We start from the raw sequence: 72,089 nt of genomic DNA, 5'->3' as shown, positions 1-72,089 counted from the left end.
GAACGAGGCAAAATAACATGCTTTTTCTCTCAAATATATTGTTATAATCATTTGTTTCAGATGTACTGTAATTATTCTCTGTATAAAGATTAATTTGTTGTTCAAAAAGTCTTTTAATTAAACTTGAGTCTTGAAAAAGGGGGTTAGTCTTATAATCAGGGCGTCTTATATTCGAGCCAATACGGTGAATTAATGACTCTACTCTGTCCTGACATTTGAGGTTGGTTTTAATTTGACAGTTATCAGGTGGCAACATGCTTTTTGTTTCGTCCAATAAACAAAGATTTGCAACATTACATCTCCCTCTGCACCGCACAGCGAGACAGAAACATTTTGAGACAAACGTTTAATGCCAAAGAACATTTAGTTTATGAGCAATAAATAGCTGGTAATGAAACAGGTGTACTTTTCTGCTGCAGTAGGGTTTGTTTTTGCTCCGAGCAGTATACTAATGAAGTAAAAAGACATTTTGGGGGAAAAAAAAGTACACAAGCCGTAAACTTCGCAAGTGATGACGCTTGTGAAATGTCTAAAAAGAATTGATTGGAATTCTGCATCTTTCCAGATTTAGATCTTTAATTAGTTTGGCGGCGTTTGGCCAAATGTAAATTAGACATCTGACTTGCGATGGTGTCGAGATGTTGATGAAAGATTCCCACGGTGGACTGTAGCGTTGGAACGCCATTGTGTTTGCTGTCCAAAACTAATCTGATTACCACCACTGAATTTGAGCAAGCAAAATGTGTGCATCAGAGAGATCCAAATGCAATCTGATGCCAATCTAAAGCCAGCAAAGGCCATTACATCGACTTCCTTCGTTATATTCCTTTAATTAAAGTAAAGCAAATTACATTTCATCCGATGAGTGGTTTAGCATTTCTGTCAAAGTCAAACTGCTTCCGACTGACACCTGTGATATTTGGTAATCAAGGAACCTGTGTGTACGACAAGAGAAAAAAAAAAAGTCTTAAATTGGATTATTATGTGAATTAGAATCATATTTTGAGACGATTCGACTATATACAACAATTTAGCAAAGCACAGAGGACAAGAAATTAGTCTTTTAATCTGCCTGTTAGCCACGCCTACCATTATAGGGCTCTAACGTCTCCAACAGGTGGATGACGTCAGCGGAGTCACAATTTTATCTGATTTAGTATGCAGCCCATTGAGGGGGAATTATTCATAACGAGGAAAACATGATGAAGAGAGCTGCAAAATGTCATTGTTTCAGTCTCTCTACTCCAATATTTTTACAGGATATTCTTTTTATCCAAGTATTTTCCCCAGTAGCTAAATAAATGGCATGGTCATGACAAATAAGTCTTGTGCTAAATGGAATATGAAATACCTTAATTTCACGAATATAAGGCGCACCCGTGTATAACGCGCACCCCAAATTTACTTGTAAAATCTAGGGAAAATTATTGTACTCGTGTATAACGCGCACCCTAATTTTAGCACCAATAAATAGAAGAATACAAGAAAACAGAGCTCGTGTACGGATACAGAAATGTCATTTTACTGACTGGTGAAACACAGCACAAGCATAGCGCATTGGTAGTTTAAAACATTACCGTAAACTGACAATATGCACGGTAATAATTAGGGCTGTCAAAATTATCGCGTTAACGGGCGTTAATTAATTTTTAAAATTAATCACGTTAAAATATTTGACGCAATTAACGCAGATGGCCCGCTCAGAAAGATTTGAATGACGGTACAGTGAAACGCTCACTAGTTAATTGTGTTTTATGGAGTTTTGCCACCCTCTGCTGGCGCTTGGGTGCGACTGATTTTATAGGCTTCAGCACCCATGAGCATTGTGTAAGTAATTATTGACATCAACAATGGCGGGCGACTGGTTTATTTTTTTGATTGAAAATTTTACAAATTTTATTAAAACGAAAACATTAAGAGGGGGTTTTAATATAAAATTTCTATAACTTGTACTAACATTTTTCTTTTAAGAACTAGAAGTCTTTCTATCCATGGATCACTTTAACAGAATGTTAATAATGCCATCTTGTTGATTTATTGTTATAATAAACAAATACAGTCCTTATGTACCGTATGTTGAATGTATATATCCATCTTGTGTCTTATCTTTCCATTCCAACAATAATTTACAGAAAAATATGGCATATTTTATAGATGGTTTGAATTGCGATTAATTGCGATTAATTACGATTAATTAATTTTTAAGCTGTAATTAACTTGATTAAAAATTTTAATCGTTTGACAGCCCTAGTAATAATATGATCTGACAACGTCTTCAACTTACCAGAATCCAGGAGAAAACAAAACAGATGGGACTTTTCTTTTAAAGGCTGCTGTATAACTTGCTCATTTCATCATGATGAATAAATGTTTATTCCATGGATTGATACGGTAGAATAAAAGGTGTGATTTAGGTCGGAAATCAGAAGAGCGCATCGCTGATGACTAGAATGTAACAATAGGAACTACTGTTATTTGGATTTGAGTTTCCTGAGGGACAGATATAGTTGACGGACACAGAAAGTCTGTGTTGTGTTATGTTTGTTACGGTCTGAGTTCTGGAGCTGCAATAAACGTGGACTCAAATGAGTTCAAGAAACTAAATTCTGTGCTTTATGAAGAGTGAAAAAAGTAGAATTTAACACAGACGAAATCATTCGACCAATCAGAGTGAAGTATTACCGTGTAGCGAGTTATAACAGAATTCGCCGGCGGAACTTATGTTGGCAAGTTGTAGTTCCCGGGGGGAGGTATTTTGTTGAGGGAACAGCCATAAAGATAGTTATATTCCGCGTGTTGCATGTGAGACAGACATTGCTACCATATTTTGTTGCAGCCTAAATGTCAATAAAGCAATGCGGATTAGCTCCGTTGTTTCCCTAGCTTGCCACGACCGAAACAAAATGGTGACGTCACGTACCGTAATGGTCGGCAACGGATCGCCGCAAACGTTTCAACACAATATGGCCATGTAAAAAAAAAAAAAAAAGTCGGTCTTCATATATATATATATATATATATATACATATATTTATATTTTTGTCTCCATCCCTGTACCCGTTTATAATGCGCACCATGATTTTACAAGTTTTGGGGAGAAAAAGTGTGCGTTATATTCGGGAAATTACAGTAATAAAAATGCATGTATTCTAGACGGCATGGCAAAATTACTCCATAATGGTCAAAACTGCCGACTTGACCTTTACTGTCACACCTCCCGAACGATATTTTATGCCACCTAAATCGGGCTTATGTCATTTCCCTTCATCGGCTTCGGAGAATGTATACAAACCAAGAGGCGTGACAGCTAGCCGACACGCTAACCCGAAACGAGTGATGTTTCAAAGTCTTCGAGGCGGAAAATCACACATAAGTAGCCCGGATAATTTCACATGACGACTGGGTTGTCGACTGTCTCCGCCGAACAGCAAACCGCCCGGCGGAGACCAATTAACAGCTCGTTCCCCTGCTACAACGGACTGGAGAGCTCGCTGGGGAAGCAGCTGCACAATGACCGCTGACATTTACATGCCAGTCCATGATCAAACGTAAGTAGTCCTTTATTTAAAGAAAGTTTGTAGTGTTTACTTTGTAATCGCTGTATTCGCGGCTATTTTTTACTCAAAGTTGCAATTTCTGATCGGTCGGAAAGTTTGACAGAACACCGGGCACTTGAAGAGGGGAATAAGCTAGTAGTTTAGCTAGTAGTGCTCTCCCAGCGGAGGGATGTGCGACAAGCCACCGGTCGTCGGCCGAGGGGACAAGGAGCATGTCACAAAATGCAAGCCACCTAAATATTAAAATGATCCCAGTATTTGACATAATCCAAAACACGATGTTTACTCACTTCCTCGTAAGTCCCATGTTCCCACAGTAGTAGGGCACACCAGGGGTCGCGTTAACCGAATATTTTCCGTCGTTGACCCATTTTTTAAAACAGTGACGGAAAAAACTGAAGTCCATCCGTCATTTTGACCGGTTGCAATTCACACCCCAGACCACAGGGTGGCGAGTGAGCATATTAATTAGCTATTGTCTCTCTTGATGCATGACGTCGTTGGCCTTACTCTGAAAAATGTCAAGGCAACTGAGTGTCCGAAGTTTCTTCAAAAAACCCCCAAACGACGATGGTGTTGATAAAAGAGGTGAAAAAACAGGGACTGCACAAGCGGGCACGCAATTCAAGTCCATGCGCACCAGGAGGAAAGTGTGAGACTACGTTCAGGCCACAGCAGGTGAACTGTTAATTTCATTGTTCCATATGCTACATATGGTAGGCTACCTAACTACTGGGGCCACAGTCAGCTGTTTTTGTCACTGCGGAGAAAAAGTTACATATTCATCTGCTTGATGCGTGATGGCACGGTGTGGATTCTCTGTTAAGCTTGTTCGGACAGAATATTCATTTAAAATGAATGAAAACTAAATACTATTGAATATGTTGAAGCGGTATGCAATGTTAAGAGTCTTGTTAGCTGTAGACCCCTCACTATCCACTCGCGGGGGCCTGCGCTTGTCAGTGACGTTCCTTATTCTCGCTATATGATTATACAACTTTAACATTTGTTAATAATACGCTCTGTGTGTAGTATCATCCATCGCGTTTCCTTTTTAAATGGGCACTTATAAGCGAACGCAAGAAGTAACAACGGGAACATTTTTAAACAGGCATTTCACGGGAGAGCATTTCGACTCTTCGGCCAATCATATAGCGAGAGCGAGTGGATAGAGAGGGGACCGCGCGCGGCTCTTAAGTGTCTCTGTCACGTGACTGTCGTAGCCGGTAACGCGCTCGGCCAAATGGACACACAAGTACAGAAGGTGAATTATGCCAAACAAAGGGTCACCACAATGTCATTATCATCATTTAAAAAATTTAAGTGACGGGTAAAAATAGATTATGACCGGATTTTTATGACCCTGTCAGTCAAAATGACAGACAACGAAAAAGTCTAGCGCAACCTCTGGGGCACACAGTCGGTTTTTTAAAAAAAATAAAATAAAACAAAAACATAATAACCTTTGCTATGTTTGGAGGTCATTTAATGTTCTGAATCAACCGTTAAAGTTGATAAAATTGCTCCCGTTTTTGCATTAGTTCCCTTCTGTCTACTTTTGACATGTGAAAATTTTAAAACGCTTTCATCCTTTAAAGAAAGACTCAAGTCAAGATTTTGTCCATTTAGGAGTATTTTCGATAAAAAGTTACTTAAGTTCGCTAGGAAGGTTCACTTCAACAGAGCCTTTCTGAGAAGTTTACTGCTCTAAAATGGCAGTTGTTTACTAACGCTACCGAGTCTGTCATTTTGCATGTAGTTCTATATGGATGAGTTATCTAGGCGTAGATTGTAGGCTGTCGGCTACAGTCAGGAAATATTGGAGCCACCTAGCCTAGCATCGCGTTTGCTACAGCATCACAACAAACACTCTTCCCTCTCCGTGTCTCTGACTTCTCTCGCGTCTTTCAACCAACATATTAACGCACATTGTCTCGTTGCTGAAACGGTGACAAAATCCGAACGGAGGAAAAAAAACGTAATGCACGAAAAACGTACAGATTTTGAACATAACGTACGGCGTACACATTTTGAAAAATCAGTGCTCACTTGTACAAATCACGCCGAGACCGTACAGCTTGACAGGTATGAATTATAGTGGACCGTCACAATTAGGTAGTAGCACTCTGTAGCACGGGACGTGCAACTATCAGTGGTTAGGACGAAACTATGAGCTTTGGCGAAATCATTTTCGATGGCTTTGCGTGCCATTTCATAAATGTCGGGGATTACGTTGTTGGAGAAATATGTCCGCGAGTGAACAATGTAACGCGGGTCAAGCGTTGCAAATAAATTAACGAAGCCCGCCGTGTGTTTTCACCGGTGTCATCTTTGGGGTTGTCCTGCTTTGAGAAAGTGATATCTGTGGGTGATGCCAGCTGAGGTGCCGGAGTCAAGTTATTGTGTTATGTTGCCATTAGCATAGGGAACAAGCACTGAGCAATGCTTGCAAATTGTTTTATTTTTCCCAATATTTTCTCTCCCTCCGCATTGTAGTCCACGGGGAAACCGAAATGTTGCCACACTGCAGATTGGAAAGAAGCCGGTGCTTCCTCAAAATTCGGTCTCTCCACTCCTCCGCTCGTCATAGCTTTTTGTTGTCTTTCTTGTTTCACTTTCACTTCGCTCGTAAACGAGAGAGGGCGTTACTCGGCTTCTATGACACAGGGGCTTGAGAGCGATCGGACATTTACTTGCGGGGTGGGAATTTCTCCACAGCTGTGCTTTACGTCACACACATGCACACAGAGCTCGACCAATTCATTCCACAAGCGTTCGGAATACCGTAATTTCCCGAATATAAGGCGCACCCGTGTATAAAGCGCACCCCAAATGTACTTGTAAAATCTAGGGAATATTTTTGTACCTGTTTATACGCGCACCCTAATTTTAGCACCAATAAATAGAAGAATACGAGAAAACAGAGCTCGTGTACAGATACAGAAATGTCATTTTACTGACTGGTGAAACACAGCACAAGCATAGCACATTGGTCGTTCAAAACATTACCATAAACTGACAATATTTATGGTAATAATATGATTTGACAACTTCTCCAACTTACCAGAATCTAGGAGCAAACAAAACAGATGTGACTTTTCTCGTAAAGGCTGCTGTATAACTCGTTTCATAATGATGAATAAATGTTTCTTCCATGGATTGATACGGTAAAATGAAAGTAAGAACGTAAGTCGGAAATCCGTAAGAGCTCATCGCTGTCAACTCGACAGTAACTATTGGTTGTTCCGATCATGTTTTTTTGCTCCCGATCCGATCCCGATCGTTTTAGTTTGAGTATCTGCCGATCCCGATATTTCCTGATCCGATTGCTTTTTTTTTTGCAAAGCCTTAAGAAAAAAATGAATAAAACTCAGACGAATATATACATTCAACATACAGTACATAAGTACTGTATTTGTTTATTATGACAATAAATCCTCAAGATGGCATTTACATTATTAACATTCTTTCTGTGAGAGGGATCCACGGATAGAAAGACTTGTAATTCTTAAAGGATAAATGTGACTTTGAATATTGTGACTAAATATTGCCATCTAGTGTATTTGTTGAGCTTTCAGTAAATGAGACTGTAGCCATGCCCAATGCATGATGGGAAGTGCAACCATGACTGTGCGTAGTGCTACCAATTGATATATCTTCTCTGCGTTGGGAAATAACATAGGGTGTTCAGAAAAAGATCAATCACTACCTTGCTTCCCCACATTGCTTCCCACGATATTTCTAATCGTAGGGAGAGGGATTGTAAGGCTTTAGCCAATAAAAAAAGGCTCCAAAGGCTGCCAAAATTCACTCTACTCATTTTACGCTGCCTTTTAGCTCTCTATATAGGTAAAACGGCGCCATTACAGATTGCAGACCTGTTAAGTTTCACGATTTGGTCGGGAGACTCCCGATTTTGACCCCAATGCTCACGCCTCACGATTACAAAGCCAAATCTCCCGATTTTCCAAAAATGTCAATTTTTTTTTTTTTTTACGTTTTTGTTTGTCACCGTTTTGTAACGATACCATTCGGCCCGATTCGGAAAGTGACCAACAACGAATAGCCTGGCCGTCTCCGACTTCCCTGCCCTCACTCCCCTTCAGAGCTGGAAAAGCCCAATCAATCATCTGACAGGGAGGGAAGAGGCGAAGCACCACCGACTTCCCAAGATGCTGGCACTAATAAACCGGCTTTTAGACTGGTTCAAGTCTTTATTTTGGAAGGAAGAGATGGAGCTGACCCTGGTCGGCCTCCAGTATTCGGGAAAAACGACGTTCGTCAACGTAATTGCCGTAAGTCTTACCTGCCAGCGATAGCTAACTAGCCTAATGCTAATAGCATTGGAGCTAATGATGGGAGAACGATGAGGAAGAAGTCGCTGCTTTACTCTGTGTTTTCGTGGATCAAACGTCATGGAATATTAAACCACTGCGGTCCTACCCCCACAATATATGAATTTAAGTGAGAAAGCATATCGTTACTTACTTGAAGTTTAATCATTTAGATTCGCTATTATGCTAAAGCTAAAGTGTATACTATACACTTTATTTTATTATATCATTATTACTGTGCTGAAACAAAAAATATAAAGTTTCAATTCTAGGTTACAATTCAATTAAAAAACTGCCATGACAAAGATACTTTTAAAAACAAATATGATTAATTTTCTAAATGATGTAATTAATGTTTTTAATCTTGCTGATTTAGTCTGACGAAACCCTAATTGGAGTGATGGTTGATGAGATGAAGAGGCTGCTGAGGAAGCTGATGTCCAAATTTGTGCAAATGGATGTGATCAGGAAAGCTGAGGATATCCTAGATGTTGATTACAGGAACAAGGAGAACTGGCATGACACAGGCAACATAGCAGTATCACATGATGCCAGACAATACATGGAGCAAGTTGAAGACTATCTCTGATGCCACCAAAAAGAGGTTCTTTGACAGTGTAGTTAATTTTTACACAAGTGTTGTGACCAAAATGAACTTGAAAAAAAATGGTTGCATTTTGTCTTAGTGATTGTCGCGCGCGCGCGCGCGTCATCAGGGTTGGCAAACAGAAATCTCCCTAATTGCAATTTCTACAACTTAACAGGTATGGATTGGGCGCGACAATGCATGAGTGGGTCGTGCAGCGCATGCATTAATTGCGTGAAGTATTTTAACGTGATACATTTTCAAAAAAATTAATTACCGCCGTTATCGGGATAAATTTGATAACCCTACCTTAAGCCGAAACTAAAGACTCTGGATGAGTGTAACATATTATGTCTGTAACGTTAAATACAATTAGAAAACAATTTAATTAAAAAATATATGTATATATATTAAAAAAAGGCATGTCCGATATTTTTTTGTCGATTCCGATACTTTGAAAATGACGTGATCGGACCCGATCGATCGGCATCACATCTCTAACAGTAACAATAGGAACTATTGTTATTTGGGTTTGAGTTTCCCGAGGGACAGATATAGTTGACGGACACGGACGTCTATATTTATATATATTATTTATATTTATATAGGTAATATATTTATATTTCTATCTCCATCCATGTACCCGTTTATAATGCGCACCATGATTTTACAAGTTGATTTTGGGGAAAAAAGTGCGCATTATAGTCGGGAAATTACGGTAAATTAATTGCAAAACCAAAAAGGCGCGGCTCATAAAGGCGTATCGAACCGTACAGGGCGAACCGTACGGTTCGGCTTTGAACCACAAACCGTTGCACTGCTAGTTGACATCTATCGCCGTCAACGGCGCTTGAGCATGATCATTCAATGCCAGCACAATTACCTGAGTACTCGAGCAGCAGCATTTGGCACCCAGGGAAGAGCCTTACTGCTAATAGACTGACTGTAATCCAGCCTAGAGGTCACAAAGCAAAGACTAGTTTTTCCAACATCTGTGTGAAGTGAAAAATGCTGCCCTTGAAACTTTTAGGTGGTAGTGAAACGATAAATTCGATCAAAGGTGACGCCAAGGTTCCCTCCGGTGCTGCTGGAGGCGAGCCCAAAGCCAACGAGTGCTGCTATGTCATTAAGAGACACCTCTATGGTCCACCTGGCCAAGTACTATAATTCCACTTTTATCAGAATGCAGTAAGACAAAATTGCCGGTCATCCAAGAAACTGAACGTATGGACGAGTAGCACTGTGAGGTCATAGAATTGTCTTCTAAACATACCGAGCGTTGTGCAACAGAGTCGTTGTTGTTGTTGTTGTTGTTTTAACACAGAGACAAACCTACGTAACCGCTCAAACCCATTTAATCAATCTTGGCAAACCCTCAGCGGCTTAATGAATGTCCCTGCCAAGTTTCATAAATGGGGATCAATTATAATTGATTTGGCAGTCTGATACATTTATTAAAGTGACATCCATTTATTTGCCCGCGTACCTGGCTGCCCCTCTGGGCCAACCAGGACAGCATCTCATATGTATCACGTTCATCTGTGCAATAATATTAGGATGAAGATTTGATACGCCATTTCTCAAAATGCTCGCATGGTTTTACTGTTCAGTCTGTAAAGTGACAGATTCTGATTTATAGGGGAGTAATCAAAGGAATAAGAATACGGATACGGTGCTTCAAAATTGCTGCAGTGCCTTTTTCGCAGAATAATGTCATTAAATAAAAATCTGCTTTTGATGGGCCATAGTGGAAGAGATACAGATAGCAGAAAATTGTGGCAGGGCAGCCTGGAGTGGTTCAAAACTTCCACTAAATGGTGACATTTTCCCCTTAAAATACTGCATTGCAGGTGCTTTGATCATCTATTTGAAGTAAATCAACATTTGTACAAGTACATCTTCTTCGTTTTATAATTAGTATTTTTTATTTATTTATTTTTTAAACCTGTCCTGTTCAGCTGTTTGACACAGAGAATGGAAGTCTAAGTGCCCGGTTGGTCTGAGCAGTTTTAATGTTTCACATTGAGAGTATGACATACTCCCATTGTCATCATTCAACATACCTCGTTTATTATGACAAAGCAGCGAACAGGAAAGGGGTTATGGGGGAACAGAAGAAAAGAAACACAAGAGAAGAAAGAAAAGGAAACACAAACAACAACAAGAAATACAGTACATTGAAAGTCTACACTAACTACTAATATGTTGGTGCTATCGTCAGCTAGATGTATTTCCGGTTGACACCATGTGGGGGGCCTGTTGACCAGGGAAAGATGGGTAACGGGGGTGGGGGAGTCTATAAGCTAAGTGATTGAAAGGGGTAGAGTGTACATAAATCAGCTGTGTGATCTAGAACCCAGTAATCGTGTGAATCCCTTGTGAGTGTGAGCCCGTTGGTGACCAACACTACGCCGCCCCATCGCCACTCCCGGCACCGGGAACCCCCACTCAAGCGTGCCCTATCACATCCAGCTGCACGCGAGCCCCACCAAGCACGCGACAGCCACGCAGACGAGCGGGGACACCACGCGGGCGGGCGCCAATTCAGGGCCACGGCCCCCACCCAGCCAGCCCTCGAGGAGGGGGGGGGCGCCATATCTCCTCCCGCAGCCCAGCAAAGGAGCCATTGCCCCCCCCCCCCCCCCCCCCCCCCGGGATCCAGGGTGGTCCCCTGGGCCACCCGCGCACCCATCAACCGATGGCAAGAGGGGACGCACCACGAACCCCACGCCCACCCCTGCCTGCCCATCGGCCCACGAGCCACAGTCGCAGCCCCCAACCGGCACTGCACTCCACGGGACCCCAGCAGCCCACCAAGCCCAGGGCAGGGCAGGGTCCCCCGCTGGAGCAGGCAACATCCAGCCGATACACCGGCGCCCAGCCAGCGACCCGCGACGGAGCACAGGACGGATACCCAGTCAGAGAATAGAGGGTAGGGCGGAGTTAGGAAGACGCCGAGGAGCCGCCACGGGGCAACGCGAGATCAGGGCCCTAACCTCCCCCCACTCCCGCGGCCGGCAGCCCAAGCAGAGGGGAGCCCATTTATAATTACTATTTCTACAATCACACATTTTAGGGATGTCCCGATCACATACTTTACCACCCAAATCCAAGTTGGCGTCACCTGATTTTGAGGATGAGCCGATACCGGTAAGTTTGGAATCCGAATATATCTTTTGTTCCACCGCTCCTGAACCTTTTTTGAATCATCTCATATGACATATGTTTGTGACTCAAAACCACTTCAAAACATCATGTCTCAAGTCAAGTGTTTTATTCAATCCAAACACAAAGTTGAGTGTCAGCACTTATTTTTTTTGTCAAGTCACAAGATATAAAAAACGGTGACTTTACTGCAATGAGTAGAGTTTAGTGAATTACTGTTATTCGTTTGGAAAAAAACAAAACACAAACGGCGAAATTGGCAAGCTGTCTTCGCGACGGTAGCATGAATGGCACCAAGTGAAGCTCATTGTTTCGTACAGTGGGGCAAATAAGTATTTAGTCAACCACCAATTGTGCAAGTTCTCCTACTTGAAAAGATTAGAGAGGCAGGCAATTGTCAACATGGGTAAACCTCAACCATGAGAGACGGAATGTGAAAAAAAAAAAGAAGAAAATCACATTGTTTGATTTTTAAAAAAAAAAAAAATTTCCAAATTAGAGTGGAAAATAAGTATTTGGTCACCTATAAACAAGCAAGATTTCTGACTGTCAAAGAGGTCTAACTTCTTCCAACGAGGTCTAACGAGGCTCCACTCGTTACCTGTATTAATGGCACCTGTTTTAACTCATTATCTGTATAAAAGACAAGACACAATCTCAGTCGGTCACACTCCAAACTCCACTATGGCCAAGACCAAAGAGCTGTCGAAGGACACCAGAGACAAAATTGTAGACCTGCAACTGGCTGGGAAGACTGAATCAGCAATAGGTAAAACGCTTGGTGTAAAGAAATCAACTGTGGGAGAAATTATTAGAAAAGGGAAGACATACAAGACCACTGATAATCTCCCTCAATCTGGGGCTCCATGCAAGATCTCACCCCGTATTGTCAAAATGATAACAAGAACGGTGATCAAAAATCCCAGAACCACATGGGGGGACCTAGTGAATGACCTACAGAGAGCTGGGACCACAGTAACAAAGGCTACTATCAGTAACACAATGCGCTGCCAGGGACTCAAATCCGGCACTGCCAGGCGTGTCCCCCTGCTGAAGAAAGTACACGTCCAGGCCCGTCTGCGGTTCGCTAGAGAGCATTTGGATGATCCAGAAGAAGACTGGGAGAATGTGTTATGGTCAGATGAAACCAGAATAGAACTTTTTGGTAGAAACACAGGTTCTCGTGTTTGGAGGAGAAAGAACACTGAATTGGATCCGAAGAACACCATACCCACTGTGAAGCATGGGGGTAGAAACATCATGCTTTGAGGCTGTTTTTCTGCAAAGGGATCAGGACGACCGGAAGGAAAAAGGAAAGAATGAATGGGTCCATGTATCGAGAGATTTTGAGTGAAAATCTCCTTCCATCAGCAAGGGCATTGAAGATGAGACGTGGCTGGGTCTTTCAGCATGACAATGATCCCAAACACACAGCCACAGCAACAAAGGAGTGGCTTCGTAAGAAGCATTTCAAGGTCCTGGAGTGGCCCAGCCAGTCTCCAGATCTCAACCCCATAGAAAATCTGTGGAGGGAGTTGAAAGTCCGTGTTGCCCAACGACAGCCCCAAAACATCACTGCTCTAGAGGAGATCTGCATGGAGGAATGGGCCAAAATATCAGCCACAGTGTGTGAAAAGCTTGTGAAGAATTACAGAAAACGTTTGGCCTCCGTTATTGCCAACAAAGGGTACATAACAAAGTATTGAAATGAATTTTTGGTATTGACCAAATACTTATTTTCCACCATGATTTGCAAATAAATTCTTTAAAAATCAAACAATGTGCTTTTCTGTTTTTTTTTCCCCACATTCTGTCTCTCATAGTTGAGGTTTACCCATGTTGATAATTACAGGCCTCTCTAATATATTCAAGTGGGAGAACTTGCACAATTAGTGGTTGACTAAATACCTATTTGCCCCACTGTATATTTTAGCTCCTGTGTTTCCTGCAATTATTGCAATGATGTTCATGATTGTTCCAAACCCAAATAACAAGAATCAACTCCTATTCAAAGTAATTTAGTCAGACAAATAGTAAACTAGTGAAGATGAGAAAGTGTGTTTACAAAAAAGTGAAAGCCATGCTTCACTGATTTTTCTGTCTGTGTGAGTATGTGGGCACGAGCAGCTTTGTGTACACTGCAAATTGTCTTTTTTTGGATTGAGATGAGCCAAGAAAGAGACAGATGGTCGGCTCGGCTAAATCCTCTCCGACCGGACGAGAGGAACTACACCATGACTTGTGAAGGACGATAATCAAGATGCCGTTCCAAACATTTGCAATGTTTTTTCACAATCCACCACAATCAACCTCCCATTTTGCAGTTTGAGATCTTTTTTTTTCTAGTTGTTAACACCATCGTTTCTGTTTGACATTAGCGGATTGACAGTGACCTGGATGACCGAGAATCTACACGGACAAATCAGTTTTTGTTCCAGCCGGCGAGCACCCAAAGCAATTCATTTTCAAGGGTATATAACTGAGGTCATAGGCAGGGGCGCTGCCAGGGATTTTGGGCCACCACCAGAGCCGGGGGACACACACACATTTACTACGTAATTTCTTGCATTCTAGTGAATCATTACACAATAATTTGAGATTTTTCTGCATTACGGTATTTTTTGGACTATAAGTTGCGTTTTTTTTTTTTTTTTTCATGTTTTGGCTGGGGGTGCGACTTATGTGTGAAATTATTAACACATTATGATATCATTTCACATGTTATTTTGGTGTTTTGAAGTGACACTGATGGTTTTGTAAACTTTTTAGCATGTTCTTACGCAATAGTTATCTGAATAACCCTTAAAGGGATCCTCTGATTTAAATACATGTAGGCTGTAATAAACCACAATTGTTCTCTTGTACTAAAATATGTTGTTAGAAACACATAAAATGTTAAATCAATGGCAATATTTTATGATATTTAGTCCATATATAAATAATATATATATAAATAAACAATTGTGGAAGAGGTGTTAACCATTAAATAGCGTGGCTCCAATAAATGTCTGCGTTACCAATTCCTCCTGCTAGGAAATTGGTAGTGCTATGGACCCCATTGGACCGGTGAGTCATGTTGGCTCATTGTCGTCAGATGGTACGGTTCGTCCGATTACCTCCTGAGGAAGACGGCGGCGAATATATAAACACCGAGAGACATTAGATGACTTTTTGTGAATACTTTTATTAACAAAACAAAGGCAAATGCGGAATGCAGCACTCGGGCCTGCGCTAACTGCACACTTTCTCTACTCTCTCGCTCACTCTCTCGCTCGACCACTTTCTTCCTCACTGCTCAATCTGACAATGCCGGTCACATTGAAAATAACAGCGGCCCACCTGCATCCACTCCACTTGCTTGTCTCTGCCCTTAGCTCTCAATATACTTCAAACGGCGCCATTGTTCGCAGCAACGCTTGAGTGGGTCGTTCCGCGCATGCGTTAATTGCGTTAAATATTTTAACGTGATTAATTAAAAAAATTAATTACCGCCCGTTAACGCGTTAATTTTGACAGCCCTAATTTTTATATTAAATTGCCTTTCAAGATGACATATCTGTTCTATGTGTTGGATTTTATCAAGTAAATTTTCCCCAAAAATGCGACTTATACTCATGTTTTTTTTTTTTCTTCGTTGGGCATTTTATGGCTTGTGCGACTTATAAGTTTTATTGTCTTAAATATTGGTGCTGTTATCTCAAGTATTATAATTGGTTTGTCTATTTTTTGTTTTGTTTTGTTTGTTTGTTTGTTTATTACTTTTATTTTCTCATGTCCAAAATAAAGCATTCTCATTCTCATACTCAGGTGCGACTTGTAGTCCGAAAAATACGGTAATTTAAGATGACAATATATTTATGTAAACATACAGCGTATCGAGCAATAATGAATAGACTGATATAATCTATAAGAAATGTACTGAAGGCCATTTTTTACAGTCTAAATATATTTTTATTAGAAATGTTCTCAAAGCAAATGCCATAATGAATGACTTAGAATAAATGTTTTGTTTTAACTTATTACTAACAACTGATATTTTATGTGTGGTGTGTCAGTGTTCAAATTAATTCCTCTCCTCCTTCAGTTGGGAGTAAAGATGAGGCGGGCTCATTAAGGGGGTCAGGAGACAGGGCTGCTGAGCCAGACGCAGCAAGAGGAGTTGTGCCTGCCTGTTACAACAGGCAAGGTCAGAGACAACTGTTTTAGTATGAAGAGCTTGCTAAGGGTTTGCCTGCTGTGCTGATTAAATGTAAGCTAAAAGTGGAGCAAACACTAGCTAGCAAACAATTACAGTATTTCATTTAGGGCTGCAGCTATCGAATATTTAATAATCGAATAATCGACTGAAAATTCTATCGATTAATCGAGTAATCGGATTTTTTTTTTTTAGGTAAAGAGAAATTATATAGATGAGAAAACAAGACATTTCATCTAATATTGAACCATTTTCAGTCAATCAATGACTTTATTTTCGATGCACTATTATCATCATCGACCTTTAAAGGCTCAGGCAACATTGCCAAGTTAAGAAAAGGAATCTTACCATGCGTGCAAGCCTGGAAAGGACACTGGTGAGTGGAGGGGGCAGCACGTCACATGACTGACACAACCAGTCACTGCTACAATGCAGGCTAACTACAAATGCTACTAAAAATGTCACACATTGTGAACATGTGACGGAAAGTGACACATTTTCGTCTCATTTTCATCCCGTCAGATGAAAGCTGGCATACGTTTCCTTATGTTTTAGTCCCCCTAGACACGTTTTTAACTCGTTATCGTCTCGTCATTGTCATGAAAAAAATTGTTTGTTGACGAAATATTTCCGTTATAGTCATCGTTGATGAAAACGACACTGCGTACCAGGTTAGTGTGGATTAGTGGAATAGTGTAACATGTTTTTTTTCCCCACATTTTTGTTTCCTGTGGGCATAGTCTTCCTTTAGTTTTCTTTAAAAAAAAAAAAAAAAAAAAAAAAGGGGTGGGGTGGGACGGGGGTGGGGGGTGAGGTGTATTGGCACAACATGTTGATGACCCCGAAACGTAGTGTAAGCAATAAAATTAATTTACAAGAATATTTATAATAATAACTTGACAATTAGTGTTTTTTGTTTCCCATCATTCTTGAGGGGAATTCTAAATCAGGCTGCTTAGGCAATACTTTTCGCCAAGATCGTCATCCATTGAATATGGTACACACACCGGTGTCGTGCCAATGTAGTTACCCCAGTCAAAAACTGTATCCCCTGGACGAGCCCTATGGAGGTAAATTTGTGTCTTTAGTATTCAATCAAAAAAAAGTTGCTTCAATAAAAAAAAGTCGTTTCAATCAAAAAAAAAAAGTGTTTGAATATACAAAAATAAATTTGAAACTCAAAAAAATCCATGTGAAAGTTTTTTTTTCTTTTATGTATTTTATTTTTATTTTTTATTGAAGTCGTTTTGTGGCTCGGACATTTTTGTCTTTATTATTCAGTCAAAAAATAAGTTGCTTCAAAAAAATATATATTTTCAAAAAGAAAATCAATAAAAGAAAAATTTCAATCATAGAAAAAGTTTTGGAATGCGAAAAAATATTTGAGATTGAAAAATTCGCATTTGAACACTTAATTTTTCATCGAAAAAGTTTTCTTTGATTGCAGCAATCCTTTTTGTGTTTGGGCCATATCATGGGTAGGACATTTGTGTGTAAATCATTCAATCCCCAAAAAAGTTGATTCAATCAAAAAAAATATTTTCAATCTTAGAAAAAAATCATTTGAAAAATAAAATTGCCCTATATATATATATATATATATATATATATATATATATATATATATATATATATATATATATATATATTATATGTATGTATGTATATACAGGGGTGCACGTAATTTTTTCGCCCAGGTTCTCAGAGGAGGACCTGGAGATGTGACTTGGTCCTCATTGAGCTTGAGAGCCGACCCGCCTGATGCGATAAATTTATGACAAGCTTTACTTAGAGCCAATTAACTTTAATTAATTATATTAACAATTAATGCTTGATTAACATCAACTGGCGCAACAAAATTGGCATTACTTTGAAGTGAAATGTAAAGAAATAAACATAAAAGCACCAATTCAAAATAAAGGGCATTATGCGGCTCCCACATTAACTCCAAGACTTTTTAAAAGTGGGATGTCCTCCTCATAAGACCTCATTGAACGTGCATGTTTAGCGTTGTAAAATGCGAGCAAAAACACGTTTGTCAGTGCATGTCGCTGTTCATTACCTTTATTCCGCGACTTGTCCAAAGGGCGAGTGGGGTCATGTCTGACATCGATAATTTGCTTAATTGCCACATGCTCTCTGTTTTTTTCGTGCTTTTCAAAGTTTGGATGGCTGAAATTCTTTGACCCTACATCAAATGCGCTGCTCTTATCGGCGACATTGGGATTCTCACGGCACATTTTGTACCGCATGTCCGTGCGAGCATCATTTGCTTCTAGCCATGGTACCTCCTGTAGCCACTTTTCAGCAAAAGTCCTTTTTTTCGGTAGCTCCGGTGACGTCTCTGTCATCTGTCTGTCTTTTGACGGGGGTGGGGGAACACGGAAGTAATTACTCAGTGCGGCCTGCCTCTTCGACATTTTGAGAAGTTATTTTCTCATGTCCGCCGCAAATACAGTGGTCAGCCATCGGTACGCAAAAGCGTATGGAAGCCGTTGAGGGCCAGCGCGTTTGTCTACGTCCAGTACGCATGCGCGCATTCGGACCACTTATGTACACCCCTGTATATATATATATATATATATATATATATATTAGGGCTGTCAAAATTATCGCGTTAACGCGCGGTAATTAATATTTTAAATTAATCACGTTAAAATATTTGACGCAATTAACGCACATGTCCCGCTCAGAAAGTATTCTGCCTTTTGGTAAGTTTTACAGCAAGACATTTTGTGCTGTCCAACAGCGAACTCTTGTGGTCGCTTTGCAACATGGTTTATTGTTTTCTTTCCAGTTCATTATGGCTGCACGGCGTCTCGGGCTGATAATGTTGTGCTTATATGATCCTTGGACAAGATTTGTCCGTAAGTATGGTTGTTGTAAAGAATGTACATATTATGTTAGTAAGCGAAATGTTATATTTTTTGTATGAGACGCTTTTTGTTTATGTTTAGTGAACCTGTATAGCGTGCTAAGCTAACGTTGTTGCTAATGCAATGCTTGTGTACTTTTTTTTTGTAGTTTTACGACGGTCTAAAGAGGACAATGGTTTGAGGCCATTTTATTAATAAATCAGATGAAAAAGGAAGAAGTCTAATTATTAAGGCGTCGTTCACTAGCTGTCTAGCTTTGGAAAAAGTAGACGCTTCGGAGTGAGGAAAGCATAGACAGATTTAAATGACAGTAGAGTGAAATGCCCACTACAGTCCTTTTGTACCGTATGTTGAATGTATATATCCATCTTGTGTCTTATCTTTCCATTCCAACAATTTATTTTACAGAATATATATATAATTTACAGAAAAATATGGCATATTTTATCGATGGTTTGAATTGCGATTAATTGCGATTAATTACGATTAATTAATTTTTAAGCTGTAATTGACTCGATTAAAAATTTTAATGGTTTGACAGCCCTAACATATATATATATATATATATATATCCTTAAAATCCACTTACGCTGACCTGACAAAACGTTTTCGACTGTTCTTGCAAAAAACTGCTATAATGTGAGACCTTCATAGAAAGCTTGTTAAAAAGCCAGTTATCAATAGCAAATATCTGTTTACAATTTCCAAATCAATTCATTGCAAGGCATTTCAAATGCCGTCAGTACATTTGCTTGAAGGACTCCTCTAAATGTGGTTTTGGCTCTTTAAAAGTTAAGGCAATGCAGAAAATAGAACACAGCAAAGTGATGCAGCATCTGTGGCTTTGCCTTCAGGTGAAACCGGCTATCTGGACATCAAGAAACTGCTTTCCTTCTCTCTCCCCTATTTTGAAGCGGCTGCTGCTGCCGCATGTGTTTGTGGGTCGACGCGTGGCTCTCGGTGATGAATCCGAGCATCACTGAGGTCAGCGCCATTCGCCTTTAGCTGACTCGGGAGCTTCACAAACAATACGTGTTGTCTGTGGGGGAGGGCAGAGTCGTGTAAGAGATGGACTAGCAGCTATAATGAGCATCCTTCTATTAATATTTTGTTGGTTAAGGATAGTTTATGGCTTTTAATTTAGTCAGTAAGATGCTGGATGGCCACTAAGGCCATTTTTATGGTTATGGTTTATATGATACAGTTGTTGTTGTTGTTTTTATTGAGTGGGGGTGGGTGCATCAGTGTCATGGCAGCAGAAACAGAGAAGCCAACATAGAACCATGTATTTTTTAAATTGGATTATAAAATATCTGCTGATATGACGAAGACACGGATTAAGTTTGTGATTCCGCATTATTTATAAGCTCGAGCAAGGTAGAAAACATGAATATTAATATTAATTCTTACAACGATATTTTCAGAATTAGCCTGCAGTCTACTATAGGGGCCCTTGGGGGCTACTTGAGGCCCACAGGCACCATTTTGCTATACCCTGAGGTAAATTGTTTCCGACGGTTGCGAGGTAACACTGAGGTTACCATCATTTAAATCAACTGAGGGCAATAAAGATGAAAAAATCCAGAAAAAAGGAGGGAAGACAATCCCTCTGCTTGAAATATACAGTACATGAAAAGAGAAGGAGATATAGGCATTACATGGGAATTGCAGTGTAAATCCAGCCTAAGACAAAATGGCTCCTCTCATCCAGATGCGTCTTGATGTTGTTGTATTGCTGAAGGCATACAGAAAAGCCATGTTTTATTCAAGGGTGCGTGCGCGGGTGTGTGTACATGAACATATCATCTGGAAGAGCCTGTGGAGGAGTTTCCAGGAAGAGAGCGCCACCCTTTGGCAGCCGCGGCAAAAATGAAAGAAGGCGACCAACCAAAAAGAGAGGCCCGGTGAGCCCGCCATTTTTTAGCAACAATACCTTTTCATTTTCTAAATGACTTCTGCCGTGATAGTGTGAAACGCGGAGCCGCGTGACATCAACTGTTAAATAAGCTCCCGAGCCGTGACTCCGTTTTCAGACACGAGCAGGTGAAACTGGTCTGCTTGGATTTGCCCGTGAGCTCATTTCCCTTTCTAATGGAGGACTTTCAAAGGCCTGCTTCAACACACACACATACACACACGCACTCACACACACATAAGAGGAGAGCGGTTAGTCGAGTGCATCTTGCCATGACAACACTTGACTCGGGTGGGGGAATAAAGAAACTGTGAATATGTTCATGTATTTTCTTATTTTTCTGTCCTCAGTGATTGACTGAAAAATGCACTATGAGCAGCTCGAAATGGAAATAACATTGCAAAATTAGTTTGAAACGATCATATTTTGTGGTATAATTTTCAAATTGATCATATTTTGTCGTATGCTGTATTTTCAAAAATGGTATTAACTCGTTTAGTACAATTGAGGATGAATGAATACATCAAGTGATTAGTTCAATTGCTCCCAAACAAAATGGATTGGGCGTCTATTGCCGTTAACGGTAGCCAAAGGACTGGAAAGATTCATGAATATATGAGAGACAGTTCACAAAAAAAAAAAAAACATTTTTAAAATTATTTTATATCATTTTGTAAAATATTTTAGCCAAGATTTACGTATAAACTACCACCTCAGAAATTTCACTTCAAAATTTGCACCCTAAAAAAATGTTGAGAATTTTTTTTCCTAAAAAAATTTCATTTTTACTTGAAGTCAACACAAAAACACATTAAAAATATATTAGCATTAATATTATTTATGTTTTGATAAAAAATGAAAAAAAAAAAAAAAAAACTCACTATATTTTTGTTTGATTCCTCTGTTTTTACCAGTTAGAATATAATTTGAATGCTGGTTCTTGTATGGAAAACACATTCTAAAAAAATAAAAAAAAAATTCTAGCATTTCCATCACAGACGAGTGAGTCATGTGCATTTTGACATACAGAATTACTACTCGAAGGTAGGGATGGGAATTGATACGATTTTACGATTCGATTCCATTATCGATATTGCTTAACGATTCGATTCTTTATCGAGTCTCTTATCGATTCAAAGTTGGGGAAAACAGAAGAACAAACATTTTGATTGGCATCGAGTCTGTTTAATCAGAAGTCACAACCTTACAAACTCACAACGAGGTCAAAAGAGGCCCAAAGCCTCAATGTTAACTGTGGCAATAAGTGGCAAATGCACAAGAATGTGTAACATTTTACTGAAAGATTTTTCTAATAGAAATTAAAAAAATATTGGTATATATTGGCATATAGGTCATTGTTCTGCCTTTGGCAATATGTGTTAGAGCAGGGGTTCCCAAACTTTTTCCTGTGAGGGACACATAACTTTTCCCTTCTCAGTTGTACCAGAAAAAGTATGACGATTGCAGGAGTGCCTAAATGTAAAAAAATATTGTTTTTCAGAAAGCCACAATCAAATAACCCTTTCTGGATTCTTCACGTAACAAAAGTAGATAAAATAAAAATAATAATAATATAATGTAATGATAATAAATAATAGTAACACTATTAATTAAATAGATAATAACCAAACAACCCTCTCTGAGTTCTTCACAGAAAAAGGCCAGGAAATAAATAACACTATTGAGAAAAAAAAAAAAAAAAAATTAAAATGCTCTCTGGTATTGTTCAGGGGCCGTATCAGGCCCGCGGGCCGTAGTTTGGGGACCCCTGTGTTAAAGTGTATTATTTACCATTATATTGAAATGCATCCCTTTTAGTTTTTATGGTGATTTCACGCTCAAGTGGGGGCGCCCTTGCGCTTCCTCACGTGAAGAAGAGCGCGCTTACACGCGAAGTGCCACATCCAAGCGAGTGAGCGAGTTAGTGAGAGAGGGAATTACTGCTACGAGTCTACGTTCTTTGTTAATGTTTGTAAAATATCTACAGAGGCAACGCCTGTATGTATCATCTTTTGTGCTGTTGTTGTGTGTTTCCACTCGTGATCGGACACTTAAATCCAGTTGTGTAGTGGTTTGAATGATGTGCTAATGCTAGCGAACGCATGCTAACAGTTTCTGTTATTAATGTATTAGCAGCTAATCATCGCTGATTTACGTTGATCCAAACCTGTTTGTTATTGGGGACGAAATTGATTTGTTTCATTTCTATTTTTAGTTTCACTCTTTAAGTGATGGTTGAATAAAGTCAGCAAATTATACCAACGTCTTTTGCGAGTTTAGCTAGCTGTATAGCCAGGACTGAGCCTTAGCATCTCGGTGAGGACATTGCGGTCATATTCCCTCCCGATGCAGTTATCTCCACCTTGCAATGACTGCAAGTCACTTTGTTGTAATTTTTCTCGTGAAGTGAAGACATACTTTCGAGCGATTGAAGTTTTTGAATCAACGTGCTGTCATTGTTATATTTACTGCTGCAATGCTCGTGCTAAACCATCATAACTTTTCATCTTCACCCTCTTTCCTGGTGAAGTGTAGCCAAACTTTGGAGCGAGTGGTTCTTGGCGCCATGTTAGTTTGATGCGTCTGGACAACAAGACACGTCACGACGCAATATGCGTCTTTAGGAATCGTTAAAGGTATCGTTAAGGCTTTTTCATTGTGATGTCGAGGCCTCGAAACACTAGGAACCGGTTCGGAATTGGAATCGGATTTCGATTTACATCCTTAGAAATAACATTGCAAAATGAGTTTGAAACGATCATATTTTGTGGTATAATTTTCAAATTGATCATATTTTGTCGTATGCTGTATTTTCAAAACTGGTATTAACTCATTCAGTACAATTGAGGATGAATTAATACATCAAGTGATTAGTTCATTTGCTTCCAAACAAAATGGATTGGGCGTGTATCGCCATTAACGGTAGCCAAAGGACTGGAAAGATTCATGAATATATGAGAGACAGTTCACAAAAAACATTTTTAAAATTATTTTATATCATTTTGTAAAATATTTTAGCAAAGATTTACGTGTGAACTCCCACCTCAAAAATTTCACTTCAAAATTTGCACCCTAAAAAAATATATTTTTTTACTTGAAGTCAACACAAAAACACATTAAAAATACATTCTCATTATTATTATTTATATTTTGATTTAAAAAAAAAAAAAAAAAAAAAAACCTCACTATATTTTTGTTTGATTCCTCTGTTTTTACTAGTCAGAATTTAATTCAAATGCTGGTTCATGTATGAAAAACACATTCTAAAAAAATATATATTTTTCTAGCATTTCCATCACATACGTGTGAGTTATGTACATTTTGACCTACAGAATTACAACTGGAAGGTGATATTGTGACTCTCACACTGCAAATACTAGTTGTATTTGCTTTTTTTTGACATTTTTGTTCACAAATATCTAAGCACAATAAATAAATACTTTAAATACATTATTAGATGAATGAATAAAATTGGGAAACAATGGCTGACCAAATGTGCTTGTCCTTAAGTTTAACAATAACCTCTTGCGTACACCACTTTTTTTTTTCTTTTTTTCCCCGTTTTTGGCGTAGGTAACAATCCCAAGATATCAAAGTGAGCCAAAATGGGATAAGCTGCTTACACAGTTATATTAACTCATTTGCTCCCAAAAACATATAAATACGTTCTATTTTTAGTTGTTTCAGTGTCCCAAAAACATATTTATACATGTTATACGTTTCTGTTTTTTTTTTTCACAAAGGACATCTCTAGGTTCTGATGTAACTTAGCTCCAAAGCACAAGGTCAAAATTCAATCAATTAAATTCAATTAAAGCAATAAAACTGGCCACTGGAGGGCAGTAGCGTATTTGGTTAGAAGTCATATGTCAGGAAACGGAATTTGGAAGAAGCAAGAAGCGTGAGAAAAATATGGAGAACGACCCAGCCAAAAATGCGCATGGCCAAACCAGTTCACCCCCAGGAACACAACATCCCCAATATAAGCTCCCCAGGTGAACTCTGCCATGAGGCCACGCCCACAGGACGCCAGGCGCAAACCGATTTGACGGAACGCACGGCCGGGGCGCTAGCGGAAGACGACCGAACGGACGACCAGGAGGACGTCCAGGACACCTGGTGTGGGAAGTCCGAGCAGAGTACGCTTTGCCGTGTTCGGCCGCTCGTATCTCTCGTGACTCTAGTGTTTCATGACTCAGCCGGAAACGCGCACAACAGCGTCATCTCACAGTTCAATAGTTTAGTTATGCGTAAATAAATTGTTAATTTGCGATCAAAAGCTCTATTTGTCTTGTTGTTTATGTTACTTTGTAGAAGGAAAACATTATTCAGATGTTTGGGATGTCACAAAAGCAAAAAATAGCAGTGTTAAAGTCAAAGTTATGTTTGAAAAGTATGCTCTTACAAAAAGCTCAATTTCTCTGTTTTGTCATCAGAAAATGCTGCTTTCTAAATAAAGGAAAAAGATAAGAACAAACTTTTTTTTTCCTGCTGAAAGAAGAGAGTCTAATCTTTCTTTTGGTGGGTTCCATGTTTATATAGCAATAGAACAGCATTTTCTGTGGGCCTTGCAAAATCAGTCAAAATCCAGTAAAACGGCCAGGAGCGAAGGGGGTTGCTCCCGTGAAAATGGCTGGGAGTTCATGAGTTAAAAAAAAAAAAAAAAATCACCTGAATTCCATCCAGCGTGTCAGCTGGGACACTTGTCCCGGGGTCTCACGAGCGACCTGACAGTGTCTGCTTGACACACTCTTATATGAATCATTTTCAGACCATGTTATTTGATTCCCATTCAAATGGAACTCGCTACATATCTGTCATAGCAGACATGACTGCCAACAAATAGAAACTTTCAGAGGACAAAGAACGCTAACGAGAAACGCTATCGACTCTTAATTTGACTTAAATTGACGCCGAGAGACATCCAATCCATTTGAATCGGGAGGTGCTGGCCAGTCCCCCAATCAAATGTTCATTCACTGCCAGCCCTTCAAGTTCAAATGGATTGGATGTCTACGACAGGGTTCTTGCACTATTTTAAAAGTCAAATGGAATGCTTTTTAAGACAATTTTATGAGCTTAAAAATGTTATTTAAGATCAAAACATGTCGCAACAACTTCTGATGATTTTTTTTTTTTCACTGTAAAAAAAAAAAAAAGAAAAGCTGCTGCCACAAACCGCTGGTATTTTTCTACTTTCATGTGCAACTCGATGGATTTGACCCCCATTGTTCCTACCGAAAAAGTTTTTTTGCAGACTTTGCACCATCGAGCACTGTTGTTATTTTAGCCTGCCGTCAAACACCTCTAAAATAAACCATCTTTCATCAATTTTTGATGAAATTTGCACTTCCCCATCTTCAGTGTTGTTAATCTTACTTTAAAAAAGTAGTTAGTTACAGTTATAACTAAATTCTTCCAAAACGTAATTGAGCTAGTAACTCAGTTACCTCATTGTAAGAGTAATTAGTTACTCAGCAAGGTAACTGATGTTACTTTTCATGTTCTACACGCTATTACATTATACATTGTAAAACATCTTTCATCTTAAAGATGTTTATATAAACCGATTGAAGAATAAGAATACTATAGACAGTATTTTAGAACATTTGGCATTCATTTGGATCAAATATAATAGTCTGTTAAAGAAAGAATGATAATACCAGGGGGCTGTAAGATATCAATAGAACCGTTATGTGGCAAGATAACAAATATTAATAAAGTTGACAAAAAAATAAATCACATTCATGAGCAATTATCGAAAATAGATCGAAAATTACGAACATTTACGAAAGTATTCCGGAAACAGCCGAATGGGGCTTTGACTAGGGTGACCAAACGTCCTCTTTTGCCCGGACAAGTCCTACTTTTACGGAAATATCCTTGTCGCCTGGACGGGTTTTATAAATTCATAAAAATGTCCGGTTTTTATTATTTTTCACGGGACCAATTTGAAGAGAATCCCTCCGGCCGCTGGGTGGCAGCGCCTGCCTGCGATGACATGGCTCCTAGTAGTAGGGAGGGAAGGAGTACTTCTTCTTGTTTTTGTTGGCAGCTTACCCCTATCATGAGGCATTACCGCCATCTACTGGGTTGACGATTTGGCCACAACGCCTGCCCAGTTGTTAATTTTTTTGCGATAAATACGTATATAATGGCAACTGTTGACTTCTGTCGAAGCTTTGACTGTAAAATCCCGTTTGGTGTTGCATCGTTGCACTGCCGATGATTGTAAACTTTTATAGCAAAGTTTGATGTTTGCCTCAGCTAACTACCAGTAAGCTAAACCGCGCTAGGCATTATGGAAAACGTAGTTTTGAACTGCTATGTTTGGAAACATGCTGGTTGAATAGTTTGTCAGTTTATTTCGGTTTTTGTTTGTGTGCACTGTAGAACATTAGATGAGAATATCAATTGAATGGGAATAACAATTTGTCAAGGACAATTGTCGTGATAGTAATTTATAAAAATGTTTAGTTGGCACATACCGTACTGTGTGTATGTGGATTGACTGGACTACATTTCTATGGGTCTGCATTTTATATATGTATGTATGTATATATATGTATGTATATATATATTATTATTATTATTTTTTTTAAAAGTCATTATTCATTTTTTTTCAAACTGCATTTTTCCATCCAGAGTGAGGGGCACACTTTAAATATATTAAAGTGATATAGGCATCTTTGAGTGAACTTCGAGTAAAATTCAAGTATCTTGAGGCCGGGCTGAGTGTCCTCTTTTTTGGAAATCAAAATATGGTCACCCTATCTTTGACGTCACAGCCAGGAAACAAAAGGTCGAGGCAGGTGCCATCATTGTTTATCAACAAGAGAGTTGCGTTCGTGTTTTATAAAAAAATCGCTAAAATGGTTCAAACCTGTCAGGCTATGTGGTGTACAAATAGCCATTTGTCGCAATGTAGTACCCATGAGATCCCGAACGTGAGAAAAAGAGCTGGGCTACGCAGACAATGAGTAAAGTTCGTCCGTGCAAAGAGAGCTAATTTTGCAGACCCACCCTCCGGCACGATTTTGTGTGGTGCGCATTTTACACCTGACAGGTATTTGAACTATGGACAAATGAAATCAGGTTTTGCTAAGAAATTGCTGCTGAAAGCAGATGCGGTGCCCACCATACACGCGCAGCCACCTAAATGTCCCGAGATATCAAGAAAGAGGAAGATGACTGGCACTGATGAGACCACCCCACCACCCCAGGCTAAGCAAAGGAGGGGAGCAGCCATGCTCGAAATGGACAGAGTGAGTACTCTTTTATGATAAAAAACATATCACGCATTGGATATAGGACTGGACACATGTATAAATTATCGTTCGTAAGATATATACAACAAATCCTCTAATCCCATTCATATTTTTGTCTGTTGGCAGAGCGAAAACCTATGATAGCACAATAAATGATAATTATTCTATACATTACTTTATTTTGCGGTCACGGTGTATCAGCTTCACAAACAGATATGCAAAACAAACCATTCGGTGTTTCCCACACGATCTGTTGCCGGTGTTTCATCAGTGTGATTGCTCCCCTCAATGATCGTTTCATTAGGCTGAATTGGCTTTCGTTTGGGCTCAAACTGATAACCCAAAACACCAAAGAAAGGTTCATAACTTTCCTCGTCACCATTAGAAGAACGTTCGTTACGTCGGATTCGTCGCTGCAACTAGAAACAAAATCGTCCGCCATCATCGCCGCTATTCAGTACTAAGCAGGTGTTTCCTAGTTGTGACGTCACGCACACAATATGCTAGATTTCTGGGATCTCGGGCGCCTGTCGTTTTAGCTTGACAATCGATCCAAATTTCTATCATTTTCTTGGTGTTGCGATGTGTGTGATTTAGAGGTTGCTCTACACTTTTTCGTTGTCTGTCATTTTGACTGACAGGGTCATAAAAATCCGGTCATAATCTATTTTTACCCGTCACTTAAATTTTTAAAATGATAATAATGACATATTCAATAGCAGTGTCAGTCAAAAGCGGTGCGTTACTTATTCAACTCTGAATAAATTGAAGAAACTACCAGCCATTATGTGTCGACTCTCTGCTCTGTTGATTTGTCATCCAAGACTCGCGGTGCGTCCAGGTTTGAGAATAGCGCACGTACTTCTGACTCCAAGCTGTTTGTCCCTGCTCATTCAATTAGGCTACGTTCATACTACAGGTCTTAATGCACAAATCCGATTTTTTTGTCATATCCGTTTTTTTGGCGTGCCCGTTCAGACTGCTTTTGTCCATTGAGACCATTCAAGTATTACGCATGCGCTCTACTTCACAGTCCGACACGCGCCGGTGCGCAGACGCATCAAAACAAATGACAAGTCATCCGTCATTCCAGGGATACCATATTTTGCTTTTCAAAAGGAGGAGACAAATAACAAGACATAAATAATCCCCGTTTAGGCTTATATTCACAGTTTCTATGGATCGATAGCATGCACGCACTGTCCGTGCATGTCACACACACATACGGGCAGTTTGCCCCGACTCTCCAAGACGGGCTGTAGCCAGACCCCTCTCCCCACTCTCGGCCGTGTAGGAAATGTTGAAATATAGCTCACACAGAGCAGAGAGAAAAAGCGATCATTCTTATGCTTATCCTCAACCCATTCTTATTTTTTTATGACTGTTGCCTTGGTAAATGGTAAATGGTGTTATACTTATATAGCGCTTTTCCACCTTTCAAGGCGCTCAAAGCGCTTTACACTATCTCACTACTCACCTACTGGTGATGCAGCACCAGGAGCAACATGGGGTTCAGTATCTTGCTCAAGGATACTTAGGCGAGTTCATCAGGGCGAAGAATCGAACCCACAACCTCTGGGTTGGGGGACAATTACTCTACCACTGAGCCACGCCACCCCCAAAAGCCGTGTTCACTGCAAGCTAGGCGCTAATAACGCACAGCTGAAATTGGATTTGGGACACTGGACGGTACAGACCGCCGCGACAGTCTGGAAAAATGTGGCCCAGATCGGATTTGAACCACATACAAAAATGACCCAGATCGGATTTGAAATGGTCCACTTCTATGCGACTTGTCCCGTTCAGACCGTCAAGTTAATGCCTGACTCGAGTCGGAAAAACACAAAAAAATTGGATTTGTGCATTAAGACCTGTAGAATGAACTTAGCCTTAGACAATGCTCTCCAAAGCTTCCTAACCTTTCCGTGTTTGCTACACCTGAATGCTAGTTCAGACATTTTTCCGAGTAAGACCAACGACGTCATGCATCAAGAGAGACAATAGCTAATTAATATGCTCACTCGCCATCCTGTGGTCTGGAGTGTGAATTGCAACCTGTCAAAATGACGGATGGACTTCAGTTTTTTCCGTCACCGTTTTAAAAAACCGGTCAACGACGGAAAATATTCGGTTAACGCGACCCCTGGTGTGATTACACGAAGAGGCATGATATGAATCCAAAAGGCATGCGTTAATGGATAAATGATTGAATATTAGCATTTCCCCAGGTGTTGTAACTCTTTAAGAAACCACAAATGTAAACTTCTGACCATTAACCAGTGCTAATCTCTCAAACCGTATGTTAGGCCTACTGCACAAGAAGCAGAACACTATCCTCAAATATTCTGTAAAGTAACAATATTAAATATTGAAAATATATCAAGTTTGGGAACGCTACCTTTGAAATTTCCTGGCCCATCACCATTAGCCCTGTCTTATTGTGTTTACCAGAGCATGCCGTGCAGTGAAACATCGGAGGAGGGCATGATCCGCCCATTCGTTAATCATGATCGCCTTTGCAGCGGCGTCACTGCCCCTTTTCCTCCTCCCCCCTCTTGCTCTGCTGTCTCCTGGCAGCTGATGACAAAATCAGACGACTCGCGCTTCATTCAACCAAATTGTAGTTACGCGGCCCTTCACATCCTCAGTAACTGTAACGAGATTGCAAAAATGGGTATAGTAATTAATTAGATTACGCACTACTGAAAAAAATTAATTAGTCTAACGCCGTTATTAACAACACTGCCTATCTTTGCTTCGTAGACTTCATAATTCACTTGACATGTCACTTCCTCCAGACCCTACGCTACGCCTTTCGGTAGGGGGCTGGCCCATCCCACAACAGCCCAGGCCTCTGGCATGGAGAGCAATCCTCAAACATAGTCTGAGTTCGGATTTAGGTTGAAACAGGACAAAACTTAAGCCTACAAGCAGTCACGGAAGTCTCAAAAGTGATTTTGTCAAGGATTCAAGGTAATCATTATATTTTTCGCACCATACATGCATTTTGAGACGTGAATACAATGGGAAAAACTAGCTACTATGACCGCCATCTTGGATTTCTCACTAGAGTTATACTTCGAAATATTTACGTAACATGAATGGTAACTGCCCGTTTTTTTTTTTTTTTTTTTACCTCTAGCCACTAATCTTGTAGGACAGCTTTGTGTGTGTGTGGGGTGTGTGTGTGTGTGTGTTTGAGTTTGATTGTTGCTATGCTGGCCCTTTAAGAAGTGCGAAGCTCGCCAGAGTAACTCTCTACTCCCTTCACAGCAGTGGAGTTCATTCCCCCAGTTACCCTTGTGTTTACTTACCATCCGAAGTTGTGTGTAAATGGGAGAAGTAAGTATCGTGTTGAAGTGTGCCTTAACAATTTATAAACACATTTGGCTGATGACAATTGCTCAGCTAATAATCTATTGCATACACTCGCCGCCGCAAGCTAACCGCTAGCCACCCTATGCTAATTGCTAACACTAATTTGACTACATTGTTGGTGTATATAGAATTATATAGCAAAGAATAGAATAATATAAAGAATTCATAATTTATTTTAATATTGCTTATAGTTGATTCTGCATGCTTTCCTCAAGTATTATGTTTCTGATGTGAAAATTGAGTAATTTAAGAGCTTTTGAAAACTTATGTAAAATTTGCACTAAATAAAAAAAAAAAAAAAAAGTTGCTATTTTGGGCATGCTATTGATCCTGAAAATATAGGTTATTATCTCTGCATTTGGTGATTTTTGTGCATCTAGTGTAAAATCTGAGAATTTTAGAGTTGTGTAATACTTTAGTGCTGTCAAATAATTAAAAAAAATAATCTAGTTAATCATATGTCAACTGTTTGATTAATCATGATTAATCACATTTCCCTCGGGATTAATAAAGTTGCTCTTCAGGAAAAAAAAAATCTAGGAAAATACTATAATTGATTAAAATTTGTTTTCAGATGAAATGTATGATGTCTGAATGAATTAATACTTAACCAAATAGAGTTCTAAAATTTTATTTACAACTCAGCTCGTATAAAATAAAATAAATTGTCGGTATTATACAGAAAAGAGTTTAACAGATTAAAGTGCCTCAGACTAACAATGTGGCTCAAGTACCGTTTGGCATATTGCCCAGAATTAACCGCCAATTTAAAGAGCAGACAAGCACAATACAGTAACAATAGCTAGTGTTTCAAAAAAAGTGTAAACAACTTGTTTGTTAAATTAAACATTTCACACAAATAAATGCAGCATTTGCAGTTATACACTAAATAGCCTGAAAGCTGTGTGAGATTTGAAAAAAAAAATAATTTGTCAATTTCAGACACTTAACTGAAAAACATTACACTAAAATGTGTGTAAAGGTGTTTAGAAACACTGCTTATGTTAGCCAGTCATACCCAGTGTAACCTTTGTCCAGTGGTCTCCTGTCAGTGCAACAAACTTAACTCTGGCTAGTTGCTCCACCTTCGTTGACTTTTCATTTTCAAAAAGTTCATGAATTTTTGTGGCAATAGTTGCCCGTGAAGGTGTTCTGTATTTTGGGTCGCCCAATGCTATCTGGATGAGATTTACAAGGCCCTTGTCTTCGACTAAGTTAATGGGTCTACTGTCTATGGCTACCCATCTAGCGATAGCAGTAGTCAACCTACTTGCTGTCCTTTTGTTGACAAGTCCGAGTCAGCACTCTGCCAGTGTACCTTGATGACTGCGGCTTGTGTTTGCGGTGTTAGCGTCATTGCTAACACTAGCGAAGATATGCTTTGCCCGAAGGTGGTACTTTAGGCTAGTTGTGCTTCGATGGAAGGACAGTTCATCACAGCAGTATGTGCACACAACTTTTGTTTTATCCAGATTTCCATTAGGCAGCTTTTTAAAACAGAATTTTCCATGGAGCAGTCCTGGGTCATCATCCTCACTCATCGTGGCTGGCCGCATTTTGTCCTGCATTGCCGCGCGGAGAATGCAAACATCAACGTGTGGGACTACGTGAGGCAGTTGTGGCCAAACTTAGTGTGAGTGGTAAATTGCGTTATTTTTTTTTAATGCGTTAATATTTCCAGATTAATCATGGTCGTTAACGCGTTATTGTTGACAGGCATATTATACTTATATAAAAAAATAATGAATCGGGATTTTATAAGGGAACGACTTTGAATTTTTCGATGCCGCTGCTCATAGAGACTGATATATTCCTAAGGTAGGTGACTGTTTTGATTGTAGGTCGGTAGCAGTTTTGGTTTAGAAAATACGGTATTGGCCCGAATGTAAGACAGATTATATGACGACCCCCTCCTTTTCAAGACTCAAGTTTGAAAAAAGCCTTTTTGAACACCAAGTCATTTTTTATACAGAAAATAATTACACTACATCCGAAACAAATGATTATAACAATATATTTGAGAGAAAAAGCACGTTACTATGCCTCATTCAAATCTTAATATCTGAATATTTAAATATGTAAACTAAATTCGTAAATGAATGGCTTCTGGTTTTTGAAATGTAAATTAACCAATCTATTGTGATAAAACAAAATTACAATAACTGCATTAACCATCAAAGTGAAGTCTAACTGTAACTATAGTCTTGAAACAAATCTGAATAAGGAAAAAACATTGCAATAAAATAATGCAAACTGGTTAAACTAAAAAGAGTAGCTGAGAACTGTCATGACAGAACATCGCTTCAATGATATCTGGCGCCATTTAGCGTTGTGAATGGGGAGAGTAGCTGAGATCTGTCATGACAGAACATCGCTTCAATGATATCTGGCGCCATCTAGTGTCGTGAATGGGTATAATGTCTAGACCGCGAATATAAGACGACCCCCTCTTTTTCAGTGTTATTTCAATGCAAAAAACACCGTCTTATATTCGGGCCAGTAAGGTATTTGAATTTGTACGTTTTTGAAAATAGGCCCCCTACGGATCGGCCCTGCGCCCCGTGTCATGTCAATATGTTATGAAGTCTATGCCTTGCTTATTCCCGCTAACAACCACAAATAACCAACAAATGGTATCATGACGACAACTGAAGTCGCTGACGTACGCTGAGGTTGCGGACAAAATAACGTATAACATACAGTGGTACCTCTACTTATGATCGTCGCTACATACGGAATTTTCAGGTTATGACATGCCTCAATGGGAAAATATTGTCTCTTGTTACGAAATAAATTTCCGGATATGAAAGGTAAAAATACAGTATGGGCTGCTACTCACAGCTCCTAGAGTTTACTGAACGTAACATATTTATAGCTGGTCTGCCATTGGCTATTGCCCAGCATCTCCCATGCAACTATTTGGCTAAGAGGTACCTCAACTGTATGTGTATGCCTGTATCCCAGCGTCCTCTTCATTTGCCCTTCGGGCCATGAGGTGTTCCGGCAGCTTTACGTGAGTGTATTAACTTTTATTATTATTATTATTTTTTTTTATTATACACAACTCTCATTTTATGTTTATTGTGCTAATAATCTATCTGTAACATGATGTACTTGTTAGATGTTTTGATGCATTTTTATGCTTCATAAAAGAAAATTTAGGGGTGTCTTGGAACAGATAAAGGCATTTACATGGAAAACGCGTCTCTACTTACGGAATTTTCAGTTTACGAAACTAACGAGTCAATTTTCGTTGGTTCCAATCACTCTGTATTTATTGAATCACCCATTGGTGGATTGGGAATATAAATTTTAATCCTGCTCAGATTTACTCTGCGGCAGTAAATTTGCTGGTTTTCATTTTCAGTGAGACGTGCAGGAGGGATGATAAGGATTTGCTATGAATGCCAACGCTTGTCTAAAATGCCATGATATTTGTCCATTTAATATATTCATCTTTCTTTAAATATAAGTTAATCAAGTGGATTTAATCTTTGCTCGGTTAATCTAAGTTAATTAGGAATTTGGAAAAATTAAAATGGGAGTCAGAAATTCATTTACTGTGGAAATCTATCTTGGCCAGGTAATAAAATTTCAGCAATCAACTCATTCAATGCCAAAAATGTGTTTTTACATCATTTCTCCACAGCCGGATCTGAGGTTGTACTACTGTACTCTGAATTCCCAGCTTGTAAACAAGTTTAATGAGGAAAAATGCCTATTGAGGGCAGCGATGATCTTATTTTGAAGATCACAGTTTACGTTGTCATAAAACATTGAGAATAGGAGAAAATAGCGGATGTCACAATCAGGCTACGACGAGTTTATACATTTTACATGGAACCAGACATATAATAGTATTCCAAGAGTATGTGATGTGATAGTTAGCAGATGTATGTCTGCATACAATAGATTTGACAAAGTACAACTGAGACCTTAGATAAATTGGGGAAAAAAATCACACATTATAAACTGCAACTGCATTTCTGTAAGTGAGACCAATTAATGTTTAAAACTAGGCTAGGAATTGATGGATATTTGCATAACATTATTAATGCTTTACAGCAGGGGTGGGCAAACCGGTCCTCGAGGGCCGCAGTGGGTCCTGGTCTTTGTTCAAACTTATTCAGCACAGACAGTTTAGCCAACGAGGTATCAGTGGAAACATGAAGCACCTGACTGAAATCTACTGATTGCACTTGTAAGAAACCGGATTGGTGAAAGGCTGTCCTCATGATGGGTATGAACAAAAACCCGCACCCACTGCGGCCCTTTGTGGAATAGTTTGCCCACCCCTGCTTTACAGCAACAGTAGGTACTTTTCACCCTTGATAAAATATTTTCATAACATTTGTGATGTTATGTCTACTAACAACTAGTTGAATGACACCTCTTTTATATCTTTAGGTGGTCTGTGTCGCTTTCACCGGCACTAATTAACTTTGGGCTGGGTGGCAGGAACCCTGCCACACTTAAAAAAGACAAAAACAAAAAACTACAAATGTGCTGACTGCTTTACGGCATACATCACTTTCCCCATTCATTATAAAGACGGAAGTCGATGCGAACGCCTTCGTGCGAATTCTGCAAAGATGGCAGAACAACAAAAGCGACAAAAAGTTTTGTCTGAGGAGGAAAAAAAAGCCTCCACCCCCTTCAACCGAACTCATTCGGGTGGGGTCAAGCGGGGGGTGGTAGCCACACCAAGCCACACGGTTGGTAACCGTCATATGCTATTGTTTAGCCACAACTGGATTCATTACCTTATTACTATTCATCCTTCACACAGCTGCTGGAAACAGAAATGTGGTTTAATCCATCTGCAGGCAACAGGGAGATTGATTTTTAGTTGATTCATGATTTTTACAAAACTTTGTGGGTATGCGCTGGTCCTCATGGGAAAAGCAGCGCTGGTCCTAATGGGAAAAACAATTGAAAAACAATTAAACAATTACTTAAACAATTAAAAACAATAATTTAAACAATTAAAAACAATAATCTTTCTTTTGGTGGGTTCCATGTTTATATCGGAATAGAACAGAATTTTCTGTGGGCCTTGCAAAATCAGTCAAAATCCAGTAAAACGGCTGGGAGCGAAGGGCCTTGCTACAGTGAAAATAGGAGGGAGTGAATGATTTAAGAGTGACACGTGGAATTCCGACAGCGTGGCCATGTGACGTCACCGCCCTGCGACCTCAACAAAAATGGCAACCTACTAGTTAAAATAATATTACAATTTTTTTAAAAACGAAAACATATAGAGGGGTTTTAATATCAAATTATTATAACTCGTACGAAGAGTTATCTTTTAAGATCTACATGTCCTTCTTTCTGTGGTTCCCTTTAAAGGGCAAATTACTATTTTTGATGTTTAAAAAAGAATGAAAATAACATCATCAAATAAAGATGTCCTGATAGATCGGGATGCTGATCGATCGGGTCCGATCACGTCATTTTCAAAGTATCGGAATCGGCAAAAAAATATCGGACATGCCTTGTTTTAATCATAACACTCATCCAGAGTCTTTAGTTTTTGCTTAAAGTAGGGCTATCAAATTTATCGCGTTAACGGCGGTAATTAATTTTTTAAAAAATTAATCACGTTTTAACGCACTTAACGCATGCGCTGCACGACCCACTCACGCATTTTCGCGTTCAATCTATAATGGCACCGTTTTACCTATATATAGAGCTAAAGGCAGCGTAAAATGAGTAGAGTGAATTTTGTCTTTGGAACCTTTTTTTTATTGGCTAAAGCCGTGCAATCCCTCTCTCAACAATTAGAAATATCGTGGGAAGCAATGTGGGGAGGAAAATTAATAGTTGGTCTTTTTCTTAACACCCTATGTTATTTCCCAACGCAGAGAAGATATATCAATTGGTGCCACTACACACAGTCATTGTTGCACTTCCCATCATGCGTTTGGGCAGAACAGTTAAATGGCTACAGTATCATATACTGAAAGCTCAACAAATACACTAGATGGCAATATTTAGTCACTATATACAAAGTCACATTTATCCTTTAAGAATTACAAGTCTTTCTATCCGTGGATCCTCTCACAGAAAGAATGTTAATAATGTAAATGCCATCTTGAGGATTTAATGTCATAATAAACAAATACAGTACTTATGTACTGTATGTTGAATGTATATATTCGTCCCAGTTTTCTTAATTTTTTTCTTAATGCATTGTCAAAATGTATATGATCGGGAAAAATTATCGGGAATGATTGGAATTGAATCGGGAGCAAAAAAAATTGGATCGGGAAATATCGGGATCGGCAGATACTCAAACTAAAACGATCGGGATCGGATCGGGAGCAAAAAAACATGATCGGAACAACCCTATCATCAAAACCTGCAGTCCACATTTTTGGACGTAACTTTTTCGGTGTAAATAAATGAAAATACAAATTAATAGAATGTTTATGAAAACAAAAATTTATAAACTTATAATACATGTAAAACTACTATGGTTATGACCTCCAATAACGAGTCCCCCCCCCCCCCCCCCCCATATGATTTAACTGGGTGCCTTCTAGATGTTTAAGCTCTAATCGCAATCAAAATTGTTTAAGGAGGTTTGAATGATAATCCTGGTCTCATTCAAATCAATTAATATTTGACATTTTACACACACAAAAATAGTACAACCATTTGCATTTTGGTTCAAAATGCTGTTGATAAACACGACAAATGAACGTACTGCTTCATAATAAGTCAAATTGAGTCCACGAGTGCAGAGCAGAACTAGAAAGTGCAAGGGTTCTATCTAGTGGTACAACATGAAATTACCACGAGTGCCTTCATTTACAGTATGTTCCGTTAGATTTACAATGAAATAAAACAACTAAATAATGAATTCAAAATAATAAATTTGATGAATTTAGGAGGAGCTAAAATTGGATGATCGTAACTTTTTGACAAATCAAGCTATGGTCAAATTTTGAGGTGAGAAAACAACTGATAGGAGAATTATGTATCATTAGAAATAAACAGGTGGGTAGTAACCATAGTTTAGAGTTTGACTTTTTTGGGGAGAGGGGACAAAAAATGTTGATGACCCTGAAATACAGTGTCAACAAAAAAATGAACTTAAAATTTATATTGTTCATATTCAATCCTTGGTTCAGGCTCAGTTGTTGTTGAAGGTTTTAAAAGCTTAGGTTTAAAAAAAAAAAATCCTAAATATCCATCTTGCCTCTTCAGGTATAGTTTTGGTTTGGCAAAGCAAAGGACTGTCTCTTAGGTGCTAGTCACATGATCATGATTTTGAACCATTATGACATATTTTGTAGTATTCTTGTTCAATTCATTCATTTTTGTTGTTTGTTGTATTGCTTTACAACTTTTATAGACAAAATTTAGATGGCTAGGTCTTTACTGTAAATTCATTCATACGAAATTCAATTACATGCAATGACATTTTTCGACCCTTTTTGCTCCCCCTGTGCCCCCTCAATTTCCACCTAGTGCAGTAAGGCATTACATTTACTCCGTTACATTTACAGTGCCCTCCATAATTATTGGCACCCCTGGTTAAGATGTGTTTTTTAGCTTCTAATATATATATTTTTAATTCAAATAATATGCGACCTTAATGGAAAAAAACCCAGTTGAAGCCTGGGACCGTGTGCTTTGGTCAGATGAGACCAAGATTGAGCTTTTTGGCAGCAAACACTCTTAAGTAGGTCTGGCGTGCCACGAAAGATGCGCATGCTGAAAAGCACCTCATACGCACTGTGAAGAATTGGGGTGGGTCAGTGATGCTGTGGGGTTGTTTCGCTTCCAAAGGCCCTGGGAACCTTGTTAGGGTACATGGCATCATGAATACTTTGAAATACCAGGACATTTTAAATCAAAATCTGTTGCCCTCTGTCCGAAAGCTGAAGATGGGTCGTCACTGGGTATTTCAGCAAGACAATGACCCTAAACATATGGCCAAATCTACACAGAAATGGTTCACCAGACACAAAATCAAGCTTGTGAAACATTGTAGGAAAAGATTAGGTGCTGTTTTGTTGGCAAAAGGAGGTTGTACAAAGTATTAACACCAGGGGTGCTAATAATTGTGACACACATTATTTGATGTCAAATAATTATTTCTTTATGTGGGGTTTTTTCCCCACTGAATAAATGCACTTGTATTGAAGGTTGGCTTTTTCTCTTTTTTTCCATTAAGGTCCCATATTATTTGAATTAAAAAAATATTATTAGAAGCTAAAAAACACATCTCAACCAGGGGTGCCAATAATTATGGAGGGCACTGTACTTGAGTAACTTTTGGAGAAAAATGTACTTTTTACTTTTCCTTGTGTAGATTTGTGAAGAAGAAATGGTACGCTTATCCCACTACTCTGGGCTACACTAGTGCTTTTCCTTTTTATTTTACATATTAGATTTATTTTTTGCCAGGGATGCCAACAATGGCTCTACCAGTTTCTCCAATAAGATATCGCAACAATAATCACATGACTCCATTATACCAATCAGACTCAAGCTTGCCGTTCTATGATCACAGTAGCCTGTTAAATCATGTGGCGTACTTAAAGCACCGTAAAAACATAGAGTCAAAAGTATGGATTTTCACCTCTCTCCCAGTTTTTATTTGGTACCGATTGACCAAAGGAAAAACGGAGATATGACCCTTTAAGTCTCATAATAAGAAATGTTTTCTCCCCATGCTCTATGGACGAATGAGGATCTGTTTCTGTAGATTTTTTTTTTCTCACACCATAAGTTTTTTTTTTTCTGGTTGTATTTCTTTGACTTAATATGATTAGCTAATAAATAGGGCTGTCAAAGCCATGGCCATTACTGAATGCTTATGACAGATGTCATTAACCCTTTAATGCCTGCAATTTGAGGCAATTGTCAGAGAATAACAACATTTGAAAAATAAGGTCTTAATTAGGGCTGTCAAACGATTAAAATTTTTAATTGAGTTAATCACAGCTTAAAAATTAATTCATCGTAATTAATCGCAATTCAAACCATCAATAAAATATGCCATATTTTTCTGTAAATTATTGTTGGAATGGAAAGATAAGACACAAGACGGATATATACATTCAACATACTGTATATAAGTACTGTATTTGTTTATTATGACAATAAATCAACAAGATAGCATTAACATTAACATTCTGTTAAAGCGATCCATGGATAGAAAGACTTGTAGTTCTTAAAGGATAAATGTTAGTACAAGTTATAGAAATTTTATATTAAAACCCCTCTTAGATAGAAAGACTTGTAGTTCTTAAAAGATAAATGTTAGTACAAGTTATAGAAATTTATATTAAAACCTCTCAATGTTTTCGTTTTAATAAAATTTGTAAAATTTTCAATAAGAAAATAAACTAGTAGCTCGCCATTGTTGATGTCAGTAATTACACGATGCTCACCAAAGCGCCAGCAGAGGGAGACAAAAAACACAAGTAACAAGTGGACATGACACTTTGCTGTCATTTTAATCTTTTTGAGCGGGGCATGTGCGTTAATTGCGTCAAATATTTTAACTAGGGCTGTCAAAATTAACGCGTTAACGGGTGGTAATTAATTTTTTTAAATTAATCACGTTAAAATATTTAACGCATGCGCGGAACGACCCACTCAAGAATTGCCGCGAACAGCTGTGATTAACTCGATTAAAAATTTTAATCGTTTGACTGCCCTAATTTTAACGTGATTAATTAAAATAATTAATTACCGCCCGTAACAAGATAATTTTGACAACCCTAGTAAAAACGTGTCGTGACTCAGAAAAGGTTGAAAAACACTGTCCTAAACCAGTTAACTGCCTTGACTTGTTGTAACTAGCTTGTTAGCGTTTGCTAACAGCATTGCAGCATGCTAGCATTTCTTCATACACAAAGATGTTACCTAGAACATAAAATCAGTGTTTAGAATCAACATACACACACATTTTCATCTGGGAATTTTTTCAGAAGGTGTCAGTCTCCCCCAGGGTAGCTGTGGTTACAATAGAAGCTTACATCCACTGAGTGTGGAGTGAATGAATAATGCAATGGGGGGCGGGGCACTATGAGTGTCCTAAAAAGCGCTCTATGAGAGTGAGGCGTTATTAGACTTGTATTAAATATGCTATTGCTCCAAGTCCAACTGTCCCCCTTACTTGCACATGCTCGAAGGGCCCCATGTTGCTTGTTGCCTGGGGCCCCCGGGGACCCTTGCTACGCCACTGTGCGTGTGTGTGTGTGTATATAATTTTATTATTTTAATTCAAATAGTTACCTTTGAATAGATTGTGAGATGTATCACCTGATGTAAATTCCTTAAAAGGGAGTGTTTGCTGTTCTTACTGTTTGCTTAGCAAAACAAAGTAGTCACCCAACTTTTATTGAGCTAAGGCATATTTTACACTAGAAAAAAAAAAAAATCTCATGACACACCACCAACCAAAAATGCCCAAAGGTGATTACAAATACGTCTTTCCATCCAATGAAGATTAGTCTTCCTGTCAGTACACGTCACTGGTGTGGTTAGGTGACCAAAGACGGAGCTGTAACTGTCTTATTTTTCTCCATAGTCTTTATGTAGTCGTTCCTATTGTTTCTGTAGTGGTACAGACTATGCGCTGGTATTCCAACAAGCCACAGACAGATGTGCTCAAAGTCCACCTCCTCTACCGCCCCCTCACCCTATTGGCTGGCTTCGCTTTTGGGCTGTGAGGCCCAAATCTCCTCTTTCTTCTCCTGCAGTGCTTCTCCTGTTTGTTTGGTCTTTTTTTCCTCCTCCATTTTTTGCACACAATGGCATCAGAGCACGACCGAGCAGTCTTGCAGGCTATTTTCAATCCTAACACCCCGTATGGCGACGTCCCTGGGCTGGACCTGGAGCAGGAATTAACGGATGATGGTGAGGCTACCCACATTGTAGTGATTGGGAGGTGGTAGAGTTAACTCTTGGTTACTAAAAAAAAATGCTGGCAATGTTCAATCTCTACATGTGATTTAGCTGGCATTTTAGTGTTTCTGTCTAAAACAGCACCTTTTTAAGCACTTTATCTCTCCCATGGCAGAAAGCTCCTTTGATGCAGACTTGCTGAGGCAAGTAAAAAACTTGGAGAGTCGTGGAGTCTCTGCGGCCGAGGCGGGGGACTTGCGGGAGGCCCTTGAGCTTTTCGACCAGGCCGTACAAGTTCTGCCCCGGCGTGCGTCAGCTTACAACAACCGGGCACAGACACTGCGACTCCAAGGAAACACAACAGGTAGCAAAATTTGAGCTATGAACGGGCCCTTGTGACCCTGGGAACGTTGGCGAGCTATCAAACTTGCAGGATATGTTTGCAATATCAAATGGAAGAGGGGATTAAATTTTAGGGTAATGAGGTCAAAGCTCATAGAGGCCAGGAAATGAATTTTGTGATTACAGCAAATATAACCCTTTCATGTACGGATTATGATTTTTTTTTTCTTAAGTTTATTTCCCTAAGTTCATATTAGACAGATGTCTTAAACTTGCGGCCAGGGAACCAATTGCGATAGCTTATATTTCTTATACAGGTAGTCCGGGTTACAAATGAGTTCCGTTCCAAAGCTGGCGACGTAAATTCTGTGTAAGTCTGAATTAACCATTTAAGAACCCCTAAATACTGCCTAAATCGCAAAATTACTATCCAAAAACATGCATTATACGTCATTGTACTGTCCTCGCCTCATGGGCGGATCTACTATTCAGGCGAAGTGGGCGATCGCCTTAGGCCTCCAACCAGTAGGGGGCCCCCAACCACCTGCCCTTGCCCCAACGAGCAAGGGCTTGGGCCACCGGAACCAGCAGCACCCCCAACTATTCATCATGCATAATTATGTCAGCATAGCGAACAAAGAAATAAAAAAACAAAAAAGAAAGCCATTTAAATGCTGCATTTATATTATCTCTCCCCCACACACACACTACAATGGAACGTTCCACGACGACGGACTGAGTATCAGTCGCTTAACATTTCATTTAGCGCCATTTAGCATCGCTTAGTTCCGCTTAGCTGTTCGTTAGCTTCACTTAGCTCTCCCGTGTTTTTCACACCACTAAGCTTGCTATTTTTACAGCTCACTTGCTGCTTTGCACGTCGGCTATCGTTTATTTCGAACACATGAGCGAATGTGCTCTCCATGAAAGCCAAAGTGCAGTAAGGGAGAAGTTGAGAACAGGCCGCTAATGCCGCTTTAAACTTTCTTCTTCTTCACACCGAACATAAAATACACGACAGCACACCCTGTGGCGAAACAATGCGGGACAGTTCCAATCAGTCATACAATAACACTCAACAGCTGGTTAACAGCATTTGCTAATGAAAAAAAAATTAAATCTATTACCACAAGCAATAACGAAAAATGTTTTTTTACGGCATGTAAAGCTTACCTCTGGTGAACATTTAAAAAAAAAAAAAGCAAGTCATGTTCGTCATATAAAAAACGATTTCTGGAGTTAATCCCACATACTTCAGAATTAATATTATAATATGTTGAGTAAATACTACATAATACAGATTCTACACTAAGAATAGCTTTCAAATGACACTCTTTATGACAAATATGATTGGCAATGAATAATTATTATAATTTTATACTACTATTATATATAGTAGTATACTATAATAGTGCTAGAATTGTTTTTTAAGAATTGTTTTGAATAATGTTGGAAAGGCAAAGTCAGTGTTCTGAATTTGTTTACTTTCCATTCTTTTGCACTAGTAAATGCTATCAGCATTTAACCTCATTGTTTATTTGTGATTAATTATTGTTATTTACATGATTATTTGTACTTTAATAAAGAATGTAAGTGTTCCAAAATGGTTTGTGAATTAATAAGCGTAAAAAAAAAAAAAAGAAGAAAAATATTAGATTAGTCGACTAATCGTAAAACTAGTGGGCTGAATAATCAGGAGAAAATTTGTCGCTTAGGACAGCCCTAGTGTACCAGAACATATTTCCTCCACACCCTTATCACCTTTCTAACCCCTGACCCATGAAGAGGGCCCCTGGATATGTTCGCCTTAGGCCCCAAAATTGCCAAGTCCGCCACAGCTCGCCAAGATATCGGAGCAAAATCCTACCTAAGCTCCAAAATGACAATATCAGACGTCCGTGTGGTTTGCTGACTTTATTCAGGTGCTCATGACATCAAAACTTCCAGAATAAAACTAAAATAAAAATGAAATTAAATCAGCTTCATCTTGAATAACAGCAGTCCAAACTAGCTGCTGATACGGCAGTAAAAATCCACACAAACGATTAGCATGTATCAGTTAGCATCCGCACTTCATCAAAAACAATCGCATAAACTCGCCCCAAATCAAAATCTGTTGCCCTCTGCCCGAAAGCTGAAGATGGGTCGTCACTGGGTCTTTCAGCAAGACAGTGACCCTAAACATATGGCCTAATCGACACAGAAAGGGTTCACCAGACACAAAATCAAGCTCCTCCCATGGCCATCTCAGTCCCCAGACCTTGTTTTGTTGGCAAAAGGGGGTTGTACAAAGTATTAACACCAGGGGTGCTAATAATTGTGACACACATTATTTGATGTCAAATAATTTTTTCTTTATGTGGGATTTTTTCCCCACTGAATGAAAGCACTTGTATTGAAGGTTGGATTTTTCTCTTTTTTCCCATTAAGGTCCCATATTATTTGAATAAAAAAATGTATATTAAAAGCTAAAAAACACATCTTTTTCAAGGGTGCCAATAATTATGGAGGGCACTGTATACAGGTGTATGATTTACAAGCAACATGTATGTGCGCAGACTTTCTTTTCCCTTTCTCTCTCACTCGGCTGCGCGGCTTCTTCGTAGGAGCTGACACTACCCGCAAATACGCTCTTCCTCGTGAGGGCTTGCAATGAATGAAGCTAATAACTTTGAATAGATGTCCCCTGTAGTGTCCTTTGTCCCTGAAAGGGTTAGATAAAATTTCATTTTGCATGAGATCAAAGATAAGCGTGCCCATTCTACCAAATATACATATGCTTTGAATTTGCCGGAATCAGCTCTCCCAGGGTGCTCCTCTAGTTATATACTGTATATTCATCCAATTTTATTCTGCCTTGAGGTGCTCTGGAGGACTTGGACCGCGCCATCTCCCTGAGCGAGGGCAGGGGTCGGACAGCCTGCCAAGCGTTAGTCCAACGGGGCCTCCTGCGTAGGCTAGCGAGCCAAGACGACAAGGCCCGGGAGGACTTCCAGAAGGCGGCAGCACTTGGCAACGAATTCGCCCGACAACAGGTGGTGCAGCTGAACCCGTACGCAGCACTTTGCAACAAGATGCTCTGCGAGGTCATCGGAAAGCTGCGTAACCCAGACATCGGCGAGACCAGACTGTAGTTGTAATCAATTGAGGTTTTATTTTTTTTCATCCTAGATGAACAGTGGGGGAAATATGTATTTAGTCAACCACTAATTGTGCAAGTTCTCCCACTTGAAAATATTAGAGAGGCCTCTAACTGTCAACATGGGCAAACCTCAACCATGAGAGACAGAACGTGGAAAAAACAAACAGAAAATCACATTTTTTTGATTTTTAAAGAATTTATTTGCAAATCATGGTGGAAAATAAGTATTTGGTCAATACCAAAAGTTCATCTCAATACTTTGTTATGTACCCTTTGTTGGCAATAACGGAGGCCAAACGTTTTCTATAACTATTCACAAGCTTTTCATACACTGTTGCTGGTATTTTGGCCCATTCCTCCATGCAGATCTCCTCTAGAGCAGTGATGTTTTGGGGCTGTTGTTGGGCAACACGGACTTTCAACTCCCTCAACATATTTTCTATGGGGTTGAGATCTGGAGACTGGCTAGGCTCCACTCCAGGACCTTGAAATGCTTCTTACATGCCACTCCTTTGTTGCCCTGGCTGTGTGTTTGGGATCATTGTCATGCTGAAAGACCCAGCCACATCTCATCAATGCCCTTGCTGATGGAAGGAGATTTTTATTCAAAATCTCTCCATACATGGCCCCATTCATTCTTTCCTTTAAACAGATCAGTCGTCCTGGTCCCTTTGCAGAAAAACAGCCCCAAAGCATGATGTTTCCACGCCCATGCTTCACAGTGGGTATGGTGTTCTTCGGATGCAATTCAGTATTCTTTCTCCTCCAAACACGAGAACCTATGTTTTTCTACCAAAAAGTTCTATTTGGGTTTCATCTGACCATAACACATTCTCCCAGTCCTCTTCTGGATCATCCAAATGCTCTCTAGCAAACCGCAGACGGGCCTGGACCTGTACTTTCTTCAGCAGGGGGACACGTCTGGCAGTGCAAGATTTGAGTCCCTGGCGGCGCATTGTGTTACTGATAGTAGCCTTTGTTACTGTGATCCCAGCTAGGATTTTGCTCACCGTTCTTGTTATCATTTTGACGCCACGGGTTGAGATCTTGCATGGAGCCCCAGATAGAGGGAGATTATCAGTGGTCTTGTATGTCTTCCATTTTCTAATATTGCTCCCACAGTTGATTTCTTTACACCAAGTATTTTACCTATTGCAGATTCAGTCTTCCCAGCCTGGTGCAGGTCTACAATTTTGTCTCTGGTGTCCTTCGACAGCTCTTTGGTCTTGGCCATAGTGGAGTTTGGAGTGTGACGGACTGAGGTTGTTGTAGACAGGTGTCTTTTATACCGATAATGAGTTAAAACAGGTGCCAATAATACAGGTAACGACTGGAGCCTCGTTAGACCTCGTTAGAAGAAGTTAGACCTCTTTGAATGCCAGAAATCTTGCTTGTTTGTAGGTGACCAAATACTTAATTTCCACTCTAATTTGGAAATAAATTCTTTAAAAATCAAAAAATGTGATTTTCTGTTTTTTTTTTTCCACATTCTGTCTCTCATGGTTGAGGTTTACCCATGTTGACAATTACAGGCCTCGCTAATCTTTTCAAGTAGGAGAATTTGCACAATTGGTGGTTGACTAAATACTTATTTGCCCCACTGTATGATGGAAAATGTACATTGTTAAAAAAACAAAAAACAGGTTTTCTGTTGTTGTTGTTTGGTTGAACACTTGTACGTTTACTGGACTGAAGGATTTTAACAGCTACAATTTTCACTGTGATGAAGGCCAAGTGATTAACATTTGGCATACAACTAAGGCCTACAGAATATCATGTCTACATATGTAAAAAGCATGTTTCAAGTATAGTTAAATCTTTATTTAATTAGTATGATTAATCATGATTGTATTTTAAAAATATTTTTTGCAAATAAATACAATTAATAAAATGTTAATAAAAACAAAGTTAATATAATTAAATTGCATAAAATCAGAAATACACTCCAGTGAGGGGCCCCAATACAGGTAGTTCCCGGTTTACAAACGAGTTCCGTTCCTACGTTGGCAACATAACCCAGATTTCCGCGTAAATCAGAATTAACCTTTTAAGTACCCCTAAATCTCAAAATAACTATCCAAAAATATATAATATCGATCATTGTGCTGTCCTTGCCAATATGTTGGAGCCAATTTCTAGATAGACAGCGACCCGAGCTCCGAAATGACGATGTCAGACATCTATGCGGTTTGCTGACTTCATTCAGCTGCTCATGAGATCAAAAATTGCAGAATGAAACTAAAATAAAAATGAAATTTAATCAGTTTCATTTTGAAGGAATCTGACTTTTATCCAGATTGCAAGAATCACGCCAGCCAACCGAATTTATTTGAATTCGGCAGCAATCATACAGCACAGAGAGTACCAGACGAAGAGGCAAACTGGATCCAAGGTCACCATATCACAAGTCCACAAAAGATTCCCAAACGAAATGACAACTATTTGTTAAACATTCAGTCTCTTAAAGGCTCTGGTGAGGTGGGCTGTGGTCCGGAAGAAGGGTGTGTTTGAGTGTTATTTAGCATTATTGTCTGTTGTGGATTGGAAAGGAGAATTTGAGCGTTACTCTTGTGAGGGTAACGAGAGTGTGTGAGAAATGTGTGCGCAGGCTTGCAGCTGTATTCTTTCCCCTCTCTCTTTCACTCGGCCGCATGACTTCTACGTGGGAGCAAAAGCGCTTTTCCTCGTGTGTGTGCGTGCGCTCTTCTTTGTGTGTGCTAAAACATTTTTTTTTCGTGTGTATATGCGCTCTTACTTGTGTGTGGAAGTTGAAAGAATCCGACCTTCTCGCCAGATTTGCATTACAGTCCCTGACAAAAGTTTTGTCGCTTATCCATTTTGTAGAAACAATTGCTAATAATTTGACTTTTAATTATTCAATTGGTTTCAGAAATGACTCTTATGAAAGCTAAGACGCTCCCAAATGATGTTGAATGTACAAAAATATATTTGTTTCACTGAAAAAAGATTTATCATTTAATGAAGACATAAAGGTCAAATTTTGGCAAGACAAAAGTTTTGTCGCCTACAGAAAGTAGTGTGAAAATTGAACAAAAAATGTACTTCAAACACAAAAATATGTTACATAATATAAGCGAATTAAGTAGTGGTGCTGTGAGATCCAAATTTAATATTTTGTATGAGTTCCATGGGCGTCGGCAAGGATTCATACAATTTATTGATGAAGTCATCAGGAAATTCAGAGAGAGCAGTCTTGCATGCCTCCCAGAGTTCATCAACATTCTTGGGTTTCATCTTCCATGCTTCCTCTTTCATCCTACCCCCGACATGCTCAATGATGTTCATGTCTGGTGACTGGACTGGCCAGTCCTGGAGGATCTTGTTCTTCTTTGCCTTGAGGAACGTTGAAGTAGAGATTGAAGTATGCGATGGAGCACCATCCTGCTGCAGAATTTGTCCCTTTTTATGATTAGGAATGTAAGAGGCAGCTAAGATTTGTTGATATTTCAGTCTACTTATATCTCAGGGTGCAGACAATTAAAAAACTGAGGCATTTGCCAAGGCCCACAGCCTGTCAAAAGGATGGACCGTGGAAATGTGGCAAAAGGTGGATTTTCAGATGAATCTTCCATTGAATTACACCACAGTCGCCGCAAATATTGCAGGAGACCTACTGGAGCCCGCATGGATCCAAGATTCACTCAGAAAACAGTGAAGTTTGGTGGTGGCAAAATCATGGTCTGGGGTTACATCCAATATGGGGGTGTGCGAGAGATCTGGGGGGTGGACGGTGTGCGAGAGATCTGGGGGGTGGAAGGCAACATAAATAGTCTGAAATATCAACAAATCCAAGCTGCCTCTTGCATTCCTAATCACAAAAGGGACAAATTCTGCAGCAGGATGGTACTCCATCGCATCCTTCAATCTCTACCTCAAAGTTCCTGAAGGCTTAAGATCAAGATCCTCCAGGACTGGCCAGCCTAGTCACCAGACATGAACATCAGTGAGCATGTCTGGGGTAGTATAAAAGAGGAAGCATGGAAGATGAAACCCAAGAATGTTGATGAAATCTGGGAGGCATGCAAGACTGCTTTCTTTGATGTTCCTGATGACTTCATCAATAAATTGTATGAATCTTTGCCAAAGCCCATGGAACTCATGCAAAATATTAAATTTGGATCTCACAGCACACTTAATTTGCTTATTTTATTATCGATTATTTTATTTTATTTTTGTATCTGAAGTACAATTTTTTTTGTTAAATTTTCACACTACTTTCTGTAGGCGACAAAACTTTTGTCTTGCCAAAATTTGACCTTTATGTCTTCATTAAATGATAAATCTTTTTTCAGTGAAACAAATATATTTTTGTGCTTTCAACATCATTTGGTAGAGTCTTAGCTTTCATATGAGCCATTTCTGAAACCAATTAAAGCATTAAAAGTCAGGTTTATTAGCAATTGTTTCTACAAAATGGATAAGCGACAAGACTTTTGTCAGGGATTGTTGAGTAATGCAAACAGACGGTGCCTACGAGAAAAGTTACTATCTCCTTCAAAGTACTGCCTGCTCTATGCTTCCTGTGCCAAAATAAAAGCATACATCACAAAACAAAAGTCAGCATAATAACAAAAATAAAATTCACCGGAGACAAAATGGCGGACAAGACTCCGGCGCCGTAAAGTCAAAATCACGCAAGTCCAGTACGTTTTAACCCGAGGAAGACCTGAATTATTTTAAAGTACATTTTTTTTCCCATAGGGTTTACAGTACTACAATTTCAATACTAGTGATAATACTCTATGTCAAATGCGGATGGACCAGGATGGATGGCATTAAATAATCTGTTTTGATTATGTCTATGCATTGCATTGGACCTTTAGTGCTGTTACGATGTACATTGATAAGAAATTCTATTCTATTCTATTCTATTCTATTCTATTCTATTCTATTCTATTCTATTCTATTCTATTGCAGCCAATGATTTGTTCAGGATAATCTAACCAGAATAGAGAGCATAATGATTACACTTTGGAACACAATTTTTGTTGAGTTAGATCTAACCGCTGTTTTTAACAAATGTTTAGGTGCAGAATACTAAATTGACCTGTGTTTTTCCTCTATCACGTCAAGTTAATGGATGATTGGACGTCTATCGCCGTCAAGGGACGTGAAAGAATAATTGAAAAATAGTACAAGTGTTTTAATACTGAAAAATGAATGCAAAGCGCATGGTGAAACACGTTCTAGTTTTTCCCCGTTAGATGGCAGCGTAACACCTTTTACAGCATTGCATTTAAAATTTCGCCTCTCTGCTGACCTCCTTCAAACCACTTAAAGCTATAGGCTGGGTGCGTTGCTCTTCCCTCTGGTAGAAGGGACAAGTTTGGAGGTGCTCTGCCATGGAGGGAGTTTCGGTGAAGCGCCATCGTTCCACAGGACAAAACAGCGAGCTGAACTCCCAAACCTGTGGAGCAAAAGCAGAACACATGCATACCCATTCAATTCCTGCAATTGCAATGGGAGGAAAAATATGTAAAACTTTGGAGTTGTGTACATTTCTGCATAATTTGGTTATAAAATGTGGTCTGATCTGAAAATCACAAGAAAATACTAGAGTCTGATGAAAATAATAGCACTTAAAAATAATAATAATAATAACGATAAAACTGACAAAACAAGTAGGAAAGAGTAAGTGAACACTTGAATTTAATGTTTTTGTTACCATTATTTTTTCTAATATGTTTTTCTTTTTTTCAAACAGTATCTCACCATGTACCTCTCTCTGGTTACCGTAATTTTAGGAATATAGACTGCTACTTTTTCCCTTCATTATCAATCCTGCAGTTTATAGTCCAGTGCGGCTTATTTGATTATTTATTTGTGTTAATAGGTAACACTTTATTTCACAGCGGCGTCATAACACTGTCATAAGAGCGTCATAATTATGACATGACACTATAATGGTCTTTACTGAATGCTTATGACAGATGTGATTAACCCTTTAATGCCTGCAATATGAAGCAATTGTCAGAGAATCACAAAATTTGAAAAACAAGGTCTTAATTAGGGCTGTCAAGCGATTAACATTTTTAATCGAGTTGATTACAGCTTAAAAATTAATTAATTGTAATTAATCGCAATTCAAACCATCTCTAAAATATGCCATATTTTTCTGTAAATTATTGTTGGAATGGAAAGATAAGACACAAGACGGATATATATACAGCTTTCGTAATTTTTCAAAAGAAATGTAACAGTCATATGATGCCGCTGTCAAATAAAGTGTTACCGGCTCATATCTTTTGGTGTAAATATCATATGGTGGAAAACACAGAAAAGACTGAAAAAGCAGTTTCCGCTCTTGCAACCCTCTATAAAATAAACTGCTGTATTTTAAGCCAAAACAACTGTTGTGTTTGATAGAAAAATATGTCTTTATGCTTGACTGCCCCCAAGTCACCTGAGTGTTTTCCGCTATATATAATAGGGGCAATTTACATGATGACTCTGCAACACAAAGACGCAATGACTGAATAGCGGACTCGCCTCGCGTGCATATTGTGTCGGCGAAGACGAAAACTTCCGAATCCTGCCTCCAAAGTGGAAGAATCCAATTGCCGGGGATTGAAGGGGGCTTCCTCGGCATGCATATCAAAGGCTCCTGCAGCGCGAGACCGTGCCGTTAACGTCAGCACTCGTACACGTCACAATGGGCGTGCGCAGCGGTGCTACCAAACATTAAAAACAGCAAATATGGCGGAATGTCGGCTTTAATTTACTGTTTTAATAATATTTTTAAATTAAATATGTTGAACGTTTCAATTTTTGTGCCTTTTTGAACAAAAGAAAAATGCCATTGCTTTGAGTGGGCGGGCATATTTTTCCCGGGCTGAGGGAGCTTGGTGGAGTCAAAGTGCATCATTCTCTATCGCCCTGTAATCCTGCACTGCCCCCTAGGGCCTGGCATGAATACTACATCGTTTTCATGCGGAATTGCGACATTGTTCAAATGGAGATGCAAATGCAAATTTGAAATTTTTCGTATTCTCGGAGAGTCACCATGTAAACGGCCCCATAGAGTGAGGACAGCTGCGGTTTATAGTCAGGTGCGCCTTACAGTGCGAAAATGACGGTACTTTTTGTTTTGTTTTGGGTTTTTTTTTTGGTCGTGACATCAAAAGCAGCGATAGAAAAACTGTTGATTTTGATGAAATACAGATACCAGTTTGTAAATGTCAGTCCTAAAAAGAATTCAAATGCAAAATCTGTGTACATCTCCATACAGTACCAATGCATTTCCCACTATCCATAAGAGGACAGTATGTCATTCTGTGTCCATTTCAAAACAACAATTTACGACCTTCATTGGGAGAGCATGCTCAGCTGCTGAGCACGTCGTGTTATCAACTATGAATGATAACCTATCTGGCCCGCTGTCAGGCCATTCCCCGTCGCTCGCATCACATTGCCTCATGCATGCTGCTTGTCTTGTGATCTCCATCTATACATAAATATACTGCCTTTGCCCTTTAGTTTGAAATCCCATAAAGAGGAACTGGTTCAACATGTACGCATTAAGGTTACATGAATATTTGAAAATGGACCAAAGGTGTTTTTTTGGTGGAAGTGAAGAGTAGTTTTTTTAAAAAAAAATACATGTCTCTGAGTTTGGTCAGATTGTCTTTCTCCATATGATTGTTGTTGGTTGTCATCAACAAACTACCACCACACACATATCTTGAAATTTTAAGAACAGTATTTGGATTGAATTACATCGGCACATACTAGTTACACTTTAACAAATATATACAGCAGATATATCGCAAGACTTTGATCCAAGGGCGTAAGTTTGCATAGGGGCAGTCATAGGTGGATTTAAAGGGGGGGGGCAGCCCCCTCCGGTGGCCGAAAAGTGTCATTGCATGTAATTGATTTTCCTATATATATATATATATATATATATATATATATATATATATATATATATATATATATATATATATATATATATATATATATATATATATATATATATGTATGTATATATATATATATATATGTATGTATATATATATATATATATATATATATATATATATATATATATATATATATATATATATATATATATATATATATATATATATATATATATATAAGTTGTAAAGCAATAAAACTGCAACCAAAATGAATGAAATGAACAAAAAAACATTTCTATAACGGTTCGAAATTATTTTTCAAGCACCTTAGACAGTCATTTGCTTTGCATATAATATGTATATATATATATATATATATATATATATATATATATATATATATATATATATATATACAGAGAAAAAAATATTTTTAAAAATGATTTTTTTTCTTTGATTGAAAATATTATTTTTTGATTGAAGCAACTTTTTTGGGGATTGAATGATTTAGATACAAATGTCCTAATCATAATATGGCCCTAACACAAAAACGATTGCTTCAATCAAAGAAAACTTTTTCAATTAAAAATGAAGTGTTCATTTGCAAATTTTTCAATCTCAAAAATTTTTTTCACATTCAAAAACTTTTTTCTAGGATTTAAATTTTTCTTTTTTTTTTGATTGAAGTGATTATTAAGTGATAATAAAGACAAAAATGTGCTAGCCAAAATGTGGCCCAAACACAAATCAACATTACTTCAATCAAAAAAAAAAAAAAAAATGATAATAATAATCAAAGAAAAATAGCTGTCACATGCATTTTTTTTAGTTTTTTGAGTTTCAAATTTATTTTTGCATTCAAACACGTTTTTTTGATTGATGCGACTTTTTTTTTTGGGTTGAAAATATATATTTTGATTGAAGCAACTTTTTTTTTTTGATTGAATAATAAAGACACGAATCTACCTCCGTATGGCTCTGCCCAGGGGATACAATTTTTGACTGGGGTAACTACATTGGCACAATACCGGCAGGCGTACCAAATTCAATGGATGACGATCATGCCGAAAAGTATTGCCTAAGCAGCCTGATTTGGAATTCCCCTCAAGAATGATGGGAAACAAAAAACGCTTATTGTCAACTTATTATTTTAAATATTCTTGTAAGTTAATTTTATTGCTGACACTGCGTTTTGGGGTCATCAACATGTTGTGCCTCCCCTGCCCCAAAAGGCAAACTCCGCCTATGGGGACGGTAGGGACATAACACTACCAACTTTTCAGGATGCTCAAATTGTCCCCACCAACTTTTAAGCAACCTTATTTGCAGTATAAAATGAGTTCAGTTATACAGGTAATTCAGATTGTCTTCCCATATGTTGTAAGGATAGAAATGACCCGACCATTATTGAGCGAATTACTTTCATTATGTCCGGACTTACTTTCATCCCTTATCACATGCTGAATGTGCATGTCCATTTTTACCCTCAAACGCACTTTTTGATTAGATCCCCCTCATTCACACAATCCCGACAGAAATGCATGTCAACATGCCACCTTCTCCGCCCCCTTTAAAGAGGAAGGATATTAGAAGTTTTTTTTTCTGCCAGCAGCAGCAGCAGCCACTGTAAGTAATGTAAAAAGACGTCAATGTTGTGAAGGTGGGGAACACGCCACTGATTTTGCTACTGAAAGTCTGACCTGCAATATAGTTAGCATAACATTAAACTGTGTGAACTTGCTAACCTGCAAAACTCGAGTCGAAATCTGCTTAGAGATGTGTCTTGTTGTATGCTTTTTTACTGTTAACGTTAATTCAACTGTGCAGTGCATTTTGTGCATTTATTCATAAATTAAAATGTATTTTCTACATCATTAAAAAAATATATAGTTCTATTTGTAGCTTATGCTCATTTTTCTAACCCCCTCCAAAAACAACAACAACAAAAAAACACAACCACTGTAAATGTCCTTTATATGAAGCAAGCATTTTGAAAAACGACTTTCCCCCATGAAAATAATTTTAACTTTTTTTTCATTTTTACGTAGGAACCAGCTATTTTTGAGAAATGTACCCCATCTCTTTGGTCTTATTAATGTCCCGTGCCCAGCAAATATTGTACATGCAGGTTATACTGTTATAGCGTCCCGACCAATGTTGAGACCAAACCTACGCCCTTGCTTTGTTCAATCATGTGTATGACACATTAGGTTTGCACATATCTTAAACATGACCTACCAAAGTCTATAAAAGTGAATGGATGAAATGTCTGCAATAGTTTGCATTGCTACAGAGGCAGCCCACGGGTCTGGCTGGTGTTTACAATGTCTGACATTTTCCAGTGACTGCTAACAAGAAGAAGAGTTGGATAGCAGTTTTGTGGGCTCCTAAAGTGATGTGGCGAGCCAGATCTGGTCCCTGGTGTTTTAAACAAAGGTGAGTAAAATAGCCAAAACATTTCACACCAGTAAAAGCAGCATTAATTTAAAATAATGTTACTCAAGTAAAAGTAAAGCACATGTAAAAATAAAAGAAAATAATAATAATCGGTGCTCAAGTAATGACTAAATGTTGTCAGTCTTTTTTTTTTTTTTTCAAACAACAATATAACGTCAGCTACAGTGGGGCAAATAAGTATTTATTGAACCACTAATTGTGCTAGTTATCCCACTTGAAAATATTAGAGAGGCCTGTAATTGTCAACATGGGTAAACCTCAACCATGAGAGACAGAATGTGGGGGGAAAAAACAGAAAATCACATTGTTTGATTTTTAAAGAATTTACTTGCAAATCATGGTGGAAAACAAGTATTTGGTCAATACCAAAAGTTCATCTCAATACTTTGTTTTGTACCCTTTGTTGGCAATAACGGAGGCCAAATGTTTTCTGTAACTCTGCACAAGCTTTTCACATACTGTTGCTGGTATTTTGGCCCATTCCTCCATGTAGATCTCCTCTAGAGCAGTGATGTTTTGGGGCTGTCGTTGGGCAACACGGATTTTCAACTCCCTCCACAGATTTTGCCCTGGCTGTGTGTTTGGGATCATTGTCATGATGAAAGACCCAGCAACGTCTCATCTTCAATGCCCTTGCTGATGGAAGGAGTTTTTCACTCAAAATCTCTCGATACATGACCCCATTCATTCTTTCCTTTACACAGATCAGTCGTCCTGGTCCCTTTGCAGAAAAAAAGCCCCAAAGCATGATGTCTCCACCCCCATGCTTCACAGTGGGTATGGTGTTCTTCGGATACAATTCAGTATTCTTTCTCCTCCAAAAACGAGAACCCGTGTTTCTACCAAAAATTTCTATTTTGGTTTCATCTGACCATAACACATTCTCCCAGTCCTTTTCTGGATCATCCAAATGCTGTCTTGCGAACCGCAGGCGGGCCTGCACGTATACTTTCTTCAGCAGGGGGACACGTCTGGCAGTGCAGGATTTGAGTCCCTGGCGGCGTATTGTGTTACTGATCGTAGCCTTTGTTACTGTGGTCCCACCTCTCTCGAGGTTATTCACTAGGTCCCCCCGTGCGGTTCTGGGATTTTTTCTCACCGTTCTTGTTATCATTTTGACGCCATGGGGTGAGATCTACCATGGAGCCCCAGATCGAGGGCGATTATCAGTGGTCTTGTATGTCTTCCATTTTGTAATAATTGCTCCCACAGTTGATTTCTTTACACCAAGCGTTTTACTTATTGCAGATTCAGTCTTCCCAGCCTGGTGCAGGTCTACAATTTTGTCTCCGGTGTCCTTCGACAACTCTTTGGTCTTAGCCATAGTGGAGTTTGGAGTGTGACTGACTGAGGTTGTTGTGGACAGGTGTCTTTTATACCGAAAATGAGTTAAAACAGGTGCCATTAATACAGGTAACGAGTGGAGCCTCGTTAGACCTCGTTACAAGAAGTTAGACCTCTTTGACAGCCAGAAATCTACTTATTTTCCACTCTAATTTGGAAATAAATTCTTTAAAAATCAAACAATGTGATTTTCTGTTTTTTTTTTTTTTCACATTCTGTCTCTCATGGTTGAGGTTTACCCATGTTGGCCTCTCTAATCTTTTCAAGTAGGAGAACTTGCACAATTGGTGGTTGGCCAAATACTTATTTGCCCCACTGTACATAAAAACACAAATAGTATGTCATTCTTATTTATTGCAGATATTGATCGCAATAAAACTTTTGGACAACATGATTCCATTTCTTGTTTTATTTAAAACGATTGGTGCATGTGCAAAACAGGTCAATAAATCACAATTTATCAAATTATTAGAAAAATATTAATGAAGGTGGAACATACAGTAATCCGAACCTTCCATCATCAAAGTGAATGCACATAGTCTCGATATATGATCATCAACGTACAGTGTTGTTGTGAGGCACATCAAGTTGTCTTCCCTTGCCTAACAGTGTTTTCCACCTGTAAACAAACGAACAAAAACTTGTAATACTCGCATTTAGGGTAAGAAGCCCATGTATGACTTGTAGTAGATGAGTGTTTATTTTCCATTTCTTTATCGTAGTATAAATAGATTTAGCAAAGCTAATGATGTCTCAGCTGTGACGCAAAACACAGAATTGTAGTCAAATTTAACATAATAATTGTGCCATCCTACACGTACTGATTAGCAACAGGCTAGCAGGAGATAGCAGGTGTTACAGCTACAGCAGTACAGTAGTTGAAGTAAATAATATTTAACATCATCACAATCATCATCGTAACAGCAATATCAAAGACAACAAGTCGTTTCATGCGCAAGATTTTGGCTGTCATATTTTTGGAGCACTGGACATGTGGAAAAGCAGAGATGGGAAGAACATACCTTCCATAACACAGCGGCAGCATGGCTACATAAACACCCGGTCTTGTCGTGGTACGGACTTGGTTCCACATCTGCCTTCATGAACATGATGTCCTCCTATGCTGTGATGATGGCAGATGGATGCCAGATTTCTAAATTGTCTTTTTCGAGTGATATTGATAAGTGATGCCACTCCAGCTCCATTGTTATTTTGGTTAGAGAACATGGAAAAAGGAAGTCGCGAGCAGAAATGCAGAAGTACGTCGGAAACTTGTCTATAAAACAATGATCATGGTTGCTTTAGATTTAGTTTAAGGGTTTAGGGTTAGCGTTACGGCTATACACAGTGGGGCAAATAAGTATTTAGTCAACCACTAATTGTGCAAGTTCTCCCACTTGAAAATATTAGAGAGGCCTGTAATTGTCAACATGGGTTAACCTCAACCATGAGAGAATGTGGAAAAAAAAAAAAACAGAAAATCACATTGTTTGATTTTTAAAGAATTTATTTGCAAATCATGGTGGAAAAAAAGTATTTGGTCTATACCAAAAGTTCATCTCAATACTTTGTTATGTACCCTTTGTTGGCAATAACGGAGGCCAAACATTTTCTGTAACACTTCACAAGCCTTTCACACACTGTTGCTGGTATTTTGGCCCGTTCCTCCATGCAGATCTCCTCTAGAGCAGTGATGTTTTGGGGCTGTCGTTGGGCAACACGGACTTTCAACTCTCTCCTCACCCCGTGGCGTCAAAATGATAACAAGAACGGGGAGCAAAAATCCCAGAACCACACGGGGGGACCTAGTGAATGACCTACAGAGAGCTGAGACCACAGTAACAAAGGCTACTATCAGTAACACAATGCGCCACCAGGGACTCAAATCCTGCAGTGCCAGGCGAGTCCCCCTGCTGAAGAAAGTACACGTCCAGGTCCGTCTGCGGTTTGCTAGAGAGCATTTGGACGATCCAGAAGAGGACTGGGAGAATGTGTTTTGGTCAGATGAAACCAAAATAGAACTTTTTGGTAGAAACACAGGTCCTCTTGTTTGGAGGAAAAAGAACACTGAATTGCACCATACCCACTGTGATTTATGGGGGTGGAAACATCATGCTTTGGGGCTGTTTTTCTGCAAAGGGACCAGGAAGACTGATCTGTGTAAAGGAAAGAATGAATGGGTCCATGTATCAAGAGATTTTGAGTGAAAATCTCCTTCCATCAGCAAGCGCATTGAAGCTGAGACGTGGCTGGGTCTTTCAGCATGACAATGATCCCAAACACAAAGCCAGGGCTACATAGGAGTGGCTTCCTAAGAAGCATTTCACGGTCCTGGAGTGGCCTTGCCAGCCTCCAGGTCTCAACCCCATAGAAAATCTGTGGAGGGAGTTGAAAGTCCGTGTTGCCCAACGACAGCCCCAGAACATCACTGCTCTAGAGGAGATGTGCAAGGAGGAATGGGCCAAAATACCAGCAACAGTGTGTGAAAAACTTGTGAAGAGTTACAAAAAACGTTTGGCCTCCGTTATTGGCAACAAAGGGTACATAAAAAAGTATTGTGATGAACTTTTGGTATTGACCAAATACTTATTTTCCACCATGATTTGCAAATAAATCATTTAAAAATCAAACAATGTGATTTTCTGTTTTTTTTCCCCCCACATTCTGTCTCTGATGGTTGAGGTTTAACCCTGTTGACAATTACAGGCCTCTCTAATGTTTTTAAGTGGGAGAACTTGCACAATTAGTGGTTGACTAAATACTTATTTGCCCCACTGTATGTAGGTGTATGCTTAGAAGGGCTGCAACCATGCTGTAGCAAAAATAGTATTATGGAGTTGTACGAATGTACAAAAACAGATACTAGATACTTGCTTTCTTTCGACTCTTCCACGAGCTCCCACCATGGGAATATGTCTTCTTCTCCCATTTGAGGGACACCATCCCTCGGGTCTGCAGTAAGGTGGCACATGCCTCCCTCATCTGACGCGACACTTGTGACAACTGCGACAAACTGAAAGAGTCCAGGTATCCAGCGATGTGCTGGAGAATCTCCAAGGGCAGTCGGTTCAAGGGATTCTGGCTATGTAACGTTTTGACATCCTCAAGTAGCTCTCGGGAGACATCCGGTTGGATGACTAGCTTGTCGACAACATGGTGGTATTTGACCACAGCCGGTTGACCGCCTGGTTGAAACCTAGTCTGGGCGAAAGTGCAGCCGAGGTATGCTAAGGGGCAACGTTGTAGGAACCATCCGCCGAGGCCAGCCTGGATGTCGGTGTGGACATTCCTGAAGTGCCAGCGGTATTCATCACGGCGGAAGAAGAGACCACATATGTAGCTGAAGGCTGAGCTCGTCCTATTATGCCGCCTAGTTACCGACTCGGATTCTGTGCGGACGTGAAGACAGCGCGGTTTGCCGGCGACTACATCGGCAAGCGACGCCTCGGCTGGGAATGGCACGGAATCAAAGTCGTACGTTTGTGTCCCAACGTTGACGTACAGCCCGTCCATCCCGGTGGTTTCGGAGATGAGATGCCCTTTAAATTCTTTCTCCAGACAGCACAACAACGTAGCATCGACATCGTCGCACTTGGGCATCTCCTCCGCTGAGACGCCCAAATCTAGCGTGTCCACACACTGGTGTGCGATCTTGATCTTGCGACTCGGGTCTTTCAGGTGGCAACGCTTGGCTCGGTAGCTGCTGGGAACATTGAAGGAACGGACAGACTTCACCTCGATGGGTTCCAGGCTTCCGTAAACAAAATCCCTCTCCCTCGGGGTGCAGGCGCTCAGCTGTCCGAAGTTAATGAGCATGGATCCGTTGTGTACCAGGTACATGTTGTATTCACCGATGTTGACCTCCTTGCCCAATCTCTCCAAGACGCCGTCCTGCCATGGTGCCAGGCCAGACACTTCGTTCTTGGATGAAGAACTTTCCCTTGACTGGTCCATTTCTTTTCCACACTCTGCTTTTTTTGCTACATTTTTGCTTGTCTGTTCACACCCGTTCATCTCTTTCTTGAATATTCTCTCCCAGGAGCTGTAGTTCTGAAGGTTTTCCACATTTAACTCATCCCTTATTGCGTCATTTAGTTCTTCCTCTTTCATTCCTGTACATGCATTTTGTGTACACCCACCAGAAGCTAAACATGGATCCTCCCTTGCCATCCCGATGTCTAAATCCTGAGGATATGCCAATGTCAGCTCAGGGAAAACACTCTTCATCTTGATGGAATGAAACAGCAGCTCTTGATCCCTCAGGGCCAAAGCAACATCAAGGTGAATCTCGCTTTGTTGGGAGGCGTTCTTGTAGAAGGTCAGTTCCCCATCAGGAACAGGCCAGCGGTTCCACTCCTGAGAGCAGCCGACAACGCTAGCCGGGCAGACCTCCAGGTGTCTTGCCCGCCGGTGCCTCAGCATACTCAGTGGGCAGCCGTAGTCTGCGTTAAGACAGGCCACTGTCTCGTTGGGGCACAGGAGACGGTGCTCCTCTTCCTTGCAGGCGTGCAGGAAGGCGCCACAGTCGTTGGGGCAGCGGATGACCACGCAGCCGATGGAGAGCCATGCCGGCACCTGGCAGTGGACAACGTAACACCGCTCGCAATGCTCGTGGCGGATCGATGGCATCTTCCTGGACGTAAAAGTCGGAATATGGCTCAACTTCAGTAACCAGAAATTACAGTACTGTATATATAATTAGCGCTTTAGTTGCCTGAGTATTTGCCAAGGTTGCGTAGCACATGCCGGAAAAAATAATATCTCATAAAAGTGGATTGTTAGTGGAAGTTAGTGGGACCGTTTTTTTGTTTGATTGTTTTTGGAGATGGGGGGGCTAAACTTTCCTCTTAAAAATGAGTACTGCATTCAAAAGTATGTACTGAATATTTTCTGTCAAAGTTTTAGCATCCAAAGTATCAATAACTAGCGCAGTAACAGTAAACATTTCTCACCTTTTGTTCTCGAGTTGGTGTCACTTCGTTTTGACTGACCTCTTGCACTGTGTCTGCTCTTTATAAATAGACCGGCCCGGACCACGATAGGAGGGCCCGAACGGGGCACCATTGTCACAGCTTTTCAGGAGTGCCAAGGTCAAGTTACAGCTGCCACCAACTCTCATTTGTGTGCGATAAGCTCGCCACTAAACACTTCAACTACTGCTGGACGCTTGCAGTCACCATAGTGGAATGTTGTTGATGTCACTCTAAAGCAACATTGCATAGGAAGTGATTTAAATAAAAGACGTGTTGTTGTTTTGGTAAAAGGTATTTCCACCAGTACTATTACTCATAGAGTACATGTACTCAAACACACACACTATGTGATGAAATAGGGTTGGGTTAACCAAATTTCACTTTATACAGATCGAATGGCCAGGTTATTTGAGGGAAAGAAAAAAAAGTGTTAAAAAGTTCACTTCAATAAAATATAAATATATTCTTCTTATTAAACTGTATTATTTGAAGTTGCTTTAATGGTAATTGTTGATTAGAAGTGTTTCACTTACTATTTAAGAACACGTTTAGGTTTAAAAGTCAATAAGTCAATTAACTAATTATTCAGTTAACTGATTTTCATAACTGATTATTCAGATAGGTTCAAAAGTTACTGAGTAAATATTTCAAAATAGCAAAAAATTAAACTTTAGTCAATTTTATATTGGATTGTTGGTTACAGGGACACCTAAACTACGGCCCGGCTCCACATTTGGTCCGGCCCACTTACCAATTGTTTTTTTTTTAATTTTTTTTTTTTTTTTTTACTTGTGTTATTGATTTCCTGGCTTTTTCTGTGAAGAACACAGAGAGGGCTATATTATATTATATTATATTATATTATATTATATTATATTATATTATAATTATTTTATTTACTTTTGTTCTGTGAAGAATCCAGCAAGGGTTATTTGAATGTGGCTTTCTGGAAAAAACAATATTTTTTTACATTTAGGCACTCCTGCAATCATCACACTTTTTCTGGTACAAACTGACCCCGGCCCCTCATCAGAGAAGGGAAAAGTTATGTGGCCCTCACAGGAAAAACTTTGGGGACCCCTGGTTTAGAAAATAAAAGGGAAATTATCATAAGTGGGTAGAGTAGCCAAAAATTCTAATCAATTAAGAGTAGCGCTAGTGCAAAATACCGTATTGATCCGAATATAAGACGGTCTTTTTTGCATTGAAATAAGAGAGAAAAAGAGGGGGTCGTCCTATATTCATGGTCTACATTATATTCATTCACGAGGCTAGATGGCGGCAGTTATCATTGAAGCGATGTTCTGTCCTGACAAATCTCAGCTACTTTCCCCATTCACGACGCTAGATGGCGCCAGATATCATTGAAGTGATGTTCTGTCATGACAGAACTCTCAAGTTTAACCAGTTTGCATTGTTTTATTGCAATGTTTTTCGTGATTCAGATGTTTCAAGACTAGTTACAGTTAGACTTCACTTTGATGGTTAATGCAGTTACTGCAATGTTGTTGTTTTATCACAATAGATTGGTTTGTTTACATTTCAAAAACCAGAATCCATTCATTTACGAATGTGATTGCACTTTACATATTTAAATGTTCAGATATTAAGATTTGAATGAGTCAAAATAACATGCTTTTTCTCTCAAATATATTGTTAAAAATCATTTGTTTCGGATGTACTGTAATTATTTTCTGTATAAAAAATAATTAGGTGTTCAAAAAGTCCTTTTTTCAAACCTGAGTCTTGAAAAAAAGGGGGTCGTCTTAAAAGCAGGGCCGTCTTATACTCGGGCCAATACCGTAATATTACTCAAGAAAAAGTAGTCATAAAAAAAAACATAGCCAAGTACAAGTGAAAAAGTATTTGGTGAAAAGAATACTCAAGTAATGAGTAACATTGTTAGTAACTGCTTACGATGTTGATGTCAACATGGGTAAAGCTCAACCATGAGAGACAGAATGTGGAAAAAAAAAAAAACAGAAAATCACATTTTTTGATCTTTAAAGAATTTATTTGCAAATCAATAAGTATTTGGTCAATGCCAAAAGTTCATCTCAATACTTTGTTATGTACCCTTTGTTGGCAATAACGGAGGCCAAACGTTTTCTGTAACTCTTCCCAAGCTTTTCAAACACTGTTGCTGGTATTTTGGCCCATTCCTCCATGCAGATCTCCTCTAGAGCAGTGATATTTTGGGGCTGTGGTTGGGCAACACGGACTTTCAACTCCCTCCACACATTTTCTATAGAGTTGAGATCTGGAGACTGGGTAGGCCACTCCAGGACCTTGAAATGCTTCTTACGAAACCACTCCTTTGTTGCCCTAGCTGTGTGTTTGTGATCATTGTCATGCTGAAAGACCCAACCACGTCTCATCTTCAATGCCCTTGCTGATGGAAGGAGATTTTCACTTAAAATCTCTCGATACATGGCCCCATTCATTCTTTCCTTTACACAGATCAGTTGTCCTGGTCCCTTTGCAGAAAAACAGCCCCAAAGCATGATGTTTCCACCCCCATGCTTCACAGTGGGTATGGTGTTCTTCGGAAGCAATTCAGTATTCTTTCTCCTCCAAACACGAGAACCTGTGTTTCTGTCAAAAAGTTCTATTTTGGTTTCATCTGACCATAACACATACTCCCAGTCCTCTTCTGGATCATCCAAATGCTCTCTAGCGAACCGCAGACGAGACTGGACGTGTACTTTCTTCAGCAGGGGGACACGTCTGGCAGTGCAGGATTTGAGTCCCTGGCGGCGCATTGTGTTACTGATAGTAGCCTTTGTTACTGTGATCCCAGCTCTCTGTAGGTCATTCACTAGGTCCTCCCGTGTGGTTCTGGGATTTTTGCTCACCGTTCTCGTTATCATTTTGACACCACGGGGTGAGATCTTGCATGGAGCCCCAGATCGAGGGAGATTATCAATGGTCTTGTATGTCTACCATTTACCATCTACCAGTGGAGTTTGGAGTGTGACTGACTGAGTTTGAGGACAGGTGTCTTTTATACAGCTCATGAGTTAAAACAGGTGCCATTAATACAGGTAATGAGTGGAGCCTCCTTAGACCTCGTTAGACCACGTTAGAAGAAATTAGACCTCTTTGACAGCCAGAAATCTTGATTGTTTGTAGTTGACCAAATACTTATTTTCCACTGTAATTTGGAAAAATCAAACAAAGTGATTTTCTGTTTTTAATTTCCACATTCTGTCTCTCATGGTTGAGAGGCAGGCAATGAGTTAAAGAATTTTTTTTTTACACTCAATGTACAACCACATGCTGTTTTGACCAACATTTTCCACTCGGTGGCAGTCTTATTCCGTTCAAAGAATGTAGAGTACAGCAACCGCCTACATTTCTTGCCATTTAATAGTCAAATCTTTACCAAAGATTATTGTGAATTTTTAAATGGTGAAAACATCACCGTTTTTTCAGTGTGTTTAATTATTCCATTAATGCACGCGGTGATCAAGATGAGAGCGCTCACCTAAAGTGGACCATTGTGTTACAAACTATAGCTAAATATGGCAATCGCGCATGCCAATTAATTTCATTGTGAAGGAAATAAAAGGATTATGGACCTTTTTAGGGGAAAAAAAAACCTTTAAAAAATTGTTGAATGTAAGTACAGCAACCGCTTCCTTTCATTGCTATTTATTAGTCATATCTCAAGCCCAGGTTATTGTTTATTTTTCAATGCTGAAAACATCGCTGTAATTTATTTTCGGTGTGTGTGAGTGGATCACTGTCTTCCAAAGTATTGCACAATATGACACCCGTGCATACACATACAACGCAGAGTCGAAACCCACCGGTCACATATACTAGTATATAAATATATGGCGGAAAACACTCAGGTGACTTGAAGTTCCGCTCTGGGACCCCCAATTTGGCCAACTTTCAACTTTCAAAACTGTCCGATATGCATGTGTGATACATCAGTGGAAAGCTTAAAATCTCAATTTTCTGGGGGAAGAACATTTTTAAACAGGAGGGCATTTAAAAAAAAACAAAAACAAAAAAACAGTAAAACCCTATCTGGAGGTGAGAGCATGAGAGAGCACAATTACAGATGCCATGACTTTAACGAGATATTATCGCCATAAGCGGATTTTAAGGGGGGGCAGGCCCCCCCTTGTGGCCGACAAGTGTCATTGCATGGAATTGACTTTCCTATATATATATATATAAAATTTGTAAAGCAATAAAACTGGACTAAAACACATTTCTATAATGGGTAGAAATTATTTTTCGAGCACCTTAAACAGTCATTTGCTTTGCATATAATTAAAAATATATATATATTAGAGAATTTTTTTTTTTTTTAATGATTTATTTCTTTGATTAATTTCGTCTTTTTTTTTTGGATTGAAGCAACTTTTTGGGGGACTGAATGATTTATACACAAATGTCCCAATCGTAATATGGCCCAAACACAAAAAGCATTGCTTCAATCACAGAAAACTTTTTCAATGAAAAAGTGTTCAAATGCAAATTTTTACATCTGAAATATTTTTTCTTATTCAAAAACTTTTTTCTATGATTGAAAATTTTCATTTTTTGATTGAAGTGATATTTCTTTTTGAAAATCTATATATTTTTTAAGCAATTTATTTTTTGATTGAATAATAAAGAGAAAAGCCAAAATGTGGCCCAAACACAAATCAGCATTACTTCAATCAAAAAGTTGCTTCAATAAAAAAAAAAAAAATTCAATGGATGACAATCTTGGTGAAAAGTATTGCCTAAGCAGCCTGATTTAAAAATCCCCTCAAGAATGATGGGGGGGCGCTCATTGTCAACCTAATATTTTAAATATTCTTTTAAGTTAATTTTATTGCTGACACTGTCCCTGTGGTTTACATCAACAGACATACATGTTGCAAACACATGCATTGCCTTTTGTGTATGCTTCATCCTTGTGTCATGTCCATATTCTGGTAAAATATAGATACTGTATATATCTAATAATTTATAAACAGTAGACTGGGACAACAATATAAAAACAAATATGATAACACATTAGATGCGAATATTCATTGCCATCCCTCCCAGTTGAAAAGGATTCGACGTCTAGCGCCGCCAATGGAGGGCCCTAACTTAAATGTACGATCCACAAACAAAAATGAGCAGAGATGAAAATATGCACTGCTGGCCAAAAGTATTGGCACCCCTGCAATTCTGTCAGATAATGCTCAATTTCTTCCAGAAAATGATTGCAATTACAAATGCTTAGTAGTAAGATCTTCATTTATTTTGCTTGCAATGAAAAACACAAAAAAGAGAGAAAAAAAAAATCATTTCACACAAAACTCAGAAAAAAAAAAGGTCGGACAAAAGTATTGGCACCCTCAGCCTAATACTTGGTAGCACAACCTTTAGACAACATGACTGCAAATGACCGCTTCCGGTATCCATCAATGAGTTTCTTACAATGCTCTGCGCAAATTTTAGACCATTCTTCTTAGGCCAAATTCTCCAGGTCTCTGAGATTTGAAGGGTGCCTTCTCCAAACTGCCATTTTCAGATCTCCCCACAGGTGTTCTATAGGATTCAGATCTAGACTCATTGCAGGCCACTTTAGAAGTCTCCAGTGGTTTCTCTCAAACCATTTTCTAATGATTTTTTAAAGTGTGTTTTGGGTCATTGTCCTGCTGGAAGACCCCTGACCTCTGAGGGAGACCCAGCTTTTCCACACTGGGCCCTACATTATGCTGCAAAATTTGTTGGTAGTCTTCAGACTTCATAATGCCATGCACCCAGTCAAGCAGTCCTGTGCCAGAGGCAGCTATGCAACCGCAAAACATCAGGGAACTTCCGCCATGTTTGACTGTGGGGACCATGTTCTTTTCTTTGAAGGCCTCGTTTTAAACTCTATGTTGATGCCTTTTCCCAAAAAGCTCTACTTTTGTCTCATCTGACCAGAGAGCATTCTTCCAAAGCGTTTGTGGCTTTCTCTTTTTATGTCTCTGGGTCAGAAACGGGGTCTTCCTGGGTATCCTACCATAGAGTCCCTTTTCATTGGTACGCTGACGGATAGTACGGGTTAAAACTGTTGTACCCTCGGACTGCAGGACAGTTTGAACTTGTCTGGATGTTAGTCGAGGTTCTTTATCCACCATCCGCACAGTCTTTCGTTGAAATCTCTCGTCAATTTTTCTTTTCCGTCCACATCTAGGGAGGTTAGCCACAGTGCCAGGGGCTTTACACTTATTGATGACACTGCGCACGGTAGACACAGGAACATTCAGTTCTTTGGAGATGGACTTGTAGCCTTGAGATTGCCCATGCTTCCTTACAATTTTGCTTCTCAAGTCCTCAGACAGTTCTTTGATCTTCTTTATTTTCTCCATGCTCAATGTGGTACACACAAGAAGGACACAGGAAAAAGGTTGAGTCAACTTTAATCCATTTTAACTGGCTGCAAGTGTTATTTAGTTATTGCCACCATCTGTTATGTGCCACAAGTAAGTATCAGGTGCTGTTAATTACACAAATTAGAGAAGCATCACATGATTTTTCAAAGGGGGCCAATACTTTTGTCCAGCCCATTTTTGGAGTTTTGAGTAAAATGATAATGATTAATTTTTTTTTTTGTACTGTATTTTGTAATTTTTTTTTTTTTACTGCAAGCAAAATAAATGATGATATTACTTTACATACATTTGTAATTGCAATCATTTTCTGGGAGAAATTGAGCATTATATGACAGAACTGCAGGGGTGCCAATACTTTTGGCCTACAGTGTAAGTAACTAGAGCAAGGGTCCCCAAACTTTTTCCTGTGAGGGCCACATAACTTTTCGCTTCTCTGATGAGGGGCCGGGGTCAGTTTGTAACAGAAAAAGTGTGACGATTACAGGAGTGCCTAAATGTAAAAATGTATTGTTATTCAGAGAGCCACAATCAAATAACCCTCTCTGGATTCTTCACGGAACAAAAGTAAATAAAATAATATTAATATAATATAATATAATATAATATAATATAATATAATATAATATAATATAATATAATATAATATAATATAATATAATATAATATAATATAATATAATAATAACTAGAGATGTCCGATCACGTCATTTTCAAAGTATCGGAATCGGCAAAAAAATATCGGCCATGCCTTTTTTTAATATATATAATTTTTAATTAAATCATTTTCTAATTGAATTTAACGTTACAGACATAATATGTTACACTCATCCAGAGTCTTTAGTTTAGGTTTAAGGTAGGGTTATCAAATTTATCCCGATAACGGCGGTAGTGAATTTTTTTAAAAAAATGTATCACGTTAAAATATTTAACACAATTAATGCATGCCCTGCACGACCCACCCACGCATTGTCGCGCTCAATCTGTAATGGCGCCGTTTTACCTATATAGAGAGATAAAAGGCAGTGTAAAATGAGTAGAGTGAATTTTGGCAGCCTTTGGAGGCCACTTCCCATCATGCATTGGGCATGGCTACAGTATCATTTACTGAAAGCTCACAAATACACTAGATGGCAATATTTAGTCACAATATACAAAGTCACAAGTCTTTCTATCCGTGAATCCCTCTCACAGAAAGAAGGTTAATAATGTAAACGCCATCTTGAGGATTTTTTGTCATAATAAACAAATACAGTACTTATGTGCTGTATGTTGAATGTATATATTCGTCTGAGTTTTATTCATTTTTTTCTTAATGCATTGCCAAAATGTATATAATCGGGAAAAATTATCGGGAATGATTGGAATTGAATCGGGAGCAAAAAAAAAGCAATCGGATTGGGAAATATCGGGATCGGCAGATACTCAAACTAAAACGATCGGGATCGGATCGGGAGCAAAAAAACACGATCGGAACAACCCTAATAATAACACTATTAATTAAATAGATAATAACCAAATAACCCTCTCTGGGTTCTTCACAGAAAAATCTAGGAAATAAATAACACAAGTTAAAAAAAAAAAAAAAAATTAGTAAAATAAAAATAGTTTGGGGACCCCTGAACTAGAGGAACACTCCGAAACAGACCTCCACCTACTTTTCTGGCCTCTGTGACCTTTGACCTCATTAGCCCCAAATGTAATCACCTCCTCTGCTTCATATTACAAAAAATATCTTGCAAGTTTGATAATGAACTCTTTATTCACTTTTGAGTTATATTTAGCACAAACATACAGACGGACTATAGCTAACTGAATATATAGCTTCCTTCACCTAGTGGCCGAGGTAAACATAATGGGATGTGCAAACAAATTGCACATGTAGTTTTAATGCTTAAAATGACAGATATTTAAACAAAAGCACATGTAGAGGCACACTATACCAGTCCTAACAGGACTTCTCCTCTGCCACAAAGCAGTGAAAATTGGAGGGATTAGAAATAGGATAGTGTTTTGAGTTGAGCATATTGTCACTGCCGACATTTCAAGTTGAAATGGATTGGACATCTACAGTTTGGATTTGCACGTGCTGTGGTTTGTGGCTGCAGGAGGACACATTGATCCGCTCCTGCAAGTCTTAACTAATGACGCTGATTTGCATCGACTGCACAATAACTATTGCCTTGCACGAACCCCGACCGTACAATCAAGGGGCCCGACACTACCTCGGTGCAGCTGCTTCGGTATAGGCGCCGCTATCAGCATATATTTGATTTTATGGGCAGGCTTTCTTGCGATTGAACTGCCGAGTCGATCTGCGGGGGTTTCCACTGTTGAATTATGCAGTTTAAAATTTTAAAAGCGGCAGTGAAAACGTTCGTTTCTGAATTTGCCGCGCCGTTAAACTCGGATAAAGATGTATTTAACGTGTGTCGGGACAGGCGGTCAATCAGATCCAGCAGATGGCACTACATAAATCATTACATATCCCGTATATCCAATTGTATGCAGATTTGGAATGAGTTTGCTTTATGTGTTTGGTAAAGTAATGTAATGCAGTTATGAAATTGCAGTAGTTTCCAATTACAGTGGTATGAAAAAGTATCTGAAACTTTTGGAGTTTCTCACATTTCTGCATGAAATCACCATCAAATGTGATCTGATCTTTGTCAAAATCACACAGATGAAAAAACAATGTCTGCTTGAGCTAAAACCACCCAAACATTTATAGGTTTTCATATTTTAATGAGGATAGAATAGAAACAATGACAGAAGAGGGGAAAAGGGTGAATGAACCATCACATTTAATATTTTGTCCCTCCCCGCCCCCTTTGGCAACAATAACTTCAACCAGACGCTTCCTGTAGCTGCAGATCCGTCTGGCACATTGATCAGGACTAATCTTAGCCCATTCTTCTCTAGAAAACTGCTGGAGTTCAGTCAGATTCCTGGGATGTCTGGCATGAATCGCTGTCTTTAGGTCATGCCACAGCATTTTTAATGGGGTTCAAGTCAGGACTTTGACTTGGCCACTCCAGAACGTGTATTTTGTTCTTCTGAAACCCTTCTGAAGTTGATTTATTTCTGTGTTTTGGATCATTGTCTTGTTGCAGCATCCGTCCTCTTTTTAGCTTCCACTGTCTGACAGACAGGTTTTCCTGCATAACATCCTGATATACTTTTGAATTCATTCTTCCATTCGGGACTGCAAGTTGTCCAGGCCCTGAGGTAGCAAAACAGCCCCAAATCATGATGCTCCATCCACCATGCTTCACGGTGGGGATTTGGTGTTGATGTTGTTCCATTTTCCTCCATACATGACATTGTGTGTTACCCAAACAATCAAACTTCGGTTTCATCAATCCACAAAATATTTTGCCTAAACGTCTGTGGAGTGTGCCAGTGCTCCCTGTACTCCCGTGAAGGGACAAA

The 72,089-nt window shown here is 39.1% G+C and overlaps 2 protein-coding genes across 2 annotated transcripts; one reads left to right on the top strand and one right to left on the bottom strand.

Annotated features, from left to right (window-relative positions):
• Nucleotides 1-42,008: 42,008 nt before the first annotated feature.
• LOC130917625 (tetratricopeptide repeat protein 36-like) lies at nt 42,009-45,727 on the top strand. Its single transcript, XM_057839225.1, has 3 exons — nt 42,009-42,155; nt 42,319-42,507; nt 45,348-45,727. The coding sequence occupies exons 1-3, from the start codon at nt 42,050-42,052 to the stop codon at nt 45,617-45,619; spliced, it is 567 nt and encodes a 188-aa protein (XP_057695208.1). The 5' UTR covers nt 42,009-42,049; the 3' UTR covers nt 45,620-45,727.
• Nucleotides 45,728-49,974: 4,247 nt separating this feature from the next.
• LOC130917695 (F-box only protein 40-like) lies at nt 49,975-62,283 on the bottom strand (the record flags this gene model as incomplete). The annotated part of the gene is made up of 3 exons (XM_057839341.1): nt 49,975-51,055; nt 60,186-61,944; nt 62,264-62,283. Coding segments are annotated over 3 exons (1,950 nt in total), but the record flags the coding sequence as incomplete, so codon positions are not given.
• Between the last annotated feature and the right edge of the window lie 9,806 nt (nt 62,284-72,089).

This window comes from Corythoichthys intestinalis, chromosome 6, assembly GCF_030265065.1.
Source record: "Corythoichthys intestinalis isolate RoL2023-P3 chromosome 6, ASM3026506v1, whole genome shotgun sequence".
NCBI classification, from domain to species: domain Eukaryota; kingdom Metazoa; phylum Chordata; class Actinopteri; order Syngnathiformes; family Syngnathidae; genus Corythoichthys; species Corythoichthys intestinalis.
The sequence above is the reverse complement of the archived record's forward strand: the minus strand, read 5'-3'. Positions and strand labels throughout refer to the sequence as shown.

Bases quoted from the DNA above. Each gene is read 5' to 3' on its own strand.
- LOC130917625 (XM_057839225.1), top strand. From the start codon at position 42,050: ATGGCATCAGAGCACGACCGAGCAGTCTTGCAGGCTATTTTCAATCCT. The intron at 42,156-42,318 runs GTGAGGCTACCC...CTCCCATGGCAG, and splicing joins GCAGGAATTAACGGATGATG to AAAGCTCCTTTGATGCAGAC. The intron at 42,508-45,347 runs GTAGCAAAATTT...TTCTGCCTTGAG, and splicing joins ACTCCAAGGAAACACAACAG to GTGCTCTGGAGGACTTGGAC.